The 72,089-nt window shown below is 44.2% G+C and overlaps 1 pseudogene across 1 annotated transcript; it reads left to right on the forward strand.

Moving 5' to 3' along the window:
• Nucleotides 1–12,845: 12,845 nt before the first annotated feature.
• Nucleotides 12,846–49,807, forward strand: LOC311099391 (E3 ubiquitin-protein ligase RNF170-like; annotated as a pseudogene). The gene is made up of 3 exons: nucleotides 12,846–13,580; nucleotides 48,513–48,850; nucleotides 49,712–49,807. The product of its transcript is annotated as an E3 ubiquitin-protein ligase RNF170-like (transcript).
• Nucleotides 49,808–72,089: the final 22,282 nt, after the last annotated feature.

The raw sequence follows: 72,089 nt of genomic DNA on the forward strand, positions 1-72,089 counted from the left end.
TATGTATACCTGTTCGTTTTCCACAGGTTGCACCTCATTCCCAGCATAAGGCGCTAGTAGATTCAGGCGCAGCTGGGAATTTTGTTGATCGGAAGTTTTGTTTAGATTTAGGGATTCCCCTCCTGCCTGTTGACAAGCCTTTTCCCGTTCATGCTTTAGATAGCCGCCCGTTGGGGTCGGGGTTGATTAGGGAAATCACAGCGCCACTTAGGATGTGTGCGCAGGGGGGTCATGAGGAGACTATACAGCTATATCTGATCGACTCTCCTGCGTACCCGGTGGTGCTGGGAATTCCCTGGTTAAGTACCCATAACCCTGCCATTTCGTGGCAACAGAGAGCTCTCAATGGGTGGTCTGCTCAGTGTGAGGGGCAATGTCTGGGTGTTTCCGTGGGGGCGACTTCGGTGGAAAGTCCAAACCAAGTGCCCGCATTGCACATTCCGCCTGAATATGGGGATTTGGCTATTGTGTTTAGTAAAGCTAGGGCGACGCAGTTGCCTCCTCACAGACAGGGGGATTGTGCGATATACCTCCAGGCAGGAGCAGCGCTCCCACGGAGCCACGTGTATCCTTTGTCTCAAGAGGAGAGAAAAGCTATGGAGACTTACATAGCCGAATCTTTGAGACAGGGATACATACGGCCCTCCACTTCTCCTGCGTCCTCGAGCTTCTTTTTTGTGAAGAAAAAAGATGGAGGGTTGCGCCCGTGCATTGATTACCGTGGTCTCAATCAGATTAATGTGAAATACAGTTATCCACTCCCTCTGATTGCGACCATGACGGAGTCATTGCACGGAGCGCGGTTTTTCACAAAACTGGATCTCAGGAGCGCGTATAACTTGGTGCGCATTAGGGAGGGCGACGAATGGAAAACAGCGTTTAGTACCACTTCGGGTCATTTAGAGTATCTCGTCATGCCATACGGGTTGATTAATGCTCCATCAGTCTTCCAATCCTTTGTGGATGAGATTTTCCGGGATATGCAGGGGCAAGGGGTGGTCGTGTACATTGATGACATTCTAGTGTACTCGTCTACCCGAGCCGAGCATGTAGCCCTGGTGCGTCGTGTATTGAGGAGGCTGTTGGAGCACGACCTGTATGTCAAGGCAGAGAAATGTCTGTTTTTCCAGGAGTCTGTCTCCTTTTTGGGTTATCGGTTGTCCGCGTCAGGGGTGAAAATGGAGGTGGACCGTATGTCAGCCGTGCGTAATTGGCAAACCCCAACCACTGTCAAAGAGGTGCAGCAATTCTTGGGCTTTGCGAATTACTACCGGAGGTTTATCCGGGGTTTTGGACAGGTGGCAGCTCCCATCACGTCCCTTCTGAAAGGGGGTCCGGTGTGCCTGCAGTGGTCAGCTGAGGCGGACAGGGCTTTTGGGAGACTGAAGGACCTGTTTACGTCGGCTCCGGTGCTGGCGCATCCGGATCCCGCCTTACCCTTTCAGGTCGAGGTGGACGCGTCTGAGGCCGGTATAGGGGCCATACTCTCTCAACGGTCCGGCACGCCACCTAAACTCCGCCCCTGTGCTTTTTACTCTAAAAAGCTCAGCCCGGCGGAGCGAAATTATGACGTCGGGGACAGGGAGCTGTTAGCTGTAGTTCAGGCCCTTAAGGTGTGGAGGCATTGGCTTGAGGGGGCTCAACACCCTTTCCTCATTTTGACTGACCATCGGAACCTGGAGTACATCCGGGCAGCGAGGAGACTGAACCCTCGCCAGGCTCGATGGAGTATGTTTCTCGCCAGGTTCGTATTTAAAATCACGTACATCCCTGGGTCCCAGAACGGTAAGGCAGATGCGCTGTCCCGGCGGTATGACACGGAGGAGAGGTCAGTTGAGCCTACTCCCATACTAACGGCGTCTTGTCTAGTGGCACCGGTTGTGTGGGAGGTCGATGCTGAAATCGAGCGGGCGTTGCGTGCCGACCCTAGCCCTCCACAGTGTCCTGTGGGTCGGAAGTACGTTCCGCTCGAGGTTCGGGATCGACTCATTTACTGGGCTCACACGTCACCCTCCTCAGGACATCCGGGTATTGGCCGGACAGTGCATTGTCTTAGCACTAAGTACTGGTGGCCCACGTTAGCCAGGGATGTGAGGGTTTATGTCTCCTCCTGCTCGGTGTGCGCCCAGTGTAAGGCGCCCAGACACTTGCCCAGGGGTAAGTTACAACCCCTGCCCGTTCCACAACGACCCTGGTCCCACCTCTCAGTGGATTTTGTGACAGACCTTCCCCCCTCGCAGGGGAATACCACCATCCTGGTCGTTGTGGACCAGTTCTCTAAGGCCTGTCGTCTTCTCCCTATGTCGGGTCTTCCTACTGCCCTACAGACCGCAGAGGCACTATTTACACACGTCTTCCGGCATTACGGGGTACCCGAGGATATAGTGTCTGATCGAGGCCCCCAGTTTACCTCCCGAGTCTGGAGAGCGTTCATGGAGCGTTTGGGGGTCTCGGTGAGCCTTACCTCGGGGTACCACCCGGAGAGCAATGGGCAGGTAGAACGAGTCAACCAGGATGTGGGTAGGTTTCTGAGGTCGTATTGCCAGGTCCGGCCGGAGGAGTGGGCTCGGTATATTCCCTGGGCGGAGATGGCCCAAAACTCTCTCCGCCACTCCTCTACCAACCTAACCCCCTTCGAATGTGTGTTAGGTTACCAGCCGGTTCTGGCACCTTGGCAGCAGAGCCAGATCGAGGCCCCTGCGGTGGATGATTGGGTGAGGCGCTCGGAGGAGACGTGGAACGCTGCACACGTCCATCTGCAGCGGGCCATCCGTCGACACAAGGCGAGCGCCGATCTCCACCGCAGTGAGGGGCCGGTGTACGCACCTGGAGATCGAGTCTGGCTCTCGACCAGAAACCTGCCCCTCCGCCTGCCCTGCCGGAAGCTGGGTCGGCGGTTTGTGGGGCCTTTTAAAGTCCTGAGAAGACTGAACGAGGTGTGTTATAGGTTACATCTGCCCATTGAATATAAGAATATTAACCCCTCGTTCCATGTGTCTCTTCTCAGGCCGGTGGTAGCTGGTCCACTCCAGGAAGGTGAGATAGGAGAGACTCCTCCGCCCCCACTGGACATCGAGGGGGCTCCGGCGTACACCGTTCGGTCCAACTTGGACTCAAGACGTCGGATGGGGGGTCTCCAGTATCTCGTGGAGTGGGAGGGGTACGGCCCGGAGGAACGGTGCTGGGTGCCACGGAGGTACATCCTAGACCCGTCTCTCCTGTCGGAGTTCCACCGGGGGCATCCCGCGCGCCCTGCTCCGCGTCCTCCTGGTCGTCCCCGAGGCCGGGGTCGGCGCACGGCTGGAGCCGCGCGTCAAGGGGGGGGTACTGTCACGGTTTCGGCCGCGGCTGCTCCTCCTCCTTGCTCGGGCAGGCTTCGGCGGTCGTCGTCCCCGGAGTACTAGCTGCCACCGTTGTATGTTTCATGTTCGTTTGGTTTTGTCTTGATGTTGTACACCTGTTTCCAGTTAGTGTTCATTAGTGTCCTATTTAGTTCTCGTTGTGTGTGTCAGGTGTTGTGTGTGATTGCGCTTCTGTTTGGTGTTCTGTGCTACGTGTTTCCCTCCGTTGTTTTGGAGAGGGTTTTTCGCACATGTTAGTGCGCCTTTTGTTTGACGCCTGTGTGCGCCTTTATTTAGCCTCCGGGCTTGTTGAGCTTGTGTACTACGTGAATATTTCACTAAAGTCTTTTGGACTTAGTTTCTGCGTCCTGCGCTTGATTCCTGCACCACACCCACCTTCAGCACCCTTGACACTGGGATTGGTCTGTAGGGGAAAACACTCATATCAGGTTACATAGGATATATACTATGGTTTGGGACAAAGGAGGGGAGAATAACATATTAGAGATTGGGGCCGGTTATTCTCCAGATGTCTGCAGAAGTCTGTAAATTGGCGCTGAGATCTTCAATGTAATAAATAATTATAATCGAGGACAGTGTCAGCGGATTTCTTGTTCTCACAGCATCTCAGCATAGTTCTCGACACTACAATAGTGAAGACATCAAAACGATGAAATAACACATATGGAATCACGTAGTAACCCAAAAATTGTTAAACAAATCAAAATATATTTTATATTCTTCAAAGTAGCCACCCTTTGCCTTGATGACAGCTTTGCACACTCTTGGCATTCTCTCAATGCCACTAGAGAGCGATTTGGTCATTTGACTGCAGGAAAGGGGTCTTTCCACAATTCCAACATACACTATGCAGTGCATTCGGAACGTATTCAGACCCATTTACTTTTTCCACATTTTGTTACGTTACAGAGTTATTCTAAAATGGATTAAATAAAACAAATTTCTCATCAATCTACACACAATAACCCATAATGACAAATCAAAAACAGGTTTTTAGAAATGTTTGCAAAAAAATTAAATAATAATAATACCTTATTTACATAAGTATTCAGACCCTTTGCTATGAGACTCGAAATTGAGCAAAGGTGCATCCTGTTTCCATTAATCATCCTTGAGATGTTTCTACAACTTGATTGGAGTCCACCTGTGGTCAATTCTATTGATTGGACATCATTTGGAAAGGCACACACTTGTCTATATAAGGTCCCACAGTTGAAAATGCATGTCAGAGCAAAAGCCACGAGGTCGAAGGAATAGGCCCTTTTCACGTGACGTCAGACAACTTCCGTTCTGCCGCGATGCAGGTTATGTTTACATCCGGTGTCGCTTAGGAACGCTTAGCTAGTAGCACATCATTATGGAGTTCACCCAGTCCCTTTCACATCTGCCACCAATACGACTTAACGACGTAGAACGACTTGCTGACAAGTGGTCCCTTACTTCAAGATCGAAGCTTGATAAAGGCTACAAGTTCTTCGTTGAAGGTTACCTGTTTGATTATGAAGGTACGTGTTTATCTTTATTTAGCTTAAATTAGCCCTATGCTAGCGAAGGTTATGAGCTGACGAGTTTCTGTTTTGCAGCCTCTTTTTAATATTACTGCTGTTTGTATCGACCGTAAGATAAGAGTCAGTAATGTATTAATGGCTAATGCTGCGCCCTTTCTCCCAATCACTGTATTGAAACAGTCTCAAGTGTAGTTAACGGTGAGGTGACAGTGAGAGGGCGATGTTACAGGTCCATGAAGAAAAATGAGGAGGCTCATCGGCTTCAGGTTTCTCAGATAAACAGTTCTCTAACATTATGATAAGATAGGTTAAGATATATTATTTATTTGTAATACTAACCAGGAGAAGGACGGCAGGCATAGTCGTGATCGTTTGTCACTGCAGGCAAAGCACCCTCTGTGCTGTCAGGCATCTCATGATCAGAATCATCCAGGACAGCAACACCAAGACGCTTTCTTGCTCGCTGGTAAACTGACTCCCGAGCTTGTGAGCCGCCTCCTATATGTGTGAAATTAACCATATGCTTGTCATGATACATTTTGGTAATCACTTTTCAGTCCCTAAAATGACAAAATGTAGCAGCTATATTGCATCAGGATTAAATTATTAAACATTTTGTACAAGTAATATATTATTGGATTACAGTAGTATTACGTTTAACGCTGTCTACCTATCCTTACCCCAATCATTCCAGTGGAATCTAGACGGCACTGATCCCTGTTTAATACGGATCCGTCCACTGGCCGATGTGTATCTATCCTCAGGGGGAAAGTGCTGACTGCAAACAAAGGTGCTCCCACGAAGAATCTTAAAACTTGGTCCCTCATCTCTCCTGATCGCCCTCACCCAACGGGCACGTATTTCTCCATCAACAGGGAAATCGTGAAAACTCAGATACGGGAATTTCTGTTTGTTGTTTGAACAAAATGGTACACTGCAATAGCATCTTCTCGAAGATTGTGCCATGCTTTGGTGTTGGATGGGATACTGTTGCGATACAGACACCGGGAGAAAAGAAACAGCTAAATTAACATTCAGCTTTGACCAGGAATCAATATTTATCTAGCTATCATGCACAACAGTATTTGAATAGGTGAGTTACTATACATTCATGAATAAACTAACTGCCTAACAAAGGGTTAGATAGCTAGCTAAGTAAACTTGTTACATTACAGCCAGGCAGCAATGTAACGCTACCTTTTAACGTTATCGGTATCTGGTACTAAGTTGTTGTTAGCTAACGTTAGCCCACTTTTAAGTAACTAAGGCAGTGAACAATTATGAATTAACAATAACGTTAGCAAGTTACAAACCATTGCATATACGTAAACATTATTACTCTTAACTTTACTAATTTAACTTAAACGTACCTTTTGGAATTTCTTCAAGTATCTAGCTTGCTAGTTAGTGGTCAACAGTTGTATTTTCGTTGAGAAGTCTCAGGTTACGGGCGAACGGAAGTGAAGTTAACCTGCTACGCGGAAAGGCGGAAGTTAGATGACGTCATCGTGAAAAGGGCCTATTGTCCGTAGAGCTCCGAGACAGGTTTGTGTCGAAGGAACAGATCTGGGGAAGGGTACCAAAACATTTCTGCAGCATTGAAGGTCCCCAAGAAAAAAGTGGCCTCCATCATTCTTAAATGGAAGAAGTTTGGAACCACCAAGACTCTTCCTAGAGCTGGCCGCCTGGCCAAACTGAGCAATCGGGGGAGAAGGGCTTTGGTGAGGGAGGTGACCAAGAACCCGAAGGTTACTCTGACAGAGCTCCAGAGTACCTCTGTGGAGATGGGAGAACTTTCCAGAAGGACAACCATCTCTGTAGCACTCCACCAATCATGCCTTTATGGTAGAGGGGCCAGACGGAAGCCACTCCTCAGTAAAAGGCCCTACAGCCCGCTTGTAGTTTGCCAAAAGGCACCTAAAGACTCTGTGTCACACCCTGGCTCTGGGACTCATTATGTTGAGCCAGGGTGTGTGCATTCTATGTGTTCATTTTCTATGTTGGGTTGTATTTCTTTGTTTGAAGGAGTGACTCCCAATCAGAGGTAACGAGTGTCAGCTGTTGGCTCGTTGTCTCTGATTGGGAGCCATATTTAAACTGTGTGTCTTCACCTTGTGTTTGTGGGTTATTGTTCCGTATTCAGTCTTTGTCACTGTGGACTTCACGTATCGTCATTGTTTGTTGTTTTGGCATTGAGTACTTTAAGTTAATAAAGTCATGTTCGCTCAACGCGCTGCGCTTTGGTCTACTACTTCCTACGACGATCGTGACAGAATAACCCACCATACCAGGACCAAGCAGCGTGTCCAGGAGCCAAGGGTCTGGACATGGGAGGAGATTGTGGACGGTAAAGGGTCTTGGACTTGGGAGGAGATCCTGGATGGGATGGATCGCCGGCCATGGAGTAAAACAGTGGAGAGGCGACTGAGAGAGGAGCAACGGCGTCAGCAGGGCCATCGTCGGAAGGACGAGAGGCAACCCCAAAAAGTTTTTTGGGGGGGGCACATGGCTTGGGCGGCTGGGCAGCAGGAGGCTGCCACAGGGAGACGTGGAGAGAAGGCTACCGGATTACGGGAGCCATTGGCGAGTAGAGGGAGGGAAGTAGTTGAGGCACGGCGTGAGAGACTGAGGTGTGTTGCCAGTCCGGTCTGGCCCGTTCCTGATCCCCGGTTAAGGCCAGTGGTGTGTGTTCCCAGTATGGACCGGCCTGTTCCTACTCCACGTACAAAGCCTACGGTGTGCGTCGCCAGCCCGGTCCGGCCCGTTCCTGCTACTCGCACCAAGCCAAGGGTGCGAGTCGTCAGCCCTGCCCGACCTGTTCCTGCTCCACGCACCAAGTCTACGGTGTGCGTCGACAGCCCTGTCCGGCCCAGTCCTGCTCCCCGCACCAAGTCTACGGTGTGCGTCGACAGCCCTGCCCGACCTGTTCCTGCTCCACGCACCAAGTCTACGGTGTGCGTCGACAGCCCAGTCCGGCCCGTTCCTGCTCCCCGCAACAAGTCTACGGTGTGCGTCGACAGCCCTGCCCGACCTGTTCCTGCTCCACGCACCAAGTCTACGGTGTGCGTCGACAGCCCTGTCCGGCCCAGTCCTGCTCCCCGCACCAAGTCTACGGTGTGCGTCGACAGCCCTGCCCGACCTGTTCCTGCTCCACGCACCAAGTCTACGGTGTGCGTCGACAGCCCAGTCCGGCCCGTTCTTGCTCCCCGCACCAAGTTGGTGGTGCGTTTCGTCAGCCCTGTCCGGCCCAATCCTGCTCCCCGCACCAAGTCTGTGGTGCGTTTCGTCAGCCCTGTCCGGCCCGTTCCTGCTCCCCGCACCAAGTCTGTGGTACGTGTCGTCAGCCCTGTCCGGCCCGTTCCTGCTCCCCGCACCAAGTCTGTGGTGCGTTTCGTCAGCCCTGTCCGGTCCGGTCCCGCTCTCCGCACCAAGTCAGGGGTGCACTTCATCAGCCCGGTCCGGCCCATTCCTGCTCCCCGCGCCAAGGCAGTGGTGCGCATCGTCAGCCTGGTAAGGCCCGTTCGTCCTCCACGCACCAAGCCAGGGGCGCGTGTCGTCAGTCTGGCTCCGGCCGGCGGGGCTAGACAGGACCAGGGGTACTTTGGGGGGTTGGAGAGGAGGTGGGGATCAAGGCCGGAGCCAGAACCGCCACCGAGGAGGTATGCCCGCCCAGCCCTCCCCTGTTTTGGTTAGTTGAGGCGCGGTCGCAGTCCGCGCCTTTAGGGTGGGGTACTGTCACACCCTGGCTCTGGGACTCATTATGTTGAGCCAGGGTGTGTGCATTCTATGTGTTCATTTTCTATGTTGGGTTGTATTTCTTTGTTTGAAGGAGTGACTCCCAATCAGAGGTAACGAGTGTCAGCTGTTGGCTCGTTGTCTCTGATTGGGAGCCATATTTAAACTGTGTGTCTTCACCTTGTGTTTGTGGGTTATTGTTCCGTATTCAGTCTTTGTCACTGTGGACTTCACGTATCGTCATTGTTTTTTGTTTTGGCATTGAGTACTTTAAGTTAATAAAGTCATGTTCGCTCAACGCGCTGCGCTTTGGTCTACTACTTCCTACGACGATCGTGACACTCAGACCATGAGAAACAATATTCTCTGGTCTGATGAAACCAAGATTGAACTCTTTAGCCTGAATGCCAAGCTTCAAGTCTGGAGGAAACCTGGCACCATCCCTACGGTGAAGCAGGGTGGTGGCAGCATCATGCTGTGGGGATGTTTTTCAGTGGCAGGGACTGGGAGACTAGTCAGGATCGAGGGAAAGATGAACGGAGCAAAGTACAGAGAGATCCTTGCTGAAAACCTGCTCCAGAGTGCTCAGGACCTTAGACTGGGGCAAAGGTTCACCTTCCAACAGGACAACGACCCTAAGCACACAGCCAACACAATGCAGGAGTGGCTTCGGGACAAGTCTCTGAATGTGCTTGAGTGGCCCAGCCAGAGCCCGGGCTTGAACCCGATCGAACATCTCTGGAGAGACCTGAAAATAGTTGTGCAGCGAAGCTCCTCATCCAACCTGACAGAGCTTGTGAGGATCTGCAGAGAAGAATGGGAGAAACTCCCTAAATACAGGTGTGCCAAGCTTGTAGCGTCATACCCAAGAAGACTCAAGGCTGTAATCGCTGCCAAAGGTGCTTAAACAAAGTACTAATTAAAGGGTCAGAATACTTATGTAAATGTAATATTTCAGTTATTTAAATTTTTAATGAATTGACTAAATTTTCTAAAAACGTGTTTTTGATTTGTCATTATGGGGTACGGTGTGTAGATTGATGAGGGGGAAAAAACTATTTTATTCGTTTTAGAATAAGGCTGTAATGTAACATAATGTGGAAAAAGTAAAGGGTTCTAAATACTTTCCGAATGCACTACAGTGAGGGAAAAAAGTATTTGATCCCCTGCTGATTTTGTACGTTTGCCACTGACAAAGACATGATCAGTCTATAATTTTAATGGTAGGTTTATTTGAACAGTGAGAGACAGAATAACAACAAAAAAATCCAGAAAATCGCATGTCAAAAATGTTATAAATTGATTTGCATTTTAATTAGGGAAATAAGTATTTGACTCCTCTGCAAAACATGACTTAGTACCTGGTGGCAAAACCCTTGTTGGCAATCAAAGAGGTCAGACGTTTCTTGTAGTTGGCCTCCAGATTTGCACACATCTCAGGAGGGATTTTGTCCCACTCCTCTTTGCAGATCTTCTCCAAGTCATTAAGGTTTCGAGGCTGACGTTTGGCAACTCGAACCTTCAGCTCCCTCCACAGATTTTCTATGGGATTAAGGTTTGGAGACTGGCTAGGCCACTCCAGGACCTTAATGTGCTTCTTCTTGAGCCACTCCTTTGATGCCTTGGCCGTGTGTTTTGGGTCATTGTCATGCTGGAATACCCATCCACGACCCATTTTCAATGCCCTGGCTGAGGGAAGGTTCTCACCCAATATTTGACAGTACATGGCCCCATCCATCGTCCCTTTGATGCAGTGAAGTTGTCCTGTCCCCTTATCAGAAAAACACCCCCAAAGCATAATGTTTCCACCTCCATGTTTGACAGTGGGGATGGTTTTCTTGGGGTCATAGGCAGCATTCCTCCTCCTCCAAACACGGCGAGTTGAGTTGATGCCAAAGAGCTCTGTTTTGGTCTCATCTGACCACAACACTTTCACCCAGTTCTCCTCTGAATCATTCAGATGTTCATTGGCAAACTTCAGACGGCCCTGTATATGTGCTTTCTTGAGCAGGGGGACCTTGCGGGCGCTGCAGGATTTCAGTCCTACACGGCGTAGTGTGTTACCAATTGTTTTCTTGGTGACTATGGTCCCAGCTGCCTTGAGATCATTGACAAGATCCTCCCGTGCAGTTCTGGGCTGATTCCTCACCGTTCTCATGATCATTGCAACTCCACGAGGTGAGATCTTGCATGGAGCCCCAGGCCGAGGGAGATTGACAGTTCTTTTGTGTTTCTTCCATTTGCGAATAATCGCACCAACTGTTGTCACCTTCTCACCAAGCTGCTTGGCAATGGTATTGTAGCCCATTCCAGCCTTGTGTAGGTCTACAATCTTGTCCCTGACATCCTTGGAGAGCTCTTTGGTCTTGGCCATGGTGGAGAGTTTGGAATCTGATTGATTGATTGCTTCTGTGGACAGGTGTCTTTTATACAGGTAACAAGCTGAGATTAGGAGCACTCCCTTTAAGAGTGTGCTCCTAATCTCAGCTCGTTACCTGTATAAAAGACACCTGGGAGCCAGAAATCTTTCTGATTGAGAGGGGGTCGAATACTTATTTCCCTCATTAAAATGCAAATCAATTTATAACATTTTTTACATGCGTTTTTCTGGATTTTTGTTGTTGTTATTCTGTTTCTCACTGTTCAAATAAACCTACCATTAAAATTATAGACTGATCATGTCTTTGTCAGTGGGCAAACGTACAAAATCAGCAGGGGATCAAATACTTTTTTCCCTCACTGTATGTACAAAAGTATGTGGACCCCCCTTCAAATTAGCAGATTTGGCTGTTGTAGCCTCACTGAAGCTCAGTGACTTTCAACATGGCACCGTCATAGGATGCCACCTTTCCAACAAGTCAGTTCGTAAAATGTCTGCCCTGCTAGAGCTGCCCCGGTCAACTGTAAGTGCTGTTATTGTGAAGTGGAAACGTCTAGGAGCAACAACGGCTCAGCTGCGAAGTGGTAGGCCACACAAGCTCACAGAACGGGACCGCCCAGTGCTGAATCATGTAGCACGTAAAATGTGTCTGTCCTCAGTTGCAACACTCACTACCGAGTTCCAAACTGCTTCTGGAAGCAACGTCAGCACAATAACTGTTCGTTGGGAGCTTCATGAAATGGGTTTCCATGGCCTAAGATCACCATGCGCAATGCCAAGTGTCAGCTGGAGTGGTTTAAAGCTCGCCACCATTGGATGGACTCTGGAGCAGTGGAAACGCATTCTCTGGAGTGATGAATCACACTTCACCATCTGGCAGTCCAATGAACGAATCTGTGTTTGGCGGATGCCAGGAGAACGCTATCTGCCCGAATGCATAGTGCCAACTGATATGTTTGGTGGAGTAGGGGGCTGTTTTTTCATGGTTCGGAAATCTTTATGCTACAGCATACAATGACATTCTAGACGATTCTGTGCTTCCAACTTTGTGGCAACAGTTTGGGGAAGGCCCTTTCCTGTTTTAGCATGACAATGCCCCCGTGCACAAAGCGAGGTCCATACAGAAATGGTTTGTCGAGATCTGTGTGGAAGAACTTGACTGGCTTGCACAGATCCCTGTGCTCAACCCCATCGAACACCTTTGGGAAGAATTGGAACGCCGACTGCGACCCAGGCCTAATCGCCCAATATCAGTGCCCGACCTCACTCATGCTCTTGTGGCTTAATGGAAGCAAGTCCCCAAAGCAATGTTTCAACATCTAGTGGAAAGCCTTCCCAGAAGAGTGGAGGCTGTTATAGCAGCAAAGGGGGGACCAACTCCATATTAATGCCCATGATTTTGGAATGAGATGTTCGACGAGCAGGTGTCCACATACTTTTTGTCATGTAGTGTATCTCCTCGCCTCCTTTTCTACTGTATCGAAGTATGTAAGGTGGGGGCAGTAATACTGACATGGTTATATTTGACTGCCAAACTTTCCCCACTGACTTTACATTTCAACACAATATTTAAATAATATTACAAAATTCTAAAATGATTTAATTCAATTGCTATTAAATACATCTGAAAAATCTATGTGCCCTTGAGCAAGGAACTTAATCCAAATTTTCTCCAGGGGCCTTGTACTACTATGGCTGACCCTGTAAAACCTAAGGGGATTCTACTTGGACAACCCCCATCCGGGATTCTGCATTCCATTTCGCATGACTGTGGAAGGCTTCTTTGATTGACAATCTCTCTCTATCACACACACTAACATAATTCCAATGGATATATAGTGCAGGATATTAGTGGTTGTAATGGATGAAAACCAGTGTGGTGAAGAGGACTATTTACTACAAGATGAAGATTCACTCATAGAAGTCCAGTCCTGATTGTGGTAGAGATGATCAACAAAACATCCACCCAGAGAACCAGGAGCATGTGCGTGCTGTTCGGGAGCAGCTTCAGTCAGAGCAGGAAACTCCCGCCAAGCCCAGGCTGCAGTACTACACTGACATGTCCTGTCCAGTGTGTCTAATGCAGGCTGTACTGCCGGTAGAAACCAACTGTGGCCACCTCTTCTGTGGTTCCAGTATAATTGCATATTGGAGGTGTGGGACTTGGCTTGGTGCTATTAACTGTCCCGTCTGCAGAAAAAGTGTGACATTGCTTTTTTTGCTCTTCCAAGACCATACCTCACTATAGCAGGTCGAGGATGGGCAGGCTGAGCCGATACTCATCTTGCAGGATCTCAATGACTACAACCGCAGGTTCTCAGGCCAGCCCAGATCTATCATGGATCGCCTGCGGGACGTCCCCACGCTGCTGCTCCACGCCTTCGTGGACATGTTCTCCGTGGACGTCCTCTTCTGAATGTTCTGTATCTGTATCCTGTGTCTGGTGGGGCGCTCATCTACCTGGCCTCCCAGCTGGACCTCATGCCCAAGGCCCTGTTTGGCCTGCTAGGCTTCATGGAAAACTTACTTGTGATCTTGCTCCTCTTCGTCTGCATTTACATCACGACAGAAAATTGGTGACTCAGAGACTGGCAGGTAGAAGAACAGCCACTGGACAGGAGTATGCGATCAATCCCATACCTCTTTATATGTCAGGTCAAAGACACTGTGAGGGTCAGAGGGTCTGTGCTATCTGGGATCCTTGGGACATCCCTACCCCATTGAAGTTGACATTTTAAATGGATACCCTTTCCTGCAGTCAAATTACCAAATCGCCCTCTAGTGGCGTCATGGGTAGAATGTTATAAATATTTTTCATATTTTTAAAAATAAATAAACGTTTTTTTTTTTTTTACCCGCTGAAAATCCAGTGATTCTATGTCAAACGGTTTTGTTATATTTCAGTCTTCTGTGATGTATATAAAGTGTAATATTGGGATGCAAACTCAAAATTGAATACATTTTAACTCTATATTTGACATGGTACAGGTGTCTTCTTTTTTTAAGCCCATAACCATGTGTGTGAGGTGTATACTTTTGTTTCAAAATAGATTTGTTTAGGACTAACAAGAAACACTCTGTGTGACCCTGATTTAGCTCACTGTAGTAATTAAGGTAAGGATTAAGGTTAGGGTTAGGTAAGGGTTATAATTATAGTTAAGTTTAGGGTAAGGGTTAAGGGTAGGGACGTCCCAAGGATCCCGGGTATCTATTGCTTTGAACTTTCATACGTTCTAAACAATGCTGGGTTAAAAACAACCCAATGTGGGTAAGTATTGGACAGAACACACCTTGGGTTATTTTCACCCAGCCAGTTGGGTCACAAACAACCCATTGGGTTGTTGATGCTGGGTTATTGAGCTATGATCCACCGGGTCAGATCAGAAGAGTGGAGGCGTGGCTTAGTAAGGGTGTGGCTTTCAGATAGTTATTTTTGGACACCCGCTAGAGTACATTTAATTCCAATTAAACAGTTCTGTTGAATTGTCAATACATGTTAAGGTTGAGCACTGACACTTTTGTAGCTTTAATAAGGCTTACACAAGAGTATTAGTTCCTTAAGTGCCTATGCATATCCAAATGTTGGGGTCGTTACCACGTAGTTATAATATTTAAAGAAAATTTGTAATTTGCGGTGTACAAGCTTAACATGAATGATATTTACTCTCACAGGTGAAAGACATGCCCCCAATAGGCCACACCTTTGGATTACCCAAACATGGGTTAATTTAACCATCAGTTGTGTTTTTACTCACTTTCATGCAAGGTTGACCCAGCAGATGGGTATTTTTTTATGTAATCCCTAGGTTATTTTCAAGAGGTGTAGCGTATTGGGGGCATGGCTTTCAGTTAGATCTTTTTGGCCACCCGTGAGAGTAAAAGTCATTTGTGTTCGTCATGTTATGTTTGTACACTGCAAATTGTAATTTACCTTCCATTGTCAAAGCAAATGAAATAAACAATAAACAAAGTAAGAAGAAACAAATGTAACAACATCAACAAAAAATTATTCGAAATAAACAATAAACATTGCACTAAATTATTTTGTAAAAAAATTGACATTTCAAGTGTTATATTATCAGCTATGTACAGTGTTTTAGCAAAGTGCAAATAGTTCTAGTACGAATAGGGGTGGAAGATACTGTAAATAAATAGGTAAATATTGGTGGTATTTACAATGTTCTTTGTGCTCCAATTGTTGTCCTTTTCTCATGGCAAGGGGCCACAAATCTTGCTGCTGTGATTGCACATTGCGGTATTTCGCTAACAGATATGGGAGTTTATCAATGTTTGATTTGTTTTCAAAATATTTGTGGGTCTGTGTGATCTGTGTGATCTGTGGGAAATATGGGTCCCCCCCCCCCCCCCCTCTCTCTCTCTTTCAGAATTACTTTTCATTTCCCGACATGAGCAAAGAATGTACACGAACTCCATCTGGTTCTTGTTCCTTATTACGCACGACAAGCAAAGTAAAAGAGCGGAGTTGATGATGCTGAGCCGTGGGGCACTGGTCTGTGGCCCGTGACATGAACATTGTAGAGTAATCTGTGCCACTCAGTCATGTTGTCAACAAGGCAGAATGGTGCATCATCCAGAAACATACCACTCCTTTTTCCATAAAATATGTTTGAATTTTCAAACTAGTTTTAATTTGTTAGGCAGATAAAGCTTTTTTATCAAAAGCAATCACTTTTGCATGTAAAAACACAGAATCCTACTCATTACTCCACGTGCTTACTTACGTCACTTTTGTTTTGAGACAACTTCGCCGTGGACTTTGAACGGGGCACCTGGCTCACACCCAGGAGGCAGCCCGGTTCCAAAACAAATGCAATCAACTTTCACCCGGTGCAAAACATGCCTACCCGGGCGCATGGCCCAGATTAATCAAATCCCCTCAATCTCTCGTGAGTAGGGTCTGTCTGTCTTGGGGGCGTAGTCTGCCGTAGAGCCAATGAGAAAAAAGAAGGGGCAAAGACAGGACAGCTAGCAAGGAGCCATTGCGAAGAAATAAGGGCCGTTGTCAGGGAATGCGCCCTTGTCAGGACAAGCTCCCTTGTCAGGGAACGCCCTCTTGACACTTGCCGCAATCAGACCATATTGGAAAATGTTGCACAACGTCACATGATATGTTACGAATTCCAATCCGTTCAATATGTTATGAATTTGCTATTTCTTAAGATCCCGGACTGCATCTTTAATAAACAAGGACATTATGACAACACAGTCACACAAAGGAACAGTGGCCTCTGTCGCTGGGTGGTCATTGGCTGTGTTTAGTTACAACACATCAATGGAAGATCAGAGACCCGAAAAGGAAACATTTTGCCAAGGGAAACTGGACTTTCCGTTGTGTCACTTTCAATCCCCCACAGGCTTGAGAATCCTGGATCAGTAGCGCTAACCTTGGACTCCAACATTCTGACAGTGAACCCTGCCACTGTGAGCCTCCTTTGAGCACCAACATGTTTACAGACAGGGTGACATGAACACACGAAAACATGTGAAATGTCCAACAAAACATGTTTTCATGTGAAATGTCACCCTGTCTGTAAACATGTTGGTGCTCAAAGGAGGCTCACAGTGGCAGGGTTCACTGTCAGAATGTTGGAGTCCAAGGTTAGCGCTACTGATCCAGGATTCTCAAGCCTGTGGGGGATTGAAAGTGACACAACGGAAAGTCCAGTTTCCCTTGGCAAAATGTTTCCTTTTCGGGTGAAAAGGACAACAACGTTTTAAAATGTCCAATTCCATGTGTTATCGCTGTTCAGCTAAAATATGACCCCACCTGGGATTTGAACTCTCGACTTCTAGATGTTAGGTATGCTTATCTTTCTGCTGCGCCACAAAGTCTGTAGGGTTCTAGTAACCATTCATTACCTATAATACAACTCTGTTATTTTTTGTTATTGGTTATTCTGACTATTCTCTCATTATTGAGTTCATTGACTTATTTCAGCAATTTGAGGGTTTTCTGTATAGTTGTTTAATGTTAGTGGGGCATATTATTCTGTTTTACTGTTACTCCTGAATCACTATGATAAACATAACCGTTTTTCTTGGGTGTATTTTTAACAAAGATTATATTTACTTTGAAGTCCAAAGTGTAAGAATACAGGTGAACTCAGTTACTGACAAATACATGGTGGCATAGCAGGAAGATTGGAATGTCATGGACTAAAAGGCTGTGAGTTCAAATCCCTGGTAAGGACATGTTGAGTAATAATCACTGTATAAAAAAACGTACACAATGTAGTCATGTGTGTCAAATACGTAAGTTGAAAATACCATGTTAAAAGCACTGTCTGCATCATAATGACATATTTTTGTTTGCAGGGCATCACCCATGAAATCTCATGGGAAAGGTTATGTGATCACATATGGGAATCCACATGTGAAATATCATCATGTGTAGTGTTCCAAAAACACCGTTTCACATGATTTCACATGTGAAACTCCACATTTTAAACTTCATGTGAAATATCATCACGTGATGTCTTTCAAAAACACATGGTTTCACATGATTTCACAAGTGCAAAACCTTTGGAAATGTCACATGTGAAATCATGTGATTTTTCGTAAGAGAGGTTACAGCCATGACATGAGAAGCGTTGCTGGGTTTTTCACGCTCAACAATTTCCTGTGTGTATCAAGAATGGTCCACCACCCAATAGACAACTGTTGGAAGCATTGGAGTCAATATGGGCCAGTATCCCTGTGGAACGCTTTCGACACCTTGTAGAGTCCATGCCCAGACGAATTGAGGCTGTTCTGAGGGCAAAAGGGGGTGGAGGGTGTTTTTAATGTTACACTCACACACAATGTATGTGCAAGTAACAAGTGTTACTGAAGGGGAGCCAATGCCTTCAGTACAGACTTAGAATGATGGAGGAAGACACGTTAAGTGGTTAGAGATGTGGGGATGTTTTTCAGTGGGTCAGCCAAACTCATGTGGATATGAGATTCATAAGGATGTTTAGTTGTTTACAGAACATAACTTTATGTTGGAAACGTTATTTCCACTTTCTTTCCAAATTGTTCATGTCATTATTGATGGTGCTATCAACTGAAACCTCATACAGCATCCGTACAAGAACTGCATAAAGTCAACACCAACAATCATAAACTTTTTGTGAATGCTCGTTGAGATTGACACTGATAAAGCCACTCCTCCCATTATCCCCACAAAATAAGCAACACGAGCACTGATGTAACACAGCTTCTCTGGAGACCCCCGCCCCTAAAAAATAAGACTACTGATCGCTGTCTATGGTCCTGAAATTGCGACATGTCTATGTGGCTGCCTATCAAATCGATGATAGGCTTTCTGTGGTGCCAGGGCATGTAGCCTATAGCTTTGCTTTAGCTTATGGATGAATGTTTATTGGTAGGCCTATTTGGTTGTAATTTTCTCATGTTAAGCTGAATATTTCACGAAGCTATACACGGTGTCACAAGACTGCCATGATTTAGACTGCTAGCTGGCGACAATAATATAATTACTTGTTTAGTAATTAAAGTTTGATTCAAACATTGCAGATTGTAAAATAAATGTTGGATACAACAGCATACTAATCAGCAACCAATAGATTTTTTTTTTATACAAATGTCCTGTATAGCCTATCTGAACCTGTCGTCCTCGCACTCTTTACCAGCTTGGATAGAAACTTGTTTTGCGTAAACCGAGTCTAATAATGCTAAATAATACAGTAAGTCCACCCTCAAAACACTAGCGTACTATGGATTGTTTCATTATGCAGTGTATCCTGCTTTCTATAGCTACAGTGGGGAGAACAAGTATTTGATACACTGCCGATTTTGCAGGTTTTCCTACTTACAAAGCATGTAGAGGTCTGTCATTTTTATCATAGGTACACTTCAACTGTGAGAGACGGAATCTAAAACAAAAATCCAGAAAATCACATTGTATGATTTTTAAGTAATTAATTTGCATTTTATTGCATGACATAAGTATTTGATCACCTACCAACCAGTAAGAATTCCAGCTCTCACAGACCTGTTAGTTTTTCTTTAAGAAGCCCTCCTGTTCTCCACTCATTACCTGTATTAACTGCACCTGTTTGAACTCGTTACCTGTATAAAAGACACCTGTCCACACACTCAATCAAACAGACTCCAACCTCTCCACAATGGCCAAGACCAGAGAGCTGTGTAAGGACATCAGGGATAAAATTGTAGACCTGCACAAGGCTGGGATGGGCTACAGGACAATAGGCAAGCAGCTTGGTGAGAAGGCAACAACTGTTGGCGCAATTATTAGAAAATGGAAGAAGTTCAAGATGACGGTCAATCAACCTCGGTCTGGGGCTCCATGCAAGATCTCACCTCGTGGGGCATCAATGATCATGAGGAAGGTGAGAGATCAGCCCAGAACTACATGGCAGGACCTGGTCAATGACCTGAAGAGAGCTGGGACCACAGTCTCAAAGAAAACCATTAGTAACACACTACGCCGTCATGGATTAAAATCCTGCAGCGCACGCAAGGTCCCCCTGCTCAAGCCAGCGCATGTCCAGGCCCGTCTGAAGTTTGCCAATGACCATCTGGATGATCCAGAGGAGGAATGGGAGAAGGTCATGTGGTCTGATGAGACAAAATTAGAGCTTTTTGGTCTAAACTCCACTCGCGGTGTTTGGAGGAAGAAGAAGGATGAGTCCAACCCCGAGAACACCATCCCAACCGTGAAGCATGGAGGTGGAAACATCATTCTTTGGGGATGCTTTTCTGCAAAGGGGACAGGACGACTGCACCGTATTGAGGGGAGGATGGATGGGGCAATGTATCGCGAGATCTTGGCCAACCACCTTCCCTCAGTAAGAGCATTGAAGATGGGTCGTGGCTGGGTCTTCCAGCATGACAATGACCCGAAACACACAGCCAGGGCAACTAAGGAGTGGCTCCGTAAGAAGCATCTCAAGGTCCTGGAGTGGCCTAGCCAGTCTCCAGACCTGAACCCAATAGAAAATCTTTGGAGGGAACTGAAAGTCCGTATTGTCCCAGCGACTGCCCCGAAACCTGAAGGATCTGGAGAAGGTCAGTATGGAGGAGTGGGCCAAAATCCCTGCTGCAGTGTGTGCAAACCTGGTCAAGACCTACAGGAAACGTATGATCTCTGTAATTGCAAACAAAGGTTTCTGTACCAAATATTAAGTTCTGCTTTTCTGATGTATCAAATACTTATGTCATGCCATAAAATGCAAATTAATTACTTAAACATCATACAATGTGATTTTCTGGATTTTTTGGGGATAAAAATTACAGACCTCTACATGCTTTGTAAGTAGGAAAACCTGCAAAATCGGCAGTGTATCAAATACTTGTTCTCCCCACTGTATATACAGTATTTAGCTGCTATTAAGCTGCTATTTATAAACTAAACAAAAAAGGACACATCAAATAGCCTAACAATGAGGAAATAAGTAGTCGGCTTGAGGATACATTTAGCCACTATTTATTGATTTTTTGTATTTTTTTGAACATTCTGTTTATTCAACATTTTCCAATATAAACATACATAGACACACACACAAAGAACAACTAATTCCTATATCCCCTCCCCGAGTCCCTAATACCCTAACTGCACGTAGGGCTCCCTCCCATCCCTTCCCCAGTCCCCTCCCATCCCTTCCCCAGTCCCCTCCCATCCCTTCCCCAGTCCCCTCCCATCCCTATTCCCCCAGTACTAGCTCGACAGATAGGCCTACATAAAAAAATTGCAGTGAGAAAGATAAGTAAATAAACTAGATCAGTGTAAAATGTACATAAACACAGTGATCAGATCGTATTTACACATGAATACGGTTTTAGATACATCACTTATTACTTATCACAAATCAACCTGGCTAACTTATAGAAACAATAACATAATAACAATACAATAATAAAAGGATCAGTTGAACACAGCAGGTTTTGTCTGGCTAATAGCCTATAGAAATGGGCTGCAATCAAGGTAAATTAAATCCAACTTGAGAGACTCCCCTGGTCTTCTGAAGTCCTCCTGAGACATTGTGCATTATATGTCCATTGCACTGCACAATTTAAACTTAGTCTTGAATGATGCATGCCAAGATATACCAGAGATAAGGGACTGTTGATATTGCAACCACACAACTCAAAGGTTCACCAGCATGAAGAAAATCGCTAACAACTTTTTATATTTGAGCCCTCAAGAACCGGATGTCCGCTAAAGATGATCTGTTTGCATCTGCCAATTTATTGGCTGTCCAGTATCCAGATGACCTGTCCCAGAACTTCCTATTTAATCTCTTTCCGTAACGTGTTGAGGCGAGAGGCTCAATTAAAAATGTTGCAGAACTGGAGTATTTGCACCACTCCCTTCTGCCCAGTTTTCCTGATGTTGCTATGGCAATCAATCTGTTTTTAACCATCCCTGTAACTGTCGCTTCTATGGAGAGATTGTTTTCTCAACTAAAACTCATAAAGAACTACCTAAGAACAAAGCATTAGGCTCTCGGTCTGATATGCGCTTTTGAACACCTGAGTAAGCTCCACTCATTGCGCTGGCGTGGTCGTAGCCTTGATCACAGCATTTGTTCACTGATATCCCCTTACTTTAAATCAGTTCACTTTTTTTTTTTTCAACGCCTGAGGCACTTTGACCAGTCACATTCTTGAGGCCCAAGAAACAAATAATTAGCTTCCTAGTACATATGGAAATTAAAAAGGTTTATGAATGGATTTTTGGAGGGTTACTGTCAAAATGACTGATTAAATTGGGCCCCCAGAGCTCGTGCCTCACACACACCATGAGATGGACCATGAAAGCCCACTTATCTGTAGCCTAGAAGTAATACATGGCTAACCAGCACTATGGCAGCACCCCCACAATATCCCATTTGTTGTGATTAATCAACTGCTTGTTTTCTTAAGCCTCACTTTCTTCCATTTTAATGAAGATGGATGACATTCTCTGTCACCTCTGACCCCTGACCTCTCACCCCTGGCTCTACCCTCTATGGAGGGTTAGCGTTCCTGTCAGCTTAACAGTCGCCCTGGACCAGAGCCGCTTTGCTCTGACATACAGGAAACTGTAGTAAAACAGGAAGTGCTTTGTTTGTCCTTGCATAACGTAACACACACAAACAAAAGCCTGCATGGTTGAAAGTTTTGGTCATTAGAAACAATCATCTAGTGGGGTAGGAACTAGTGCGGAGTAAAAACAAAACTGTAGCAAAAACATTTAATAACTTTACTGTACTTCACAGCGAGATGTTTTTGGATCTGTTACGGTCATTTCATTAATAATGGGAACCAGGTCTATAGGGACAGAGAATCGCTGCTGGCCCTTTGAGGTTCCCCACTGCAGTTCCAATAATGTGTGGTATACCAACACAGGGCGCTGCTTGAGCAATGTTTCTCTTTAGTCCAAAATATACAATTTCTGTTTCACTTTTCTCAAAAAGCCAGTCTGACAGATGTGAGCAGAAGGCGATTGTTCTCGTCACCACACCCTCTTTGTATGTCTTTTTTTCTCTGTCTTTCGCTCTCCCTCTCTCTCCCTCTGTACTGTTTATCACCAAAGAGTGTTTTTTGTTTCCATTATTTACCACTGCTCAAGAACATGATGAGGAAGCAATTAAGTTTGAACAGACAAAATGGATGAATCCTATTGGCCTGTATCTCCCTGCACCACCTTTTTGACTTTCAAAGTAATGTTAAAGTTTGACTTTATTCCAGTTCCATTTTTCCCACTTTAAGTAGGCTGTGAAAGATACATTTTGTGATTTGAGAGTATGTGGATCGTACCATTAGCCGAGAGGATGGGATGCTCACGTGTCCACAGGAAATGAGGTCAGTGTGTGATGGAGGGAGTGAGGCAGAACATTCCCCTCCTGTCCAGAGCAATCACGGCATCAAAGATCAAACAAAGAGAAGAGACATGCGCTCACATACACTAACGCACTCGCAGAAGCACGCAAGTGTGCATGCACACACACACACACACACATGCACACGCACGCACACACACCCTAGAGTGCATATTCACACACTCACAGCCTCTACTGAACACATGCACACTGTTGAACACACAAACACAAAACGTATCCAGAGACAGACCTTGTTTTCCAGTGAATCCAGTCATTGTCAACATGTGCAATATAATAACCAGCATCTGTTTCATATTGTTTACATATTGTTCATATTACATTTTCTTGTTAAGTAAGAAATCATCTGAGTACATGTGAACAGGGCATTCGGAAAGTATTCAGACCCCTTGACTTTTTACACATTTTGTTAAGTTACAGCCTTATTCTAAAATTGATTAAATTGTTTCTTTCCCTCATCGATCTACACACAATAATGACAAAGCAAAAACAGGTTTTTAGAAATTTTTGCACAAATATCACATTTACATAAGTATTCAGACCCTTTACTCAGTACTTTGTTGAAGCACCTTTGGCAGCAATTCTTCTCTGCAGATCCTCTCAAGCTCTGTCAGGTTGAATGGAGAGCGTCACTGCACAGTTATTTTCAGGTCTCTCCGGAGATGTTCGATCGGGTTCAAGTCAGGGCTCTGGCTGGGCCACTCAAAGACATTCAGAGACCTGTCCCGAAGCCACTCCTGTGTTGTCTTGGCTGTGTGCTTTGGGTCGTTGTCCTGTTGGAAAGTGAACCTTCACCCCAGTCTGAGGTCCTGAGTGCTCTGGAGCAGGTTTTCATCAAGGATCTCTCTGTACTTTGCTCCGTTCATCTTTGCCTCGATCCTGACCGCTGTAAAACATCCCCACAGCATGATGCTGCCACCACCATGCTTCACCGTAAGGATGGTGCCAGGTTTCCTCAAGACGTGACGCTTGGCATTGAGGCCAAGGTCTGGTTTCATCAGACCAGAGAATCTTGTTTCTCATGGTCTGAGAGTCCTTTAGGTTCCTTTTGGCAAACTACAAGCGGGCTGTCATGTGCCTTTTACTGAGGAGTGGCTTCCGTCTGGCCACTCTATCATAAAGGCCTGATTGGTGGAGTGCTGCAGAGATGGTTGTCTTACTGGAAAGTTCTCCCATTTTCACAGAGGAACTCTGGAGCTCTGTCAGAGTGACCATCGGGTTCTTGGTCACCTCCCTGACCAAGGCCCTTCTCCCCCGATTACACATTTTGGCCGAGCGGCCAGCTCTAGGAAGAGTCTTGGTGGTTCCAAACTTCTTCCATTTAAGAATGATGGAGGCCACTGCGCTCTTGGGGACCTTCAATGCTGCAGACATTTTTTGGTACCCTTCCCCAGATCTGTGCCTCGACACAATCCTGTCTCGGAGCTCTACGGACAATTCCTTCGACCTCATGGCTTGGTTTTTGCTCCGACATGCACTGTCATCTGTGGGACCTAATATAGACAGGTGTGTGCCTTTCCAAATCATGTCCAATCAATAGAATTTACCACAGGTGGACTCCAATCAAGTTGTATAAACATCTCAAGGCTGATCAATGGAAACAGGATGCACCTGAGCTCAATTTCGAGTCTCATAGCAAAGGGTCTGAATACTTATGTAAATAAGGTATTTCTGTTTTTTTTTTTCTAAAAATGGGAAGGGGTCTGAATACTTTCCGAATGCACTGTATATGCCAAAGATAATTGCTACCTCAAGATTATTAAAATACTATTTCAAATTACATTCTGAGCCTTCTGCTGTATGTAAATTAATGCTGATGAGTATATGTAATGTGTTTAATCTATAGTGAAATGGCTTTTTAATGGTTTTCATTTAATCTGATTGAATTGAATTGTACAACTGAATTGTACTTTATGAAAAAGTTCAATACATTTGTAAATGCATTGACAGCTATTAGGGCTATCCTGTAGTAAAAATGCAAAAAGGAGTCTAAATTCATTATAAATACGCCTACTCTCTAAATATGATATTCCTTACATAGCAGATGCTTTCTACATACAAGGAATGATGAATAATCTGCATTACATTTGATAAATATGATTTCCATAAATGATCATGAAATAGGACCGCTTCATAATTTCTTTCCTGTTTCCTGGTAAAATGTTTGTTGATGTTTCATGTTTGTTTATTGTTTCAAAATGTTCTGTAATATTCTTGTTACCTAAAGCCTATACTAAAATTCTGTCACAATATATATTTTCCACACATCAGACATAAGCCTATATTATTGAACGGCAGTTGAGGCAGAGAGTTTGTACCCAATTGTGGTCACCAATCTAAGTCCCCTGAAATCTCTACTGCATCCCGTAGACTCGCTGTTTGCCAGCAACCAAGGCATCCTGGCGTGTCTTCATCTTTATGGATTGTGTAGTAAACACAACAGCAGATGGTTCTGGTCCACTTCAGAAAAAGACAAGTGAAGTCCTCTGAAATGCAGGATCCTCTGCAAAGACAAGCCAAACTCTAACCTCGTCCCACAGGCTCTATCGCTAACCGGCTGGTAACAAGATTTGCCAGACTCCAACTCACATATTGTACTTCCATGTGTTTACACCTTTTGTGATGGACAAGTGCCATATGATATTTGTACGATTCACTAATTTCTCCAGAATCAAATCGGTTCTAGCGAACACTGATCATCGATCAGTACAGCTCTCAAATCCCCTCTTTCTACACAGCCGCGCATCCTCCACTCTTTCTCTTACGAAACAGATAGAAACCAAACATCTACCATGACAAGGGGAATTCTGTCTCATTACCCCTTAAGATACATACTTTGGAAAAGTGATGTTGTTGCCAGGTACAAGACTCAGAGATGTTGTTATTGTTTTGCTATTGTCACGCCCTGACTCAGGGGACTCGTATATGTTGAGTCAGGGTGTGTAGTTTCTAGCTAGTGGTGCGCGTCGCCAGCCCGGCCTGGCCTGTTCCTGCCCCTCGCACTAAGCTAGTGGTGCGCGTCGCCAGCCCGGCCCGGCCTGTTCCTGCCCCACGCACCAAGCCAGTGGTGCGCGTCGCCAGCCCGGCCTGTTCCTGACCCTCACACCAAGCCAGTGGTGCGCGTCGCCAGCCCGGTCCAGCCTGTTCCTGTCTCTCGCACCAAGCCAGTGGTGCGTGTCGCCAGCCCGGCCCGGCCTGTTCCTGCCCCTCGCACCAAGTCAGTGGTGCGCGTCGCCAGCCCAGCCCGGCTCGTTCCTGCCCCTCGCACTAAGTGAGTGGTGCGCGTCGCCAGCCTGGCCCGGCCTGTTCCAGTCCGGAGCCTGAGCAGTCCGCTCCACCGGGTCCAGTCCAGATCCGGTCAGAGGCTCTACTCCGGAGCCAGAGTAGTCCGCTCCACCGGTGCCCAGTCCAGCTCCGGTCAGCGGCTCCAATCCGGAGCCTGAGCAGTCCGCTCCACCGGTGCCCGGTCCAGCTCCGGTCAGTGGCTCCAGTCCAGACCCAGACGTCAGCCCCTCTCCAGGTTCGGGGTCTCCCACACCAGGGTCCAGACAGGGCTTGGAGTATAGTGGGAGGAAGGAGACTGGAAGCAACGCGCCGAGGTCTAGACCAGACTAGGGGCGCAACAGGGAGGCGAAGAGTGAGAGGTCGTCACGCCCTGAGCCGGATCCGCCTCCGAGGCGGAATACCCACCCGGCCCCTACCCTGTTATGTTTATGTTGCACGGTCGGAGTCCGCACCTTTGGGGGGGGGGGGTACTGTCACGCCCTGACTCAGGGGACTCGTATATGTTGAGTCAGGGTGTGTAGTTTCTATGTTGTGTATTTCTATGTTGTAGTTCTAGTATGTCTAGATCTATGTTGGCCGGTGTGGTTCCCAATCAGAGGCAGCTGTCGCTCGTTGTCTCTGATTGGGGACCATACTTAGGCAGCCTATTGGCACTAGTGGGTTGTGGGATCTTGTTCCGTGTAAGGTTTGTTTTGTGTACTACCTAGGACTTCACGTTTCGTTTCCTTTCTTGTTTTGTCGTGGTGTTTATTCAGTGTAAAATAAACATGTATGCATATCACGCTGCGCCTTGGTCCGTCCCGTTCATCAACGAACGTGACAGCTATATTGCTGGATAATGAACGTGTACCAGAGGAGTGCCCAAAGCAAAAAGAAAGAGTGGGAAAAAAATGATGGAATTGCAACAATTATTTTTGATGAGATATCCAGATACGTCTTTACTTGTTTATTTGGACAATGGTGTAACTGTATCCTTGTAGGTAGCTGTTTTCTTATTTTGTTTTGATTTATTCTGAGTGTGTTGAATGGCCCAGGGGTGGAAATGACGGCCAAAACACAAAAATGGAAACATCAGAGAAGAAAAAACACAGGTGACTGAAAGGAGAGAGAGAGAGAGAGAGAGAGAGAGAGAGAGAGAGAGAGAGAGAGAGAGAGGTAGGGGAGGTGTTTGGCATGTTCTGTGCCATGTTTGTGGTTCAGAAAGAATTTTCTGTAATGTTCTTTTTTTTATTTGTATCTTTATCTAATTTTCTGCCTACAGAGTGATAACAGGTTACAGAGACAGGTATGTTAAATACAGAGGGGGGTGATAGCTCCAGGTCAGTGCACGTAGTGTAAACACACATGCAAGCAAGGACGCACACACCCACACACACCATCACAATGCAGACATATACTCTTAAAACACACACACAACATTAAACCAATCAGTCGCTAAGCAGCTCTCTTTAAAAGGTAATTGACAGGGTTGGGTAGGTTACTTTCTAAATGTAATCTATTACAGTTACTAGTTACCTGTTCAAAATTGTAATCAGTACCACAACTTTTGGATTACCCAAAGTAACATAATCTGATTACTTTCAGTTACTTTTGGATTAGTTTCCCATTAAGAGGCATTTGAAGAAGACAAAAAGGATCCATCAAACGCATTTCTTGTGTCATCATAGTGGTCTCTGACTTATGGTCAGACTCACTCAGGTGGAACAAACTTAAACTTGCACCTTTTTTCAATGCTGAATTGAATGTAATTTGGAAACAGAATGTAACTATCAAGAGTTACGTAGCCTTGTGCGAGTCTTAACAGCTCATAGGGCAGGACCCTATCTCCTGTAGCGTGAGGCAGCTTGATGTACAAGTACATCCCCTGGACCGGACACTAATCTATCGCAGGGCCTTACCCTGATTCTATCTCCTTAATGCTGAGTGCCAAGCAGAGACACATCAGGTCCCATTTTGACAGTCGTCGGTATGACTCAGCCATGGGTGAACTCACAACCTTCCAATCGCAGGGTGGACACTCTAACCACAAGGCCACTGAGTTAATCAAGAGGAATAGGGGTGAAAAGCTTTGCAGCTGTTTTCTTTGGATTGCGACTTATTATGTTTTCTGAAACATGCTAACTGTACCATCTACTGCATTTACTGAGTGTAAATCTATGTACAGAGTAATGTTGCTCTCTTTTTGACTGCCAGTGTGTCATGCAAAGTAATATCCCAACCAGCAGTCCCAAAAGGTTCCAACATCGACTGCAATGTAAATATTAGCCTGTTATGTCAGCCAGAGTCAGAATATGAAACAGAGCAAACAGCTGAGCTCATACATGCATGTCCATTGAGCCATGTTGTATAGACTGGAGAGAGTCCAGCATTTGAATGAAGGAACGCATAACTGTTTCCTAGGCTGTGCATGGTTTAGTTTGATGATGAGTCTTCAACATTTACTCTGCACACACACACACACACATGCACTAGTGTGCACACTGAGCACAGACTTACACACACACATGCACACACACACGCACACACACTCAAGCAAGGAAGAGGGACATGTAGAACTCGTTATTTGTTCTCTGAGCTGCCGGAGGGGAATACTTTAACAATGTTAAGACTTGTTCCTCTTAAGCTTATGTTAAAACTGCACATGAAAGCGTAAATATGATGATGAGCCTGAGTTAAGCCATAACTGTCTTTGTCCCCTTATGACTGTTCCCATTTGGAGGGAAAGGGTTGGCCTAGATTGAACTCCACGTCTAAAACAATGAATGAAAGAGCTCTCAAGTCCACATGCATGCATGCATATACACACACATATGAGCATGCATGCACAGAAACATGAAAAGAGAAAAGATGACTGCCGTCTAATCTTCTTATAACTTCTACAGAATCTCAAGCCCAATTCTAATCCAAATGTACAGTGATTTCTATAGGGAGCCTGATGAATGTGTGTATATATTACATAAATAAGATGCCCCTTAAGTCTCTAAGGTTTTTTCTGACTCAGAAAGAAACAGGAAATGTTGCCTTCTCTGATAGGACCAGCAAAGTTATTGCTGAAACACACACATATACACGCAGGCACGCACTCAGACATACACACGCAAGCATGCACGCACACTCACACACATGTACACACACGTGCACGTTGGTATTTCACCGCACAACTTGGTGAGATAAACCATGGCTGTCCAAGTTTTTAAAGTATATGCTGTTATGTTATGTTAGGCAACCTTACACACTCTAACGCATGGTAGTCACTCCTTGACGTACCTTACTCATGGAATTCTTGTGAGGTTGAAAGATAATTTGTGACCTTGGGACTATAAGGTTCTATATGACATTTAGGCTCTATTGCTAACCGGCTGGGAACAAGATTTGCCAGACTCCAACCGGATTCAGAATTGAGAATTTTTCAATTTAAATTATTATACAAAATTCTTGCTACCAATAGAATGTTATTTATATGGGGGATACAATCTTCCCAGCTCTGCAGATTTTGCTGCGAAGAGACAGAGTCATTTGGTCATTTGTTTTGGTACTGTCCATTTGTAGCTTGTTTTTGGTCACAGGTTCAGGAATGGCTGAAGGATTGCAATATTTACCGGTAGCTAACCCTGCAGATAGCACTACTGGGTGATCTGAAAAGTCACAGTCAATCGATCAATAATATAATAATAATTTTAGTAAAAATGTTTATTTTCAAATTACAATCTGTAGAAACAATGAGAATAGAAGGGTTCAGAACTTTTGTGAAACATCACAGTACAGTTGAAAAATATATGGCAAATAGAAATCCAATATGGATGGCGTTAAGAGATAGAAGGGAGGTGTTGAATGGAGCTGAAGGATGGGACTAATAACAACTAACACCAACTAATAACAACAGGATAACTAATATAAAGCATACTGTGTCCATAATAAGTATATGGTTATAGGTTGAGAGCTTTTGTGAAAGAGCACAGTTAGAAAGATATGGCATATAGAAGCAAACCGGATGGACATCATGAAAATGATCAGAGAGGTTGAGGGTAGAGGAGGTTCATGAGTAAAAACAAACAAAATAGAATTATTGTAAAATTGATTGTGTCCATAAAATGTATATAGTATGTATAAGCTGGAAGTAGAGGCCCAAGCATTGTTATTCACTTGTTTACTCCAATTAGGGAAGGGGTGGTGGGGTTGGAAAGTAATAAAGGGAAGAATATATTATTTAAAGCATATGTATATATGTATGCGTACAGTGGGGAAAAAAAGTATTTAGTCAGCCACCAATTGTGCAAGTTCTCCCACTTAAAAAGATGAGAGAGGCCTGTAATTTCCATCATAGGTACACGTCAACTATGACAGACAAAATGAGAAAAAAAATCCAGAAAATCACATTGTAGGATTATTTATGAATTTATTAGCAAATTATGGTGGAAAATAAGTATTTGGTCAATAACAAAAGTTTCTCAATACTTTGTTATATACCCTTTGTTGGCAATGACACAGGTCAAACGTTTTCTGTAAGTCTTCACAAGGTTTTCACACACTGTTGCTGGTATTTTGGCCCATTCCTCCATGCAGATCTCCTCTAGAGCAGTGATGTTTGGGGGCTGTCGCTGGGCAACACGGACTTTCAACTCCCTCCAAATATTTTCTATGGGGTTGAGATCTGGAGACTGGCTAGGCCACTCCAGGACCTTGAAATGCTTCTTACGAAGCCACTCCTTCTTTGCCCGGGCGGTGTGTTTGGGATCATTGTCATGCTGAAAGACCCAGCCACGTTTCATCTTCAATGCCCTTGCTGATGGAAGGAGGTTTTCACTCAAAATCTCACGATACATGGCCCCATTCATTCTTTCCTTTACACGGATCAGTCGTCCTGGTCCCTTTGCAGAAAAACAGCCCCAAAGCATGATGTTTCCACCCCCATGCTTCACATGGTATGGTAGGTATGGTAGGTATGGTGTTCTTTGGATGCAACTCAGCATTCTTTGTCCTCCAAACACGACGAGTTGAGTTTTTACCAAAAAGTTCTATTTTGGTTTCATCTGACCATATGACATTCTCCCAATCCTCTTCTGGATCATCCAAATGCACTCTAGCAAACTTCAGACGGGCCTGGACATGTACTGGCTTAAGCAGGGGGACACGTCTGGCACTGCAGGATTTGAGTCCCTGGCGGCGTAGTGTGTTACTGATGGTAGGCTTTGTTACTTTGGTCCCAGCTCTCTGCAGGTCATTCACTAGGTCCCCCCGTGTGGTTCTGGGATTTTTGCTCACCGTTCTTGTGATCATTTTGACCCCACGTGGTGAGATCTTGCGTGGAGCCCCAGATCGAGGGAGATTATCAGTGGTCTTGTATGTCTTCCATTTCCTAATAATTGCTCCCACAGTTGATTTCTTCAAACCAAGCTGCTTACCTATTGCAGATTCAGTCTTCCCAGCCTTGTGCAGGTCTACAATTTTGTTTCTGGTGTCCTTTGACAGCTCTTTGGTCTTGGCCATAGTGGAGTTTGAAGTGTGACTGTTTGAGGTTGTGGACAGGTGTCTTTTATACTGATAACAAGTTCAAACAGGTGCCATTAATACAGGTAACGAGTGGAGGACAGAGGAGCCTCTTAAAGAAGAAGTTACAGGTCTGTGAGAGCCAGAAATCTTGCTTGTTTGTAGGTGACCACATACTTATTTTCCACCATAATGTGCAAATAAATTCATAAAAAATCCTACAATGTGATTTTCTGGAAAAATAATTCTCAATTTGTCTGTCATAGTTGACGTGTACCTATGATGAAAATTACAGGCCTCTCTCATCTTTTTAAGTGGGAGAACTTGCACAATTGGTGACTGACTAAATACTTTTTTCCCCCACTGTATGTATGTATATGTATACATATATGTATAGTGTTGCAGACAATTACATTGATGGAAGTTACAATCTATCTGCAATATTAAGCTGATCTACCCCCATAAAAAAAAACATAAAAAAAAAACATCCTAATATTCCCAACCCCTCCCCTTTTGCCTTCAGAACAGCCTCAATTAATCTGGGCATGGACTCTACAAGGTGTCGAAAGCGTTCCACAGGGATGCTGGCCCATGTTGACTCCAATGCTTCCCACAGTTGTGTCAAGTTGGCTGGATGTCCTTTGGGTGGTGGACCATTCTTGATACACACGGGAAACTGTTGAGTGTGAAAAACCCAGCAGCGCTGCAGTTCTTGACACAAACCGGTGCGCCTGGCACTTACTATCATACCCCATTGAAAGGCACTTAAATCTTTTGTCTTGCCCATTCACCCTCTGAATGGCACAAATACAAAATCCATGTCTCAATTGTCTCAAGGCTTAAAAGTCCTTCTTTATCCTGTCTCCTCCCCTTCATCTACACTGATTGAAGTTGATTTAACAAGTGACATCACTAAGGGATCATAGTTGTCACCTGGATTCACCTGGTCAATCTATGTCATGGAAAGAGCAGGTGTTTTGTACACTCAGTGTATAACACCATGTCATTACAAGCTTCATAGCATGGGTCTCAGCGGTAATTACATCCATATGTCAGGTCATAGAGCTGACATAGAATAGCTTTTTAGTGCCTTTTGAGATGTTACATGACTGGACCAAATTACCACCGAACATGGTACCCTCAGATTTTTTGAGTTTTCAAAGTAGAAATTGCTGCTGTCCTCATGTACTCTTCTGTTTATGTTGTTGTTAGAATGTTTATTTCTTTATCCGAAACCGTGATACTCCGTCTGGACTTGACCTTAAAAGGATTCGCTCCCAGATCAGACAGCATGGGAAATATGTGTAGGAGTGGGCAATACACACCAGTGGAGGCTCCTCAGAGGAGGAAGGGGAGGACCATCCTCCTCAGTGAATTTCATTTTTTTATATATAGTGAAACAGTCAAAATGTATCATTTTTAGATAAAACTATACTAAATATATTCACATGACACCAAATAATTGATTAAAACACACTGTTATGCAATGAAGGTCACAGTAGCCTCAACAGCACTCTGTAGGGTAGCGCCATGGTGTAGCCGGAGGACAGCTAGTTTCCGTCCTCCTCTGGGTACATTGATTTCAATGCAAAAACCTAGGAAGCTCGTGGTTCTTACCCCCTTCCATAGACTTACACAGTAATTATTACTACTTCCGGAGGATGTCCTTCAACCTATCAGAGCTCTTGCAGCATGAACTGACATGTTGTCCACCCAATCAAAGGATCAGAGAATGAATTTAGTACTGAAATCAGAGAGAAATACAGTAGTTTAACAGTTTTGAACAAATTCATTTCTTCACAAATTAAGGAGAAGCAAGAGAGTGAGAGAGAGAGTGAGAGAGAGCTATATTTTGTTGTATTATTTCTCTTCACTTTCACTTACTTAGCTAGCGAATGCAGCTAGCTAGTTTAGCTTACTCAAACACCTGGCTCAAACAGAGAGGGATGCTATGTTAGCTAGCTGGCTATGGCTATCCAACACTGGAACTCTTCCAAGTCAAGGTAAGCTTTTGGTTGTATTAACATATTGCCACCGGGGCCCACCGGTGTAAGTGCTAAACTGCTTGCTGCTGACTGTTCACTGTACTGCATGCTTGTAGCGGGTTTAATAACACATTAGTTCTAGTAGCTATGTTTATTATGATGTTAACATGGTGACAACAATGTAGTCTGTGTGTAGTGGTTAGCGGTTAAGATATGAAGGTTTGGCTTGGAAAGGCTTTTTCGCCTAATCACAGAAAGCTGATGTGTTTTGCACTGAAGTTGTGTGGCTCAGATGGTAGCGCATGGTGCTTGCAACACCAGTATTGTGGGTTCGATTCCCATTGGGGACCAGTATGGGAAAAAAGTATGAAAATGTATCCACTCACTACTGTAACTCGCTCTCGATGAGAGTGTCTGCTAAGAAGTTTTTTAAAACATTAAAAAGTCCACAAGGTGAGAGGAGGCGAATGTGTAGATGCGAGAAGGACTACAACGATTGAAGGGATCATGCTGTTTGTATGAGGCTGCTGTGAACTGTGTTTGCGTGTATTGATTCTGTTGAAAAACGTTTTGCAAACGGGATAAACCAAGTTAAAGACTTGGCAGGGAAGATAACCACACTCAAACTGTTACAAAAAAACATGCACACTAACACATCAAAACAAATACAGAAAAAAACACCTATTAATACAGCTAACAACCACAGGGAAATGCATTCACACACAACATTGCAAAAGCATATCAACGCACCCACATGCACATGAATATGACGCACCTGCAAACACAAACGCATGCATGCAGGAGCATGCACACACAAACCTACACACACTCACACGCGCATACGCACTCTCTCTCTCACACACACACACACACACACACACACACACACACACACACACACACACACACACACACACACACACACACACACAATTAATAGAAAAATAGTATACTCAACAGGATTACAACAGACAGGTCTTTTTAACTTTGCATTAGTTGTCCATGGGGTTCCTCCCTTTAGAGCCAATAAGATGCTGTCTCTCTCATTAATATGTTTTCATTGGGTCCCCAGTAGCGGGTTGGCCCCGCTCTGAGAAACTGAGGTTAGTGGCACCGTCACATGACCCGAAAAACACCAATGGGACCAACCGGTGTTGAGAACCAAAAGGGCGATTACTGTGGAGAGCTCCCTGGGGACTGAAACAATTTCTCAGACTTTCCCAGGCCGCTATTGGGCCTTCTTCTGAAGCATTTTCTCATTTTATAGTCTTTTACAGATTGCTTCTGTAATTCAACGTTCCGGGTTAGGTCACTCAAGTCAAGTTTGTCTTGGATCAGGATAATGTGTGTGTGTGTAGTGGTAATCACGTGGACTTCATACATGTCAGATGTTAATGAAAGTAAATAAATACTACTGTAGGAAGTGGTTTTCAGTACTTAGTACACATGTCAACGCACTTGTGACTTGTATAAGTCATGCTCATAATAGACTATCAGGTTACATATGGCCTTATGTTATGGAAAAGGCAGAGGTGGAGACTGACTGCCTAGGATTTGAACCATTCACCTGCTAATCACTACTGATGGTAAACCGAGGCTTTCTGAAGGCTTCGGCGCTTTTACCAAATTGTGCCGAAAAACTGTTCATTACGCAGAGCTTCATTATCTGTTCACAATGCATATTAGTGACATCTGCTGGTAAGCAATATAGCGGTGTGTGATTATAATATAAATATTATTTTATTCCACTGTTTCCATAACGCAGCAGTAAGTCGTTGGCTTTAGTAGCCTATAATCAGTTGGAATCCCATCATTCTTCCCCTTTTTGCCTTTAAGTTTACTATATATAGTCATAAATATATATATTTATATTTTAATATATACATATATAAAGACACCTGTCCACACACTCAATCAAACAGACTCCAACCTCTCCACAATGGCCAAGACCAGAGAGCTGTGTAAGGACATCAGGGATACAATTGTAGACCTGCACAAGGCTGGGATGGACTACAGGACAATAGGCAAGCAGCTTAGTGAGAAGGAGACAACTGTTGGCGCAATTATTAGAACATGGAAGAAGTTCAAGATGACGGTCAATCACCCTCGGTCTGGGGCTCCATGCAAGATCTCATCCCGTGGGGCATCAATGATCATGAGGAAGGTGAGGGATCGGCCAAGAACTACACGGCAGGACCTGGGTAATGACCTGAAGAGAGATGGGACCACAGTCTCAAAGAAAACCATTAGTAACACACTACGCCGTCATGGATTAAAATCCTGCAGCGCACGCAAGGTCCCCCTGCTCAAGCCAGCGCATGACCAGGCCCGTCTGAAGTTTGCCAATGACCATCTGGATGATCCAGAGGAGGAATGGGAGAAGGTCATGTGGTCTGATGAGACAAAAATTGAGCTTTTTGGTCTAAACTCCACTCGCCGTGTTTGGAGGAAGAAGAAGGATGAGTACAACCCCAAGAACACCATCCCAACCGTGAAGCATGGAGGTGGAAACATCATTCTTTGGGGATGCTTTTCTGCACAGGGGACAGGACGACTGCACCGTATTGAGGGAAGGATGGATGGGGCCATGTATCGCGTGATCTTGGCCAACAACCTCCTTCCCTCAGTAAGAGCATTGAAGATGGGTCGTGGCTGGGTCTTCCAGCATGACAACGACCCGAAATACACAGCCAGGGCAACTAAGGAGTGGCTCCGTAAGAAGCATCTCAATATCCTGGAGTGGCCTAGCCAGTCTCCAGACCTGAACCCAATCGAAAATCTTTGGAGGGAGCTGAAAGTCTGTATTGCCCAGCGACAGCCCCGAAACCTGAAGGATCTGGAGAAGGTCTGTATGGAGGAGTGGGCCAAAATCCCTGCTGCAGTGTGTGCAAACCTGGTCAAGACCTACAGGAAACGTATGATCTCTGTAATTGCAAACAAAGGTTTCTGTACCAAATATTAAGTTCTGCTTTTCTGATGTATCAAATACTTTTGTCAAAAAAATCATACAATGTTGAAGTGTACCTATGATAAAAATTACAGACCTCTACATGCTTTGTAAGTAGGAAAACCTGCGAAATCGGCAGTGTATCAAATACTTGTTCTCCCCACTGCATATAAAAAAAAAGGAATCTATGGCATCATTTATGATGCTTAAGACAGAAGCTTATAAATTACTAAATAAAACAAATTTGATCAACAGTGCAGAAAGTGTGGTTTCACATAAAGCAATTTTCAAAATAGCGTGCCTTCAACAATATTCAACCTCATACCCTCACGTCCCTGAATGTTCCATAGTTCCCTACTCTACCTGCTAAGCTACTGGTCAGGTGAAACGTTTTGTACAAAATTCAAACTATATTTGTAATTACAGTGTCCAGTAGAGGTCGGTGTTTGAAAGCAGCTTGAAATCGAAGAGTGCACTGGAACCATGGCGAAATCAGTGGGGACTCGCATTTTGCAACACACAGTTTGAAACAGCACATGATCAAACAAAGCTTCGGACATTTGATCAGTAAATTACTGTATTAGTCAACAGTATGATACTGTATAAACTGAATACAGTAGATTACGTAGAATGCACAGTAAAATACCGTATATTTGTTTTACAGCACACTGTAAGACCTTTCTCTAATTTCAACAGTAAAACACTGTAGAATGCGCAGTAGATACCGTAAATGTGTTTTACTGTATTAATTATGGTACATTGTGGGAAAATATTGTGGGCGGGGAAAGAGTCTCTGGCTCATTAACATACTGTATTTCAAGGCGTATGTAGTGTATTAGTGACACCTAGTGGGGCAATACCAGCCGAGCACTATACATACTGTACATGTGAGGCACTGAGGTATGCGGTTCATTATCCACGAGTAAAGTAAAGTTCAATGATTCCCGTGAGTCCGAGTCAAGTCAACATTACAACTGGCAACAAGAATATGGAAAAAATGTTTTACCTTATCCACTCATGAAGCTGGTTGAGTGAAGGAAAAGTGAATTTGTTAAAGGACTTTTCATGAAAACCGAGGGAAAACCATTCAGCTAACACAGCTAACTAGCAAACAAGTGACCTACAGTGGGGGAAAAAGTATTTAGTCAGCCACCAATTGTGCAAGTTCTCCCACTTAAAAAGATGAGAGAGGCCTGTAATTTTCATCATAGGTACACGTCAACTATGACAGACAAAATGAGAATTTTTTTTCCAGAAAACCACATTGTAGGATTTTTTTAGAATTTATTTGCAAATTATGGTGGAAAATAAGTATTTGGTCAATAACAAAAGTTTCTCAATACATTGTTATATACCCTTTGTTGGCAATGACACGGGTCAAACGTTTTCTGTAAGTCTTCACAAGGTTTTCACACACTGTTGCTGGTATTTTGGCCCATTCCTCCATGCAGATCTCCTCTAGAGCAGTGATGTTTTGGGGCTGTCGCTGGGAAACACAGACTTTCAACTCCCTCCAAAGATTTTCTAAGGGTTTGAGATCTGGAGACTGGCTAGGCCACTCCAGGACCTTGAAATGCTTCTTACGAAGCCACTCCTTCGTTGCCCGGGCGGTGTGTTTGGGATCATTGTCATGCTGAAAGACCCAGCCACGTTTCATCTTCAATGCCCTTGCTGATGGAAGGAGGTTTTCACTCAAAATCTCACGATACATGGCCCCATTCATTCTTTCCTTTACACGGATCAGTCGTCCTGGTCCCTTTGCAGAAAAACAGCCACAAAGCATGATGTTTCCACCCCCATGCTTCACAGTAGGTATGGTGTTCTTTGGATGCAACTCAGCATTCTTTGTCCTCCAAACACGACGAGTTGAGTTTTTACCAAAAAGTTATATTTTGGTTTCATCTGACCATATGACATTCTCCCAATCCTCTTCTGGATCATCCAAATGCACTCTAGCAAACTTCAGACGGGCCTGGACATGTACTGGCTTAAGCAGGGGGACACGTCTGGCACTGCAGGATTTGAGTCCCTGGCGGCGTAGTGTGTTACTGATGGTAGGCTTTGTTACTTTGGTCCCAGCTCTCTGCAGGTAATTCACTAGGTCCCCCCGTGTGGTTCTGGGATTTTTGCTCACCGTTCTTGTGATCATTTTGACCCCACGGGGTGAGATCTTGCGTGGAGCCCCAGATCGAGGGAGATTATCAGTGGTCTTGTATGTCTTCCATTTCCTAATAATTGCTCCCACAGTTGATTTCTTCAAACCAAGCTGCTTACCTATTGCAGATTCAGTCTTCCCAGCCTGGTGCAGGTCTACAATTTTGTTTCTGGTGTCCTTTGACAGCTCTTTGGTCTTGGCCATAGTGGAGTTTGGAGTGTGACTGTTTGAGGTTGTGGACAGGTGTCTTTTATACTGATAACAAGTTCAAACAGGTGCCATTAATACAGGTAACGAGTGGAGGACAGAGGAGCCTCTTAAAGATGAAGTTACAGGTCTGTGAGAGCCAGAAATCTTGCTTGTTTGTAGGTGACCAAATACTTATTTTCCACCATAATTTGCAAATAAATTCATTAAAAATCCTACAATGTGATTTTCTGGATGTTTTTTTCTCAATTTGTCTGTCATAGTTGACGTGTACCTATGATGAAAATTACAGGCCTCTCTCATCTTTTTAAGTGGGAGAACTTGCACAATTGGTGGCTGACTAAATACTTTTTTTCCCCACTGTAGCTAGCAAAATAATCTAAGAACAATGGCACTGAGTTTACCTTCTTACCCGCCGTTTGATGTACATTCCAACCCAACCAGTGTTGGTTTGCGATGGGCAAGATTTATTAATAGTTTCAAACTGTTCATCACTGCTTCGGGAGTGAAAGATGCAGCACGAAAACAAGCTCTTATATTGCACTTAGGACGCTCGGATGTGCAGGATATACAGTGGTGTAAAGTACTTAAGTAAAAATACTTTAAAGTACTAGTTAAGTAGTTTTTTCGGGTATCTGTACTTTAGTATTTATATTTTTGACAACTTTTACTTTTACTCCACTACATTCCTAAATAATTTGAACTTTTTACTCCCATACATTTTCACCAAAAAGTACTCATTATATTTTGAATGCTCAGGCAGGACAGAATTATGGTCCAATTCATTTACCTATCAATATAACACGTTGCCATCCCTACGGCCTCTGATCTGACGGACTCACTATACACAAATACTGCGTTTGTAAATTATGTCTGAGTGTTGGAGTGTGCCCATCTGTCCGTAAATTAAAAAAACTTGAAAATCGTGCTGTCTGGTTTACTTAATATAAGGAATTGTATGTATATTTTACTTTTACTCAAGTATGACAATTGAGTACTTTTTCCACCACTGTACTTAAGTACATTTAAAACCAGATACTTTTAGACTTTTACTCAAGTAGTATTTTACTGGAGACTTTTACTTTTACTTGAGTCATTTTCTATTAAGGTATCTTTACTTTTACTCAAGTATGAGAATTGAGTACGTTTTCCATTACTGAGGGTATATTCACCATGTTAGATGACACAGGGGAAGACAAGGACTATTAGATCGCATTGACAAAGCTAAATGAGTACTTCACTCCACCAAAAAAACATTTCCAACTAGAGACATTTGTTTAGGCAAGCTGAACAAGCGCAGGGGGAATCAGTGGACACGTTCATAAGCAGCCTAAAGCAGTTGGCTGCGACGTGTTATTATGGAGACTTCAAAGACGATTTCATACGGGACCAAGTGATTGACAAGTGTCACTCAAATATGTTACGCAAGCGGCTGCTGCACAAGAGGGACCTGACTCTCACCGCTCTAATGGATAGAGCAAGAGCTGTTGACCAGCAGGCGGCCAGGATGGAAAAACAATGTCAATGCAGTTCAACAGGGAAAAAGTTAACAAAAACAACCCAGACGGGAATGGAACAATAAGGGAAAAATGGAAAACAAGATTTTCTTCATCCAACAAGGACAAGCCATCTGATGATGATCAAGCTGTCAAATGCTTCAGATGTGGTCAGGAGGGGAATACTGGACGGGCATGTTCCATCACACAAGGTAAACAATGCAACAAATGTGGTAAAGATGGACATTTCTCCAAAATGTGCAGGACAAAGATAAAACTGAAGGTAAATCAAGTCACAAACACACCTGCTACACAAAATGACAAACCAGACAATGACAATGATGAACATGTGTTCACACTTAACCAGCAGTACTGATGATGCTGAAATGCAGTTATTAGTCAATGGCCAGCCAGTTAACATGTTGTTGTTTTTTAATTGTACCTTTATTTAAACAGGGAGTCACCATTGAGACCAATGTCTCTTTCACAAGAGAGCCCTGCACATACAATTCACAAGATAAAATACAATTAGATATAGTGCAAAAACAAACAAAAATACAGCACAACACAAACAATCAAGAAAAACAGCCACATTCATTTTTTAAAAACATTTTAGTCATTTAGCAGACGCTCTTATCCAGAGCGACTTACAGTTAGTGCATACATTATTATTATTTTTTTTTTTTTAATTCATACTGGCCCCCCGTGGGAATCAAACCCACAACCCTGGCGTTGCAAACGCCATGCTCTACCCATTCCCTCCCCTACCCTGGACAAATTGTGCGCCGCCCCATGGGTCTCCGGTCGCTGTTAAGGCTCTGTGGATTGATGAGGAATTGAAAAACTGTATGGTTGAAAGAGATAGGGAAAAATGAGTGGCTAATTAGTCTGGCTGCACATCTGACTAGCTGACTTACTGCAAATTGAGAAATGATGTGACTAAACTCAACAACAAAAAATAAGAAACTTTATTATGAATCCAAGATCAATGACATAAAGAATAATGGAATCAGATGGCTTATTCATCACAAAACCATTTGATGTTGCCAATTATTTTAATGATTACTTCATTGGCAATGTGGGCAAACATAGGCAGGAAATTCCAATAACGAACAGTGAGCAATCGTATTCATGCATAAAAAAAACTAATTATGAAAGAAAAGCATTGCAAGTTTGAATTTTGTAAAGTTTGTGTGGGAGAGGTGGAAAAATGATTGTTATCGATCAATAATGACAAACCTCCTGGCATTGACAACTTAGATGGAAAGTTCCTGAGGGTGGTAGCTGACTCTATAGCCACTCCTATCTCTCATATCTTTAATCTGAAAATAGAGGAAAATCTTTGTCCTCAGGCCTGGAGGGAAGCCAAAGTAATTCCCCTACCCAAGAGTGGTAAAACGGCCTTTACTGGTTCTAACAGCAGACCTATCAGCTTGCTGCCAGTTAGCAAACTGTTGGAAAATATTGTGTTTGACCAAATACAATGCTATTTCTCTGTAAACAAATTAACAACGGACTTTCAGCATGCTTATAGAAAAGGGCACTCAACATGTACTGGACTGATACAAATGACTGATGATTGGTTGAAAGAAATTGATAATAAGAAGATTGTGGGAGCTGTACTGTTAGATTTCAGTGCAGCCTTTGATATTACTGATCATAACCTGTTGTTGAAAAAACCTACAGTGAGGGAAAAAAGTATTTGATCCCCTGCTGATTTTGTATGTTTGCCCACTGACAAAGAAATGATCAGTCTATAATTTTAATGGTAGGTTTATTTGAACAGTGATAGACAGAATAACAACAAAGAAATCCAGAAAAACGCATGTCAAAAATGTTATGAATTGATTTGCATTTTAATGAGGGAAATAAGTATTTGACCCCCTCTCAATCAGAAAGATATCTGGCTCCAAGGTGTCTTTTATACAGGTAACAAGCTGAGATTAGGAGCACACACTTAAAGGGAGTGCTCCTAATCTCAGCTTGTTACCTGTATAAAAGACACCTGTCCACAGAAGCTATCAATCAATCAGATTCCAAACTCTCCACCATGGCCAAGACCAAAGAGCTCTCCAAGGATGTCAGGGACAAGATTGTAGACCTACACAAGGCTGTAATGGGCTACAAGACCATCGCCAAGCAGCTTGGTGAGAAGGTGACAACAGTTGGTGCGATTATTCGCAAATGGAAGAAACACAAAATAACTGTAAATCTCCCTTGGCCTGGGGCTCCATGCAAGACCTCACCTCGTGGAGTTGCAATGATCATGAGAACGGTGAGGAATCAGCCCAGAACTACACTGGAGGATCTTGTCAATGATCTCAAGGCAGCTGGGACCATAGTCACCAAGAAAACAATTGGTAACACACTACGCCGTGAAGGACTGAAATCCTGCAGCGCCCGCAAGGTCCCCCTGCTCACGAAAGCACATATACAGGCCCGTTTGCCAATGAACATCTGAATAATTCAGTGGAGAACTGGGTGAAAGTGTTGTGGTCATATGAGACCAAAATCGAGCTCTTTGGCATCAACTCAACTCGCCGTGTTTGGAGGAGGAGGAATGCTGCCTATGACCCCAAGAACACCATCCCCACCGTCAAACATGGAGTTGGAAACATTATGCTTTGGGGGTGTTTTTCTGCTAAGGGGACAGGACAACTTCACTGCATCAAAGGGACGATGGACGGGGCCATGTACCGTCAAATCTTGGGTGAGAACCTCCTTCCCTCAGCCAGGGCATTAAAAATGGGTCGTGGATGGGTATTCCAGCATGACAATGACCCAAAACACACGGCCAAGGCAACAAAGGAGTGGCTCAAGAAGAAGCACATTAAGGTCCTGGAGTGGCCTAGCCATTCTCCAGACCTTAATCCCATAGAAAATCTTTTGGAGGGAGCTGAAGGTTCGAGTTGCCAAACGTCAGCCTCGAAACCTTAATGACATGGAGAAGATCTGCAAAGAGGAGTGGAACAAAATCCCTCCTGAGATGTGTGCAAACCTGGTGGCCAACTACAAGAAACATCTGACCTCTGTGATAGGGCGGCAGGTAGCTTAGTGGTTAAGAGCGTTGTGCCAGTAACCGAAAGGTCGCTGGTTCTAATCCCCGAGCCGACTAGGTGAAAAATCTGTCGATGTGCCCTTGAGCAAGGCACTTAACCCTAATTGCTCCTGTAAGTCGCTCTGGATAAGAGCGTCTGCTAAATGACAAAAATGTAAATGTAAATGTAAAAATGTGATTGCCAACAAGGGTTTTGCCACCAAGTACTAAGTCATGTTTTGCAGAGGGGTCAAATACTTATTTCCCTCATTAAAATGCAAATCAATTTATAACATTTTTGACATGCGTTTTTCTGGATTTTTTTGTTGTTATTCTGTCTCTCACTGTTCAAATAAACCTACCATTAAAGTTATAGACTGATCATGTCTTTGTCAGTGGGCAAACGTACAAAATCAGCAGGGGATCAAATACTTTTTTCCCTCACTGTATGTGTTATGGCTTTTCAACCTCTGACATATCGTGGATTCAGAGCTATCTAATAGAACTCAAAAAGTTTTCTTTAATGGAAGCATCTCTAATGTCAAACATATAAAGTGTGGTGTACCGCAGGGCAGCTCTCTACGCCTTCTACTCTTTTCTATTTTTACCAATGACCTGCCACTGGCATTAAACAAAGCATGTGTGTCCATGTATGCTGATGATTCAAAAATATACGCATCAGCAACCACAGCTAATCCCTTAACAAAGAGTTGTAGTCTGTTTTGGAATGGGTGGTCCTGAACATCTCTATAACTATGAGATTGCGTTTGATACAAATCATTCCCTACGTTCTAGACCTCAGCTGAATCTGGTAATGAATGGTGTGGCTGTTGAACAAGTTGAGGAGACTAAATTACTTGGCGTTACCTTAGATTGTAAACTGTCTTGGTCAAAACATATAGATTAAATGGTTGTAAAGATGGGAAGAGGTCTGTCTGTAATAAAGAGAGGCTCTTCTTTTTTGACACCACACTCCAAAAAGCAAGTTCTGCAGGCTCTAGTTTTGTCTTATCTTCATTATTGTCCAGTCGTGTGGTCGAGTGCTGCAAGGACAGACCTAGTTAAGCTGCAGCTGGTCCAGAATAGAGCGGCATGTCTTGCTCTTCATAGTAATCAGAGGGCTGATATACAGTTGAAGTCGGAAGTTTACATACACTTAGGTTGGAGTCATTAAAACTCGTTTTTCAACCACTCCACAAATTTCTTTTTTAACAAACTATAGTTTTGGCAAAAGTGCAAATCAATCCCAGAACAACAGCAAAGGACCTTGTGAAGATGCTGGAGGAAACAGGTACAAAAGTATCTATATCCACAGTAAAACGAGTCCTATATCGACATAACCTGAAAGGCCGCTCAGCAAGGAAGAAGCCACTGCTCCAAAACCGCCATAAAAAAGCCAGACTATGGTTTGCAACAGCACATGGGGACTAAGATCGTACTTTTTGGAGAAATGTTCTTTGGTCTGATAAAAAAAAATAGAACTGTTTGACCATAATGACCATCGTTATGTTTGGAGGAAAAGGGGAAGGCTTGCAAGCCGAAGAACACCATCCCAACCGTGAAGCACGGGGGTGGCAGCATCATGCTGTGGGGGTGATTTGCTGCAGGAGGGACTGGTGCACTTCACAAAATAGATGGCATCATGAGGAAGGAAAATTATGTTGATATATTGAAGCAACATCTCAAGACATCAGTCAGGAAGTTAAAGCTTGGTCGCAAATGGGTCTTCCAAATGGACAATGACCCCAAGTATACTTCCAAAGTTGTTGCAAAATGGCTTAAGTACAACAAAGTCAAGGTATTGGAGTGGCCATCACAAATCCCTGACCTCAATCCTATAGAAAATGTGTGGGCAGAACTGAAAAAGCGTGTGCGAGCAAGGAGGCCTACAAACCTGACTCAATTACACCAGCTCTGTCAGGAGGAATGGGCCAAAATTCACCAAACTTGTTGAGGGAAGCTTGTGGAAGGCTACCCAAAACGTTTGACCCAAGTTAAACAATTTAAAGGCAATGCCACCAAATACGAATTTAGTGTATGTAAACTTCTGACCCACTGGGAATGTGATGAAATAAATAAAAGCTGAAATAAATCATTCTCTCTCCTATTATTCTGACATTTCACATTCTTAAAATAAAGTGGTGATCCTAACTGACCTAAGACAGGGAATTTTTACTAGGGTTAAATGTCAGGAATTGTGAAAAACTGAGTTTAAATGCATTTGGCTAAGGTGTATGTACATTTCCGACTTCAACTGTAAATACTATGCATGCCAGTCTCTATTGGCTAAGAGTTAAGGAGAGACTGACTGCATCACTTCTTCTCTGTATAAGAAACATTAATGTGTTGAAAATCCCAAATTGTTTGCATAGTCAACTTACACACAGCTCTGACACACACACTTATGCCACCAGAGGTCTTTTCACAGTCTCCAAATCCAGAACAATTTCAAGAAAGCGTACAGTATTATATAGAGCCATTATTGCATGGAACTCCGTTCCATCTCATATTGCTCAAATAAACAGCAAACCTGGTTTAAAAAACAAATAAAGCAACACCTCACGGCACAACGCCTCTCCCCTATTTGACCTAGATAGTTTGTGTGTATGTATTGATATGTAGGCTACATGTCCTTGTCCTTGAGCTGTTTTTGTCTATTAATGTTCTGTATTATGTCATGTTTCATGTTTTGTGTGAACAAGGACCAGGATAAGTAGCTGCTGCTTTTGCAACAGCTAACAGAGATCCTATAAAATACCAGATACCAGATATATGGTGACTCCCCCTCCTCTGCCAACTCTATCAGATCTAAAAACATTATAACCAGTCAGATACATATCAGAGTCCGGCACAGACATCTTTAACCAAGATTCATTTACAACCAGAATGTCCATATTGGTTTCAGAAGCCAGAGTTACAATAAAAATAAATATTTTAATCAAACTTCTGTAATTTACATGAATCAGTCCAAGGCCGACCCAGGACCAGAGGTTGGTCCTGAGAGTGTCACGTCTGTAGCCGTGAAGTGCTTTGAAAGGCTGGTCATGGCTCACATCAACACCATGATCCCAGAAACCCTAGACCCACTCCAATTTGCATACCGCCCCAACAGATCCACAGATGATGCAATCTATATTGCACTCCTCACTGCCCTTTCCCATCTGGACAAGAGGAACACCTACGTGAGAATGCTATTCATTGACTACAGCTCAGCATTCAACACCATAGTGCCCTCAAAGCTCATCACAAAGCTAAGGATCCTGGGACTAAACACCTCCCTCTGCAACTGGATCCTGGACTTCCTGACGGGCCGCACCCAGGTGGTAAGGGTAGGTAACAACACGTCTGCCACACTGATCCTCAACACGGGGGCCCCTCAGGGGTGTGTGCTCAGTCCCCTCCTGTACTCCCTGTTCACCCATGACTGCATGGCCAGGCACGACTCCAACACCATCATTAAGTTTGCCGACGACACAACAGCTGTAGGCCTGATCACCGACAACGATGAGACAGCCTATAGGGAGGAGGTCAGAGACCTGGCCGTGTGGTGCCAGGATAACAACCTCTCCCTCAACGTGATCAAGACAAAGGAGAAGATTGTGGACTACAGGAAAAAAACGAGGACTGAGCACACCCCCATTCTCATCGACGGGGCTGTAGTGGAACAGGTTGAGACCTTCAAGTTCCTTGGTGTCCACATCACCAACGAACTATCATGGTCCAAACACACCAAGACAGTCGTGAAGAGGGCACGACAAAACCTATTCCCCCTCAGGAGACTGAAAAGATTTGGCATGAGTCCTCAGATGCTCAAAACGTTCTACAGCTGCACCATCGAGAGCATCCTGACTGGTTGCATCACCGCTTGGTATGGCAACTGCTCGGCCTCCGACCGCAATGCACTACAGAGGGTAGTGCATACGGCCCAGGACATCACTGGGGCCAAGCTTCCTGCCATCCAGGACCTCTATACCAGGCGGTGTCAGAGGAAGGCCCTAAAAATTGTCAAAGACTCAAGCCACCTTAGTCATAGACTGTTCTCTCTGCTACTGCATGGCAAGCGGTACCGGAGCGCCAAGTCTAGGTCCAAAAGGCTTCTCAACAGCTTCTACCCCCAAGCCATAAGACTCCTGAACATCTAATCATGGCTACCCGGACTATTTGCACTGCCCACCACCCCACCCCACCCCACCCCATCCCCATATTTTACGCTGCTGCTACTCTGTTTACTATTTATGCATAGTCACTTTAACTCTACCCACATGTACATATGACCTCAATTACCTCGACTAGCCAGTGCCCCCGCACATTGACTCTGTACCGGTACCCCCCTGTATATAGCCTCCCTACTGTTATTTTATTTTACTGCTGCTCTTCAGCTATTTGCTTTTATTTTCTATTTTTCTTTAATTAACACTTTTTTATTTTACATTTTTCTTTAATAAAACTGCATTGTTGGTTAAGGGCTTGTAGGTAAGCATTTCACTGTAATGTCTACACCTGCTGTATTCGGCGCATGTGGCAAATACATTTTGATTTGTTTTGAAAGACTTCAAGACATCTGTACTTGGAAAGAAATCAGCAGTTGCTCTTGGCATTTTGCACATAGGACCAAAGGCACATGTAAACGCAGTGCAAGCTGATGACAGAAATAAATTCAAAGCTGAACTGCAGGAAGAATACAAAGACTTTCACAGGCTGGGAAAACTGAAAGACTTCCAGTTAGGAATTCATGTAGATGAGAGTGTCACACTTGTGGCACAGCCAGTATGTCAGGAACATAGTTGAAGAGAATACGAACGAGCTAGAAGACATGGATGTTATTGAGAAGTAAATGGACCTACACCATGGATGTCACCATTGGTTGCAGTACACAGGAAAACTGGTGGCATCAAGGTGTGTTGACATGCACAGAGCGACACCCCATTCCCACCATCGACAAGATCCTGGAGGACATGTCGGGAGCCCTGGTCTTCTCAAAACTGGATCTAAAGTGGGAATATCATCAGATCAAGCTGAATCTTGAGTCTTGTTCCCTGACCACATCTGTGACTCACACAGGTTTGAGGAACTACAAAAGTCTAAAGTTAGGTATCTCCTCTGCTCCAGAGACAAATGAGCACATAATCCGCCAAGTCCTACAAGGCATCGAGGGGGTCCACAACATCTCTGATGACATCATTGTGTTTGGGAAGAACACACAAGAACACAACAAACGACTACACCAAGTCCTGAGACGACCGCAGGAGAGGGGGCTTACCCTCAACAGTGGCAAATGTGAATTCCGACTGAAAGAGATGGAGTTCATGGGGCACGTTCTCCCGAAGAATGGAATCGGAGCAGCACAGTCAAAGGTGGAAGCGGCACAGAACACACACAGACCGACTAACGCTGCTGAAGTAAGGCGCTTCTTAGCACTATTGAACTACTGTGGCAGATTCATCCAAAATCTGGCAACCACATCCAAACCACTGAGAATACTCATAAAAGCATCATGCAAATGGACATGGAAAGATGAACAAGAATCAACATTCAACGAGTGGAAAAACGCACTGGCCAGTTCACACAACATGGCCTACTTCAATCAAGATGCAGAAACATCGGTGATTGTGAAAGCTAGTCCTGTGGGGTTAGGGGCTATCATCACTGGCGTATCATCTCTGGACCCCCCCCCCCGCAAAGTTGGAGTTCGACAATCTATAGCTATATACCGTATTTAGCTGCTATTTATACACTTTTTATAAAAATTACACATCAAATAGCCTAGCAATGAGGAAAAAAGTAGTCGGCTGGAGGATAAATTCAGCCACTATTTATTGTTGAACTCAGCTGGTTTTGTCTGGCTAATACCCTACACAAATGGGCTGTAATATTCAAGGTAAATTAAATTAAAACAAATTAAACCAACTTGAGAAACTCCCCTGGTGTCCTGAAGTCCTCCTTTTTTGTGTGCAAATGTTTTCACCACGGCCTTTAGGTTCAGGTTGCGGGCCCGACTGTTTTCTATACTGAGTATTGCCAACCCAGACAGTCTTTCCTTAGACATTGTGCATTATATGTCCATTGCACTGCACACAATTTAAACTTAGTCTTGAATGATGCATGCCAAAATATACCAGAGATAACGGACTGTTGATATTGCAACCACACACCTAAAACACCGGTTCACCAGTATGAATGAAATCGCAAACAGCTTTTTTTGTTTAAGCCCTCAAGAACTGTTGTCTACAAAAAATTATAATCTGTACGCATCTGTCCAGTATCCCGTCGACCTGCCCCCAGAGCTTCTTATACAGTTCATCCCTTTCCGTAACGTGTTGAGGGCGGCAATTAAGGAGAATGAGAGGCTTGAATAAAGATGTTACAGAACTGCTGTATTTGAAGCACAACTGCCCCGATGTTAGCTACAGCAATCAAGCTGTTTTTGCCATCCCTGGAACTGTCGCTTCTGCAGAGAGATGGTTTTCTAAACTAAAACTCATAAAGAACTACCGAAGAAGCATTAGGCTCTCGGTCTAATATGCGCCTTTGAACACCTGAGTAAGCTCCACTCATTGTACTGGTGCCATCGTAACCTTGACCACATAATTTGTTCACTGATATCCTCTTTCAATCAGCTTCTTTTTTCTTTTTCACTTTTTCAGTCACATTCCTGAAGCCCAAACAACAAACACTTAGCTTCCTAGTACATATGGAAATTAAAAAGGTTTATGAATTACTTTTTGAAGGGTTACTGTCAAAATGCTTTATTAAATAAAATCAGTGGTGGAAAAAGTACCCAATGTTCATACTTGAGTAAAAGTAAAGATACCTTAATAGAAAATGACTCAAGTAAAAGTGAGTCACTCAGTAAAATACTACTTGACTAAAAGTCTAAAAGTATTTGGTTTTAAAGATACTTAAGTATCAAAAGTAAATGTAATTGCTAAAATATCCTTAAGTATCAAAAGTAAAAGTAAAAGTATAAATCATTTAAAATTCCTTATGTAAAGCATACCACACTGAATCATTTTCTTGTTTTTTAAATGTACGGATAGCCAGGGGCATGTGTTTAGTGAGTCCGCCAGATCAGAGGCAGTAGGGATGACCAGGGATGTTCTCTTGATAAGTGTGTGAATTAGACAATTGTCCTGTCCTGCTAAGCATTCAAAGTGTAACAAGTACTTTTGGGTGTCAGGGAAAATGTATGGAGTAAAAAGTACATCATTTTCTTTAGGAATGTAGTGAAGTAAAAGTAGTCAAATATATAAATAGTCAAGTAAAGTACAGTACCCAAAAAAACTACTTAAGTAGTACTTTCAAGTATTTTTACTTAAGTACTTTACACCACTGAATAAAATAAAAATAGACATTGATGACATGCACATTGGCCCCCAGAGCTTGTAGCCCTCCCCCTGCCTTACGTGGGGCTGCGGGGATAACCCCCAAAATATGTTTTACTCAGGCCAATGTACTATGCTAGCCGTGCTCTCACAGACGCTATTCTCAGACTGAAAGAGAGGCACTCGCCAAAGTTTAATGTGTTTCTCTACGGCAAAGTCTTTGTAATGTTTTGTTACATTATAAATGCATAGATCTGCAGTTTGGATATGTGTTATGATAATGGTTAGTTAAAGGTCCTGAACAGTCATTCTGAAAAGTACTTTTTCTCTCATGGCTAACTACCAGGAAGTTTGAAAAGACAGGCTGAGAGGGAGGGGAGCATATATTCATGAGCTCACCTTGACTCACAGCTCTTTGAAACACCTATGTCAAGACACTTGGATGCAGTGAGCAGTGTTACAGTAAAATCATCTCAAGCAAACTTGGTGATACACAAAGCAACTCAAACAATATTGAAACTGCATCAATGATGGAAAAAAATATGTATCTCCCTTTTGGCATGTCTCTTGTGATGCCGTTCACAGCAGCACTGACAGATGTGTTGACTTGAAAACTGCTTCAAAGATTTTAACGACACTTCCCCCCCTTTTGTTCCAGGCTGGCTGAAGATCTACAGTGAGGGGAAAAAGTATTTGATCCCCTGCTGATTTTGTATGTTTGCCCACTGTCACGGTTTCGGCCGAGGCTGCCTCTCTTCCTTGCTCGGGCAGGCTTCGGCGGTCGTCGTCTCCGGAGTACTAGCTGCCACCATTGAATGTTTCTATGTTCGTTTGGTTTTGTCTTTATGTTGTACACCTGTTTTCGTTTAGCGCTCATTAGTGTCCTATAAGTAATCGTTGTGTTTGTCAGGTGTTGTGTGTGATTGTTTCGCTGTCGTGATTGTGCGCTACTGTTGCCCGTCTGCTCTTCGTGGTTTTCCTCCTCTGTTTAGGAGGGTATTTTCGCACATGTTAGTGCGCATTTTGGTTTACGCCTGTGTGCGTATTTTCTCGCCTCCGGGCTTTTTGGCTCGTGTATTGAGTGTGCTTTCACTAAAGTCTTTTGGACTAATTTTCTGCGTCCTGCGCCTGATTCCTGCACCACACCCACCTACAGCACCCACTGACAGAATCACACACCTTAAGGATGGAATCAGCAGGAGCCGCAGCAGCACATGAGTCTCTGGAGGATCGGGTCCGTGAGCAGAATGACCAGATCCTTCGTATCGGGACCGCCCTGCAGGACGTGATTAACACCCGTCAACGCTGGGAGACCAGAGGGACACCCCCAACTCCACCTCCCCTGCCATCACCATCGGCCAGTCAGCCCATTCAAGCTCCGGAACCCAGGGGAATTCGACTCTCGCTCCCGAGGGCCTATGATGGGACCGCTGCCGGGTGTCAGGGCTTCCTTCTACAGGTGGAGCTATACCTGGCCACCGTGCACCCGGCGCCCTCTGGACACGAGAGCGTGTCCGCCCTCATCTCCTGTCTTACCGGCGAGGCGTTGGAATGGGCCAACGCCGAGTGGAGGAGAATAGACGCCACCACCATCACCTACTCTGAGTTCTCCCGCCGCTTCAGGGCTGTGTTTGACCATCCACCTGAAGGGAAAGCGGCGGGGGAACGTCTGTTCTACCTCCGGCAGGGGAGGAGGAGCGCCCAGGAGTTCGCTTTAGAATTCCGTACTCTAGCGGCGGATGCAGGGTGGAATGAGCGGGCCCTCATCGATCACTACCGCTGTAGTCTACGAGAGGACGTCCATCGGGAGCTGGCCTGCAGGGATACCAGCCTCTCTTTCGATCAGTTAGTGGACATGTCCATCAGGCTGGACACCCTGCTGGCTACCCGCGGACGTTCCGAGGGGGGTCCGTCCATTTCATCCTCCAGCGCCTCCGAGCCGAGCCCTATGGAGCTTGGGGGCGCTGGCGCTAGAGAGAGGAGGGGTCGGAGTACGAGGGGGGCCGTCCCCTGCACCAACTGTGGCCGTGGAGGACACACCGCGGCTAGGTGCTGGGGAGGGTCTCCTAGGGGAGAAGACGACAGGCTCCGCACTGGGGAGTCCTTCCAGGTGAGTAGCTCTCTGTTGCGCACTTCTGTATACCTGTGCGTTTTCCACAGGTAGCACCTCATTCCCAGCATAAGGCGCTGGTAGATTCAGGCGCGGCTGGGAATTTTGTTGATAGAAAATTTTGTTTAGAATTAGGGATTCCCCTTCTTCCTGTTGACGTCCCATTCCCCGTTCATGCCCTAGATAGCCGTCCGTTGGGATCGGGCTTGATCAGGGAGGTCACGGCGCCACTTAGGATGTGTGCGCAGGGGGGTCATGAGGAGATTATCCAGCTATTTCTGATCGACTCGCCTGCGTATCCGGTGGTGCTGGGCATGCCCTGGTTGAGTATCCATAACCCGTCTATTTCGTGGCAGGAGAGGGCTCTGATGGAGTCGTCTGCCCAGTGTGTGGGTCGATGTTTAGGCGTTTCCGTGGGGGCAACCAGGTGCCCGCATTGCACATTCCCCCTGAGTATGAGGATTTGGCTATTGTGTTCAGTAAGTCGAGGGCGACACAGTTGCCTCCTCATAGGCAGGGAGATTGTGCGATAGACCTCCAGGCAGGAGCTGCGCTCCCACGGAGCCATGTGTATCCTCTGTCTCAAGAGGAGAAGAGAGCTATGGAGACTTACATAGACAAATCTCTGAGACAAGGATACATACGGCCATCCACTTCCCCTGCCTCCTCGAGTTTCTTTTTTGTGAAGAAAAAGGATGGAGGGTTACGCCCGTGCATTGATTACCGTAGTCTCAATCAGATCACGGTGAAGTACAGTTATCCACTTCCTCTGATTGCGACCATGACGGAGTCATTGCACGGGGCGCGTTTTTTCACTAAATTAGATCTCAGGAGCGCTTACAACTTGGTGCGCATTAGGGAGGGCGATGAATGGAAGACAGCATTTAGTACCACCTCGGGGCATTACGAGTATCTTGTCATGCCATACGGGCTGATGAACGCTCCTTCAGTTTTCCAATCATTCGTGGATGAGATATTCAGGGACATGCAGGGGCAGGGGGTGGTCGTGTACATAGATGACATTCTCGTGTACTCGTCTACCCAAGTCGAGCATGTGGCCCTGGTGCGCCGAGTGTTGAGGAGGCTGTTGGAGCACGACCTGTATGTCAAGGCAGAGAAATGTCTGTTTTTCCAGGAGTCGATCTCCTTTTTGGGTTATCAGTTGAAGATGGAGGTTGACCGGGTGTCAGCCGTGCGTAATTGGCAAACTCCAACCACTGTTAAAGAGGTGCAGCAGTTTTTGGGGTTTGCGAATTACTACCGGAGGTTTATCCGGGGTTTTGGACAGGTGGCAGCTCCCATAACGTCTCTTTTGAAGGGGGGTCCGGTGCGTTTGCAGTGGTCAGCCGAGGCGGACAGGGCTTTTGGGAGGCTGAAGGACCTGTTTACTTCGGCTCCGGTGCTGGCGCATCCGGATCCCTCTTTACCATTTCAGGTAGAGGTGGACGCGTCAGAGGCCGGTATAGGAGCCGTGCTTTCGCAACGGTCCGGCACGCCACCTAAACTCCGCCCCTGTGCTTTTTATTCCAAAAAGCTCAGTCCGGCGGAGCGAAATTATGACGTAGGGGACAGGGAGCTGTTAGCCGTGGTACAGGCCCTAAAGGTGTGGAGGCATTGGCTTGAGGGGGCTCAACACCCTTTTCTCATTTTGACTGACCACCGTAACCTGGAGTACATCCGGGCAGCTAGGAGACTGAACCCTCGCCAGGCGCGGTGGAACATGTTTTTGGCCCGGTTCGTATTTAAGATCACGTACATCCCTGGGTCACAGAACGGTAAGGCAGACGCACTGTCTCGGCGGTATGACACGGAGGAGAGGTCCGTGGAGCCCACTCCCATACTGCCGGAGTCTTGTCTGGTGGCACCGGTAGTGTGGGAGGTCGATGCTGAGATCGAGCGGGCGTTGCGCACCGACCCTCGTCCTCCTCAATGCCCGGAGGGTCGGACGTACGTCCCGCTCGAGGTTCGGGATCGATTGATCTATTGGGCTCACACGTCACCCTCCTCTGGACATCCTGGTATAGGCCGGACAGTGCACTGCCTTAGTGCTAAGTACTGGTGGACCACGTTGGCGAGGGATGTGAGGGTTTATGTCTCCTCCTGCTCAGTGTGCGCCCAGTGTAAGGCGCCTAGACATCTGCCTAGGGGTAAGTTACAACCCCTGCCCGTTCCACAACGACCATGGTCTCACCTCTCGGTGGACTTCATCACTGACCTTCCCTCCTCGCAGGGGAATACCACTATACTGGTCGTTGTGGACCGGTTCTCTAAGGCCTGTCGTTTGCTCCCTATGCCGGGCCTTCCTACTGCCCTACAGACCGCCGAAGCTCTATTCACCCATGTTTTCCGGCACTACGGGGTACCCGAGGATATTGTGTCTGATCGAGGTCCCCAATTCACCTCCAGAGTCTGGAGAGCCTTTATGGAGCGTTTGGGGGTCTCGGTGAGCCTCACCTCGGGTTACCATCCTGAGAGTAATGGGCAGGTGGAACGTTTGAACCAGGATGTGGGTAGGTTTCTTAGATCATACTGCCAGGACCGGCCGGAGGAGTGGGCACGATACGTTCCCTGGGCAGAAATGGCCCAGAATTCCCTACGCCATTCCTCAACTAACCTAACCCCTTTCCAATGTGTGTTAGGTTACCAGCCGGTTCTGGCACCTTGGCAGCAGAGCCAGATCGAGGCTCCTGCGGTGGATGAGTGGGTGCGGCGCTCGGAGGAGACGTGGAACGCTGCACACGTCCACCTGCAGCGGGCCCTCCGTCGTCAGAAGGCGAGCGCCGATCTCCACCGCAGTGAGGGGCCGGTGTACGCACCTGGTGATCGAGTCTGGCTCTCTACCAGAAACCTGCCCCTCCGCCTGCCCTGTCGGAAACTGGGTTGGCGGTTTGTGGGGCCGTTTAAAGTCCTGAGAAGATTGAACGAGGTGTGTTACAGATTACAACTGCCTATTGAGTATAAAAATATTAACCCCTCGTTCCATGTGTCTCTTCTCAGGCCGGTGGTAGCTGGCCCACTCCAGGAAGATGAAATCAGGGAGACTCCTCCGCCCCCATTGGACATCGATGGGGCACCGGCGTACTCCGTGCGGTCCATCTTGGATTCGAGACGTCGGATGGGGGGTCTCCAATATCTCGTGGAGTGGGAGGGGTACGGCCCGGAGGAACGGTGCTGGGTGCCGAGGAGAGACATTTTGGACCTGTCTCTCCTGACAGAATTCCACCGTAGTCACCCGACGCGCCCTGCTCCGCGTCCTCCTGGTCGTCCCCGAGGCCGGAGTCGGCGCACGTCTGGAGCCGCGCGTCAAGGGGGGGGTACTGTCACGATTTCGGCCGAGGCTGCCTCTCTTCCTTGCTCGGGCAGGCTTCGGCGGTCGTCGTCTCCGGAGTACTAGCTGCCACCGTTGAATGTTTCTATGTTCGTTTGGTTTTGTCTTTATGTTGTACACCTGTTTTCGTTTAGCGCTCATTAGTGTCCTATAAGTTCTCGTTGTGTTTGTCAGGTGTTGTGTGTGATTGTTTCGCTGTCGTGATTGTGCGCTACTGTTGCCCGTCTGCTCTTCGTGGTTTTCCTCCTCTGTTTAGGAGGGTATTTTCGCACATGTTAGTGCGCATTTTGGTTTACGCCTGTGTGCGTATTTTCTCGCCTCCGGGCTTTTTGGCTCGTGTATTGAGTGTGCTTTCACTAAAGTCTTTTGGACAAATTTTCTGCGTCCTGCGCCTGATACCTGCAACACACCCACCTACAGCACCCACTGACACCCACTGAAAAAGACATGATCAGTCTTTAATTTTAATGGTAGGTTTATTTGAACAGTGAGAGACAGAATAACAACAAAAAAATCCAGAAAAACGCATGTCAAAAATGTTATAAATTGATTTGCATTTTAGTGAGGGAAATAAGTATTTGACCCCTCTGCAAAACATGACTTAGTACTTGGTGGCAAAACCCTTGTTGGCAATCACAGAGGTCAGACGTTACTTGTAGTTGGCCACCAGGTTTGCACACATCTCAGGAGGGATTTTGTCCCACTCCTCTTTGCAGATTTTCTCCAAGTCATAAAGGTTTCGAGCCTGGCGTTTGGCAACTCTAACCTTCAGCTCCCTCCACAGATTTTCTATGGGATTAAGGTCTGGAGACTGGTTAGGCCACTCCAGGACCTTAATGTGCTTCTTCTTGAGCCACTCCTTTGTTGCCTTGGCCGTGTGTTTTGGGTCATTGTCATGCTGGAATACCCATCCACGACCCATTTTCAATGCCCTGGCTGAGGGAAGGAGGTTCTCACACAAGATTTGACGGTACATGGCCCCGTCCATCGTCCCTTTGATGTGATGAAGTTGTCCTGTCACCTTAGCAGAAAAATACCCCCAAAGCATAATGTTTCCACCTCCATGTTTGACGGTGGGGATGGTGTTCTTGGGGTCATAGGCAGCATTCCTCCTCCTCCAAACACGGCGAGTTGAGTTGATGCCAAAGAGCTCGATTTTGGTCTCATCTGACCACAACACTTTCACTCAGTTCTCCTCTGAATCATTCAGATATTCATTGGCAAACTTCAAACGGGCCTGTATATGTGCTTTCTTGAGCAGGGGGACCTTGCGGGCGCTGCAGGATATCAGTCCTTGACGGCATAGTGTGTTACCAATTGTTTTCTTGGTGACTATGGTCCCAGCTGCCTTGAGGTCATTGACAAGATCCTCCCGTGTAGTTCTGGGCTGATTCCTCACCGTTCTCATGATCATTGCAACTCCATGAGGTGAGAACTTGCATGGAGCCCCAGGCCGAGGGAGATTGACAGTTATTTTGTGTTTCTTCCATTTGCGAATAATCGCACCAACTGTTGTCACCTTCTCACCAAGCTGCTTGGCGATGGTCTTGTAGCCCATTCCAGCCTTGTGTAGGTCTACAATCTTGTCCCTGACATCCTTGGAGAGCTCTTTGGTCTTGGCCATGGTGGAGAGTTTGGAATCTGATTGATTGATTGCTTCTGTGGACAGGTGTCTTTTATACAGGTAACAAACTGAGATTAGGAGCACTCCCTTTAAGAGTGTGCTCCTAATCTCAGCTCGTTACCTGTATAAAAGACACCTGGGAGCCAGAAATCTTTCTTATTGAGAGGGGGACAAATACTTATTTCCCTCATTAAAATGCAAATCAATTTATAACATTTTTGACATGCGTTTTTCTGGATTCTTTTGTTGTTATTCTGTCTATCACTGTTCAAATAAACCTACCATAAAAATTATAGACTGATCATTTCTTTGTCAGTGGGCAAACGTACAAAATCAGCAGGGGATCAAATACTTTTTTCCCTCACTGTAGCTAGCCAGTAACTAGCTAACACCAGACACAGATGAAAGGGGGAACATATAAGTATGTTTGCCATAGATGAATAGGGTAAACTTTTAATTATATTTGGCACCAGTAGAGTAGCAATCTAGCTATATAAACCACACCCCTCTGCAAACACACCTTCTCAAATGTTGACCTAAAGCCATGACTAGTAGCGACACCTAGTGGGGCAATACCAGCCGAACACTATACATACATGAGGCACTGACGTATGCGGTTCATTGTGTGCGACCACGAGTAAAGTACAGTTCAATGATTCCCGTGAGTCCGAGTCAAGTCAATATATTACAGCGTGCCTTGTAAGAGGCTATATTTGTTGCACCCATTAGTGGGAATGCTGTATTCCCACAGAATACGGTAATATACTGTATTTTAGGAATTCTACAAACCTTGTCCTCAAACTCTACAGTAACTTACTGGCCAATTGCTGCCAGTAATTTACTGTAATTCAGAATATAGTACCATACGGCATTTTTGGAGCGGCAAATACCTTTTAATTAGTGGGTGCATGGTATTGTTGTTTCTCACTCATTAACATATTTTAACGGGTGCCTTGTAAGTGGATATATTTGTTGCACCGTTTAGTGAGAGTCCTGTACCAATTTAAGCAATATGTGGTAGTGGTTCTCTATCAATAAATGTACAGTGGGGAAAAAAAGTATTTAGTCAGCCACCAATTGTGCAAGTTCTCCCACTTAAAAATATGAGAGAGGCCTGTAATTTTCATCATTGGTACACGTCAACTATGACAGACAAAATGAGAAAAATATTTCCAAAAAATCATATTGTAGGATTTTTTATGAATTTACTTGCAAATTATGGTGGAAAATAAGTATTTGGTCAATAACAAAAGCTTCTCAATGCTTTGTTATATACCCTTTGTTGGCAATGACACAGGTCAAACGTTTTCTGTAAGTCTTCACAAGGTTTTCACACACTGTTGCTGGTATTTTTGCCCATTCCTCCATGCAGATCTCCTCTAGAGCAGTGATGTTTTGGGGCTGTCGCTGGGCAACACAGACTTTCAACTCCCTCCAAAGATTTTCTATGGGGTTGAGATCTGGAGACTGGCTAGGCCACTCCAGGACCTTGAAATGCTTCTTACGAAGCCACTCCTTCGTTGCCCGGGCGGTGTGTTTGGGATCATTGTCATGCTGAAAGACCCGGCCACGATTCATCTTCAATGCCCTTGCTGATGGAAGGAGGTTTACACTCAAAATCTCACGATACATGGCCCCATTCATTCTTTCCTTTACACGGATCAGTCGTCCTGGTCCCTTTGCAGAAAAACAGCCCCAAAGCATGATGTTTCCACCCCCATGCTTCACAGTAGGTATGGTGTTCTTTGGATGCAACTCAGCATTCTTTGTCCTCCAAACACGACGAGTTGAGTTTTTACCAAAAAGTTATATTTTGGTTTCATCTGACCATATGACATTCTCCCAATCCTCTTCTGGATCATCCAAATGCACTCTAGAAAACTTCAGACGGGCCTGGACATGTACTGGCTTAAACAGGGGGACACGTCTGGCACTGCAGGATTTGAGTCCCTGGCGGCGTAGTGTGTTACTGATGGTAGGCTTTGTTACTTTGGTCCCAGCTCTCTGCAGGTCATTCACTAGGTCCCCCCGTGTGGTTCTGGGATTTTTGCTCACCGTTCTTGTGATCATTTTGACCCCACGGGGTGAGATCTTGCGTGGAGCCCCAGATCGAGGGAGATTATCAGTGGTCTTGTATGTCTTCCATTTCCTAATAATTGCTCCCACAGTTGATTTCTTCAAACCAAGCTGCTTACCTATTGCAGATTCAGTCTTCCCAGCCTGGTGCAGGTCTACAATTTTGTTTCTGGTGTCCTTTGACAGCTCTTTGGTCTTGGCCATAGTGGAGTTTGGAGTGTGACTGTTTGAGGTTGTGGACAGGTGTCTTTTATACTGATAACAAGTTCAAACAGGTGCCATTAATACAGGTAACGAGTGGAGGACAGAGGAGCCTCTTAAAGAAGAAGTTACAGGTCTGTGAGAGCCAGAAATCTTGCTTGTTTGTAGGTGACCAAATACTTATTTTCCACCATAATTTGCAAATAAATTAATAAAAAATCCTACAATGTGATTTTCTGGAAAAAAAATTCTCAATTTGTCTGTCATAGTTGACGTGTACCTATGATGAAAATTACAGGCCTCTCTCATCTTTTTAAGTGGGAGAACTTGCACAATTGGTGGCTGACTAAATACTTTTTCCCCCCACTGTATTAAGGGAACATATCAAAGTTGTAGTGGGTCTTAAACCTTTTAATGATTGAATAGTTACCCATGTCTATTTGATCTGTTTTGCCCTGTAATCACGGCCAGTTTGAAAGCTTTTGTTTAGGCCTCTAGAAGTGATATAAAACACCTAGTGTTCTTTAATATGCAAATGCCTACAGCCAACATGCTTGCTCTAGTCCCTTCTAATTACAGTAAAATCATTTTCTTACAGGTTAGTATTCACTTTTACTGTATTGTACTGTTTCATTGCTCTGGCATCTAGTTAACGTGAATATTTCAGTATTGTATTTGCACTAACCAGAGATAGTAAGAGATATATAATAAGATATCTTGTTGTAATTACAATTATTTTGAATACCAATGTATCCTTAACTACAACAACATTTTCAGTAACAGTTACAGAAATGTTTTACTTGCTACGACTGTGCTGTGTTTTTTAAAAATGAACCTTGGTTGAATGCAGTGAATGTAAGTTTCTAAGGACAAAAGCGCCCGCTAAATGACCAAAATGTAAAAAAAAAAAGGGTAATATGTCGCTGCATGAGTAATTCCAGTAATATACTGTAAATTAGACTACAGTAAACATTTTGGTACAGTAAAATGGATTACCGTAAAATGGATTACAGTAGCTGCACTTTAAATAAATTACAGTAACTTACTGGACAATTGCAGCCAGTAAGTTACTGTACATTTTACAGGCAAGGTTTTACAGTGTATATACAGGTGGACAACACCTACAAATAGAACATAACTTTAATACCCTAAGAAAACGTTCCACATAACAGCTCCCAAAAGCTTTGGAGCATGGTCAGTGCCTGAAGGAAATGCTCATTCATGTCTTAGAAATCTTGTGACATCCCTAAAACAGCCCTAAATCTAGGATTATATTCTAATCCTGCATCAGGGAACACAAACATCCTTTGTGCAGAAGAATGCTACAACAGTCAACATTATGGAACAATGACTCATGTGGCCTTGGACCATTCCATCTCTCTCGTTCAAGTCAAGCCGGTTAGATTTTTCTAAACCCACTTCAAAGACACTGTTTATTGAAGAGTTAGTGTCCACTAGTCATCGAATAGTCCCCAAAGTATTTCTACTGTAACTGTAGAGAGTACGACACATTATGTCTGATTTTTAGATCAAAAGTGTCCGTCACGGATTATAATATCATAGTAAGACCTTGGCTCCACACCAGTTTAACGAATAAGAATGATATGACCACATTGGCTAGTCATTCATAAATGAGTATTTACCATTCTACTGTAGCTTGCTGATAAATTGTAATACTCAGGAGATGTTTTGTTATAATGGACGTTCACTATTTGACATGAAATCCTTACAGTGCCTTCAGAAAACATTCATACCCCTTGACTTATTCCACATTTTGCTGTGTTATAGCCTGAATTCAAAACTGATTAAATAGATATATCTCACCGATCTACACACAAAGTGAAAACATGTTTTTAGAAATGTTTGTTTTTCTTTATTGTTACTATTTTTTACATTGTAGAATAATAGTGAAGACATCAAAACTATGAAATAACACATATGGAATCATGTAGTAACCAAAAAAGTGTTAAACAAATCAAAATATATTTTATATTTAAGATTCTTCAAATATCCACCCTTTGCCTTGATAACATCTTTGCACACTCTTGGCATTTTTCTACAGAGCCCAAAGAAAATGATTGGCAGAAAACTGGTTATTCGTATCCGCCAGTTTGTCATTACTGCCGTGCGAAAGGACACATTGTCTCTCAGTGTCCTTAGTTGAAACAGAAAAATGAGATGGAGAAAAAGCATCTGGTTGGGACTGGTTTATCTCCTAAATAAGATTTTGGATCAGATGTGTATGAACCCTTTGTTTCAGAGGGGATTGTGTCTCTGCAGTGGAGAATATGTTAAACATCCTGGGAAGATACTGCGAGACACTGGGGCAGGCCAATCCTTCATTTTGGAGGGTGTTTTGCCTTTGTCTGACATTTCAGCAGCTGGTTACAGTGTGTTAGTTCAAGGTTTGGAGATGGGTTGCATGGAAGTTCCTTTATATAATGTCTAACTTAACTTATAAGAGTCTAAGCCACAGTATACAGAAGATAGCCCTATTTGGTAAAAGACCAACTCCATATTATGGAAAGAACGACTCAAATAAGCAAAGAGAAACGACAGTCCATCATAACTTTAAGACATGAAGGTCAGTCAATACGGAACATTTCAAGAACTTTGAACGTTTCTTCAAGTGCAGTTGCAAAAACCATCAAGCGCTATGATGAAACTGGCTCTCATGAGGACCACCATAGGAATGGAAGACCCAGAGTTACTTTAACTGCAGAGGATAAGTTCATTAGAGTTACCAGCCTCAGAAATTGCAGCCCAAATAAATGCTTCACAGAGTTCAAGTCACAGACAAATCTCAACATCAACTGTTCAGAGGGATAAGGGATATGGCCTCTTTTTTGGACAAAATATCATGGGAACATATTGCCAATGGGCAAAATGTCAGTGCTGAATGTGGATGTGGTGCAGGAATCAGGCGCAGGACACAGAGGCTTCGTCCAACAGACTTTAGTAACGATACGAAAACAAACGGGCCTCAAAAAGAGCCCGGAGGCAAGTGAAATTACGCACACACTGCGTAAAACACAAAGTACCAAAAATAGCGCGCACACAAGTACAGAAACTCTCTCCAAAACAATGGAGGAAACTAACTCAGCATCTGCTGACCGGAGAACAATTACACACAACACATGACTAAAACAACGAGAACTTATAGGACACATAATAAACACTAAACTGAAACAGGTGTACCAATAAGACAAAACCAAACAAACATCGAAAACATACAACGGTGGCAGCTAGTACTCCGGGGACGACGACCGCCGAAGCCTGCCCGAACAAGGAGGAGGAGCAGCCTCGGCCGAAACCGTGACCCAAAACATACACACAATTAAAAATACCACTCAAATGCCGGCATTTGCCATAGAACATATTGCAAATGTCATATGGCAAATGCCAACGTAGTAACTCAAAAATCCTGTAGGGGGTGAGCTCACTTAATCTTACGTAAGCATGTTGCAAATGTACTCGAAAGTCAAATTTGAGGGTGGAAATGAGTGTTCGTAAAAACTTCTCAATTATACATTATTAAAGAACCGTATGGATATAGATTTGTTTTATTATATGTTGGTTTGTCCATTAGGCCTATGGAATGTCCATATCAGGCATGTTACACTGCCAAATGGACAAGTTGTCCATTTGTCACACATTATATTGCAAATGGACAAAGTGTACTTTTGTCACATCGGATCACAGGAAGTCGGGTTCTGGACCCAAAAGTCAGAACCATGTCCAAATGGCATATGAAACATACAAATTATATATATATATAATGTCCAAATGTCATATGAAATGTCCAAATGTCATATGAAATGTCCAAATGGCATATTAAATGTCCAAATGGCATATTAAATGTCCAAATGACATATGTAAGTCTTGAAAGTACCAAATCAGTATGTCATGTCCATTTGCCAGATATGATCATAGGAAGTCAGTTCCAAAGCCAAAGTAAGTGAACCATGTCCAAATGGCCTGTATAATGACAACATGGTATATATATATATCAGTATGTTAGGTTCCACTCCCTCAATAGTTGGTGTTGAGTGCAGCCTGTCCATTTGGTGATGGTAAATCACTGCTTAAACAGTGTCCATTTGCAATATGATACATTGCCAGTGCTAATATGTTATACTGGACATGTTGGCACTGGCAATACATCACATGACAAATGGACACTGTCCAATTGCAGTATAACATGTTAAGACTGGCATGTACAAAAAGTCCATTAGAAATGTACAGTATGATTCAAACAGACATAGTGGTTCCTCTCCCCTCAATAGTTGGTTTTGAGTTCAGCCTGTCCATTTGGTGATGGTAAATCACTGCTTAAACAGTGTCCATTTGCAATATGATACATTGCCAGTGCTAATATGTTATACTGGACATGATGGCACTGGCAATACATCACATGACAAATGGACACTGTCCAATTGCAGTATAACATGTTAAGACTGGCATGTACAAAAAGTCCATTAGCAATGTACAGTATGAGTCAAACAGACATAGTGGATCCTCTCCATCAATAGTTGGTTTTGAGTTCAGCCTGTCCATTTGGTGATGGTAAATCACTGCTTAAACAGTGTCCATTTGCAATATGATACATTGCCAGTGCTAATATGTTATACTGGACATGTTGGCACTGGCAATACATCACATGACAAATGGACACTGTCCAATAGCAGTATAACATGTTAAGACTGGCAATGAATTATGGGTAATAGCAATATCTTACAATGGATCATGAATTGGACATGCTGTAATTTGCTATTACAAAGCTGAATTGCCCAAATGTAAAGCTCACTGAACTCGTGATGGCCTAGAAGTGATAGTGGGTCCTCTCCCTTACTCATTGGTGTTGATTTCAGCATGTCCATTTGGCTGATAATAAATTCCCATTGAAATGTATTGCAAATGTACTTGTCCGTTTGCAATTTGAAATACAGCCATTGCCAGTATAACATATTGGCATTGGCAATGTTTCATATGGCAAATGGACCTAGTACGTTTGCCATATGAAACATTGCCAATGCCAGTATAACATATTGGCATTGGCAATGTTTCATATGGCAAACGTACAAGTACATTTGCAATATGTTTGAATGGGCCTTTATTATGAGCCAAATGGACATGCTGTAATATGCTCTTACAATGCTGAAATGCACAAATGTAAAGCTTACTCAACTGGGGCTGGCCAAGAAATGATAGTGGATCCTCTCCATTACTCATTGGTGTTGATTTCAGCATGTCCATTTGGTAATGGTCAGTCACTGCTTAAACATATGACTAATGGACAGTCTCCATCATAATATGACTGGTAATGAATTATGTGTAATGGACACTGTCCAATAGCAATATCTACAATGGGCATTTATAACCACCAATTGGACATGCTGTAACATTGTCTTACAAAGCTTAAAAGCCACATTTTCAAGATTATTGAACTCGAGCTGGCCAACGAATGATAGTGGATCCTCTCCCCTTACTCATTGGTGTTGATTTCAGCATGTCCATTTGGCTCATAATGAATGCAGTGAATGTAAGTTGCTAAGGACAAAAGCGCCCGCTAAATGACCAAAATGTTTTTTAAGAAAGGGTAATATGTCGCTGCATGAGTAATTCCAGTAATATACTGTAAATTAGACTACAGTAAAATTGATTACCGTAAAATGGATTACAGTAGCTGTACTTTAAATAAATTACAGTAACTTACTGGCCAATTGCAGCCAGTAAGTTACTGTACATTTTACAGGCAAAGTTTTACAGTGTATATACAGGTGGACAACACCTACAAATAGAACATAACTTTAATACCCTAAGGAAACGTTCCACATAACAGCTCCCAAAAGCTTTGGAGCATGGTCAGTGCCTGAAAGAAATACTCATTCATGTCTTAGAAATCTTGTGACATCCCTAAAACAGCCCTAAATCTAGGATTATCTTCTAATCCTGCATCAGGGAACACAAACATCCTTTGTGCAGAAGAATGCTACAACAGTCAACATTATGGAACAATGACTCATGTGGCCTTGGACCATTCCATCTCTCTCGTTCAAGTCAAGCCGGTTTGATTTTTCTAAACCCTCTTCAAAGACACTGTTTATTGAAGAGTTAGTGTCCACTAGTCATCGAATAGTCCCCAAAGTATTTCTACTGTAACTGTAGAGAGTACGACACATTATGTCTGATTTTTAGATCAAAAGTGTCCGTCACGGATTATAATTTCATAGTAAGACCTTGGCTCCACACCAGTTTAACGAAAAAAAATGATATGATTACATTGGCTAGATGAGTATTTGTCATTACTGCCGTGCGAAAGGACACATTGTCTCTCAGTGTCCTTAGTTGAAACAGAAAAATTAGATGGAGAAAAAGCATCTGGTTGGGACTGGTTTATCTCCTAAATAAGATTTTGGATCAGATGTGTATGAACCCTTTGTTTCAGATGGGATTGTGTCTCTGCAGTGGAGAATATGTTAAACAGCCTGGGAAGATACTGAGAGACACTGGGGCAGGCCAATCCTTCATTTTGGAGGGTGTTTTGCCTTTGTCTGACATTTCAGCAGCTGGTTACAGTGTGTTAGTTCAAGGTGTGGAGATGGGTTGCATGGAAGTTCCTTTATATAATGTCTAACTCGAGTCTGGTCTTGTTACTCAGTCTGTCATGGCGTGGAGCCAAGCCTACTGGTGAAGGGGGTCTAAATACATTTTGGGCAACGATTTTGCTGACGGGAAGGTTGTGCCAAATCCTGTCATTTGTGAGGAACCCAGAGTAGAGGAACCTGATGGGTTATCAGAGAAATACCCTAGGGTGTTTTCGGCGTGTGCTGTTACAAGTGCTAGATCTAAGAAGATTGCAGAGAGTAGGGCCTCTATGCAATCCCTATCGCGGAAATTCAAAGGCAATGTTCCCGCGTTAGCAGAGACTGCATTTGCAGTAAATGCTGCAGATATCAGCTCAATAGGAAATTACCTTAACTTATAAGAGTCTAAGCCACAGTATACAGAAGATAGCCCTATTTGGTAAAAGACCAACTCCATATTATGGAAAGAACGACTCAAATAAGCAAAAAGAAACGACAGTCCATCATAACTTTAAGACATGAAGGTCAGTCAATACGGAACATTTCAAGAACTTTGAACGTTTCTTCAAGTGCAGTTGCAAAAACCATCAAGCGCTATGATGAAACTGGCTCTCATGAGGACCACCATAGGAATGGAAGACCCAGAGTTACTTCTGCTGCAGAGGATAAGTTCATTAGAGTTACCAGCCTCAGAAATTGCAGCCCAAATAAATGCTTCACAGAGTTCAAGTCACAGACAAATATCAACATCAACTGTTCAGAGGGATAAGGGATATGGCCTCTTTTTTGGACAAAATAACATGGGAACATATTGCCAATGGGCAAAATGTCAGTGCTGAATGTGGATGTGGTGCAGGAATCAGGCGCAGGACACAGAGGCTTCGTCCAACAGACTTTAGTAACGATACGAAAACAAACGGGCCTCAAAAAGAGCCCGGAGGCAAGTGAAATTACGCACACACTGCGTAAAACACAAAGTACCAAAAATAGCGCGCACACAAGTACGGAAACTCTCTCCAAAACAATGGAGGAAACTAACTCAGCATCCGCTGACCGGAGAACAATTACACACAACACATGACTAAAACAACGAGAACTTATAGGACACATAATAAACACTAAACGGAAACAGGTGTACCAATAAGACAAAACCAAACAAACATCGAAAACATACAACGGTGGCAGCTAGTACTCCGGGGACGACGACCGCCGAAGCCTGCCCGAACAAGGAGGAGGAGCAGCCTCGGCCGAAACCGTGACCCAAAACATACACACAATTAAAAATACCACTCAAATGCCGGCATTTGCCATAGAACATATTGCAAATGTCATATGGCAAATGCCAACGTAGTAACTCAAAAATCCTGTAGGGGGTGAGCTCACTTAATCTTACGTAAGCATGTTGCAAATGTACTCGAAAGTCAAATTTGAGGGTGGAAATGAGTGTTCGTAAAAACTTCTCAATTATACATTATTAAAGAACCGTATGGATATAGATTTGTTTTATTATATGTTGGTTTGTCCATTAGGCCTATGGAATGTCCATATCAGGCATGTTACACTGCCAAATGGACAAGTTGTCCATTTGTCACACATTATATTGCAAATGGACAAAGTGTACTTTTGTCACATCGGATCACAGGAAGTCGGGTTCTGGACCCAAAAGTCAGAACCATGTCCAAATGGCATATGAAACATACAAATTATATATATAATGTCCAAATGTCATATGAAATGTCCAAATGTCATGTGAAATGTCCAAATGGCATATTATAAATGTCCAAATGGCATATTAAATGTCCAAATGGCATATGTAAGTCTTGAAAGTACCAAATCAGTATGTCATGTCCATTTGCCAGATATGATCATAGGAAGTCAGTTCCAAAGCCAAAGTAAGTGAACCATGTCCAAATGGCCTGTATAATGACAAAATTGTATATATATATATATATATATATATATATATATATATATATATATATATATATATATATATATATATATATATATATATATCAGTATGTTAGGTTCCACTCCCTCAATAGTTGGTGTTGAGTGCAGCCTGTCCATTTGGTGATGGTAAATCACTGCTTAAACAGTGTCCATTTGCAATATGATACATTGCCAGTGCTAATATGTTATACTGGACATGTTGGCACTGGCAATACATCACATGACAAATGGACACTGTCCAATTACAGTACAACATGTTAAGACTGGCATGTACAAAAAGTCCATTAGCAATGTCCAGTATGAGTCAAACAGACATAGTGGTTCCTCTCCCCTCAATAGTTGGTTTTGAATTCAGCCTGTCCATTTGGTGAAGGTAAATCACTGCTTAAACAGTGTCCATTTGCAATATGATACATTGCCAGTGCTAATATGTTATACTGGACATGTTGGCACTGGCAATACATCACATGACAAATGGACACTGTCCAATTGCAGTATAACATGTTAAGACTGGCATGTACAAAAAGTCCATTAGCAATGTACAGTATGAGTCAAACAGACATAGTGGATCCTCTCCATCAATAGTTGGTTTTGAGTTCAGCCTGTCCATTTGGTGATGGTAAATCACTGCTTAAACAGTGTCCATTTGCAATATGATACATTGCCAGTGCTAATATGTTATACTGGACATGTTGGCACTGGCAATACATCACATGACAAATGGACACTGTCCAATAGCAGTATTACATGTTAAGACTGGCAATGAATTATGGGTAATAGCAATATCTTACAATGGATCATGAATTGGACATGCTGTAATTTGCTATTACAAAGCTGAATTGCCCAAATGTAAAGCTCACTGAACTCGTGATGGCCTAGAAGTGATAGTGGGTCCTCTCCCTTACTCATTGGTGTTGATTTCAGCATGTCCATTTGGCTGATAATAAATGCCCATTGAAATGTATTGCAAATGTACTTGTCCGTTTGCAATATGAAATACAGCCATTGCCAGTATAACATATTGGCATTGGCAATGTTTCATATGGCAAATGGACCTTGTATGTTTGCCATATGAAACATTGCCAATGCCAGTATAACATATTGGCATTGGCAATGTTTCATATGGCAAATGTACAAGTACATTTGCAATATGTTTGAATGGGCTTTTATTATGAGCCAAATGGACATGCTGTAATATGCTCTTACAAAGCTGAAATGGACAAATGTAAAGCTTACTCAACTGGGGCTGGCCAAGAAATGATAGTGGATCCTCTCCATTACTCATTGGTGTTGATTTCAGCATGTCCATTTGGTAATGGTCAGTCACTGCTTAAACATATGACTAATGGACAGTCTCCATCATAATATGACTGGTAATGAATTATGTGTAATGGACACTGTCCAATAGCAATATCTACAATGGGCATTTAAACCACCAATTGGACATGCTGTAACATAGTCTTACAAAGCTTAAAAGCCAAATTTTCAAGATTATTGAACTCGGGCTGGCCAACGAATGATAGTGGATCCTCTCCCCTTACTCATTGGTGTTGATTTCAGCATGTCCATTTGGCTCATAATAAAGGCCCATTCAAACATATTCCAAATGTACTTGTACGTTTGCCATATGAAATACAGCCAATACCAGTATAACATGTTGGCATTGGCAATGTTTCATATGGCAAATGTACAAGGTCCATTTGCCATATGAAATACAGCCAATGCCAGTATAACATATTGTCATTGGCAATATTTCATATGGCAAATGTACAATGTCCATTTGCCATATGAAATACAGCCAATGCCAGTATAACATATTGGCATTGGCAATGTTTCATATGGCAAACGTACAAGTACATTTGGAATATGTTTGAATGGGCCTTTATCATCAGCCAAATGGACATGCTGAAATCAACACCAATGAGTAAGGGAGAGGATCCACTATCATTTGTTGGCCCGCCCGAGTTCAATAATCTTGAAAATTTGGCTTTTAAGCTTTGTAACAGCATGTTACAGCAAGTACAATTGGTGATAATAAATGCCCATTGAAATGTATTGCAAATGGACTTGTACGTTTGCCATATGAAACATTACCAATGCCAGTATGTTACAGTGGCACAGGCTGTATTTCATATGGCAAACATACAAGTCCATTATAACGACACTCGCCTGTTGGATTCTGTTAAAGCTGTTGCACCCTTGTGGCCCAGCTGACTTCCATGCAGGCCCACATTGACCTTGTGACCTCTGGAGCTCCATGTCTCTAATTGTGCACTCCCTGCCTGTTCAAAAGACAACTCCCATGGGCCTGAGAGTACAGCTTACCCACTTGGAACTCCAGAGGGACAGCAGGCCAAAAGAAAGGGGGGAGAGAGTGGCCAGCCTCCACAGGGGCTGCCTGCTCTGCCTTAACTGCCCCCCTGTTGGACAGTTTCACTCTCATACACACAGACACACACAGACAGACACAGACACACACAGACACACACACACACACACACACACACACACACACACACACACAGACACACACAGACAGACATAGACACACACAGACAGACACAGACAGACACAGACAGACAGACAGACACAGACAGACACACCTATTAACTTTGGCCTTCTCCCTCATGCCCTGCTGACTTCCATGCAGGCCCACATTGACCTTGTGACCTCTGGAGCTAAATGCCTCTACTTCTACACTCCCTGCCTAGTAAAATACAATTGGCCTGAGAGTACAGCTTACTCTCTGGACTTCAGAGAGTGTCCAGCCTCCACAGGGGCTGCCTGCTCTGCCCCCGTGTAGGACAGTTTCACTGTCATACACACAGACACACACAGACACACACAGACAGACACAGACACACACAGACACACACAGACATACACAGACACACCTATTCACTTGGGCCTTCTCCCTGTGGCCCTGCTGACTTCCATGCAGACCCACATTGACCTTGTGACCTCTGGAGCTCCATGCATCTTGTTCTAAACTCTCAGCCTATTAAAACCCTCTCTCCCATGGGCCTGAGAGTGCAGCTTACTGTCTGGACCTCAGAGAGTGACCAGCCTCCACAGGGGCTGCCTGCTCTGCCCCCCTGTAGGACAGTTTCTCTCACACACACAGACACACACAGACACACCTATTCACTTGGGCCTTCTCTCTGTGGCCCTGCTGACTTCCATGCAGGCCCACATTGACCTTGTGACCTCTGGAGCTCCATGCATATTGTTCTAAATTCCCTGCCAAGTAAAATACATCTCCCATGGGCCTGAGAGTACAGCTCACTCCCTGGACCTCCATGCATCTATTTCTACACTCTCTGCCTATTAAAACCCTCTCTCCCATGGGCCTGAGAGTACAGCTTACTGTCTGGACCTCAGAGAGTGACCAGCCTCCACAGGGGCTGCCTGCTCTGCCTGCTCTGCCCCCCTGTTGG

Source organism: Coregonus lavaretus (assembly GCF_964263955.1).
Source record: "Coregonus lavaretus genome assembly, chromosome: 24".
NCBI classification, from domain to species: Eukaryota; Metazoa; Chordata; class Actinopteri; order Salmoniformes; family Salmonidae; genus Coregonus; species Coregonus lavaretus.